The sequence below is a fragment of the Lactuca sativa genome, chromosome 1 (genome assembly GCF_002870075.4).
Source record: "Lactuca sativa cultivar Salinas chromosome 1, Lsat_Salinas_v11, whole genome shotgun sequence".
Taxonomy (NCBI): Eukaryota; Viridiplantae; Streptophyta; class Magnoliopsida; order Asterales; family Asteraceae; genus Lactuca; species Lactuca sativa.
In genome coordinates this window covers 110,154,770-110,226,858 of record NC_056623.2, presented here as the reverse complement: position 1 = coordinate 110,226,858, position 72,089 = coordinate 110,154,770, and the positions used below count along the sequence as shown (strand labels likewise).

Genomic DNA, 72,089 nt, shown 5'->3' with positions numbered 1-72,089 from the left:
TCAAATGAAATCCAAAATCATGTCCAACTGGATCTTTGGTAATGCAATTCTTATTAAAGAAGATGATTCCACATTAGTACAACATATTCAAATATTCAAATTTTGTTTTCAATCATTGTTCCTATACTAGATTCAAAGATTCCATGACTTTTCCTTTTAAATAAAAAACATACAAAGTGTTCCACATTTAATCAAGTCAGAACAATCTTATAGAATTTGTATAAACAATTTCAGTCATAAACCTAGACTTAAACATTTGGGAAAATAACTGTCTTTTGATCCAATGAATACTAGCAAGGGCACGATATTTATGATCAATTTTTTTCTCCATGCGTTAGTCACCTTACTTCTTTCCATCACTACATACTCTTGTGAATATAAGTACTTTATCCTTAGTATAATACACAAGGATAGGAAGTAATGTTCTAATGGTATTATGAATTTGCATATCTGATTGTTGAATAAACATTCATGAGAATAAGATGTTGTTTGATCCTATGGATAGTAGCTTGGGCTCGTAATCCACATTAAAAAACATTTTCTCTACATTTCAGGCTTATTTATCAGACTATTTAGAATTTATGCTTTATCACCCCATCTTCCTATTTTGGAGACGATTAGCATATTAGAATATGTCTTAGAACAATACTTCATATTGTCCTTGGCGTTTGGGCCTAGATTACGTGTATCATGACTAATCGCCTTATACCTATGGACAACTGGATTTCTTGCTTTTTTTAACATTTCAGTTCATGATAATGGATGTAGGAGTCTTTGAAGTTGGATTTTCTGTTATTGGCCATGTTTGTTCCACATGACACTCAATCATGCCATGCAACTCCTTTATGAACATCTCAAAGTTCATATCAAAATTAGAGTGAACTAAGTATATGTACATATCAACTAGTTGATTATGGTCAACTTCTAACTAAACAAAATTCCATTTCTCTTCAAAATATGTTTGATGACTGTTCTTACAGTTTTCGAATGGAGTCGTGGGAGGATCTTCAGGATGAGCTTTCTCATAGGCATGATTTCTCTATTCGTTCTTGAGAACAATTCTCAAGATACGAATTCTAGCTAGATTAATCATCCTTATTGTCTAATAATTGTCGAGGTTTTATAGCAGTAGATTTTAGTGGATTATTTGTAAACATCATTCAATATCAATTCTATTCTAGTTTGATTAATTTATTAATCCTTAATATAATTATCAACACTAAATACAATTATCGATTAAGGCTAGGATCCATATTTGGCTTTGCAATGTGCAAAGGGATGTTGTAAACACACAACAAAGTTATTTAGGTAGGTAATGCAATTTACCAATTGTAATCTTTTGAAACCCCTAGATCATTTTAGATTCATTGACATTCAATGACATGTTAATCTCTATTATGCTCATCTCAAATTCACTGATAGGGATACCACGAACCATTAAATAGATGGTGAATCAACCATGTAAAACCGTGTGACACTCGATATAAAATTATTCTCATGTTGATGTGTTAGTTAACTACACATGCTTAATCAACAAAACAAATTCACGAGTGACACATCATATTAACTTATATTTTCGGAAATAACATGTCGGTTAACCACACATGCTCCATCATCAAAATATAAGTAATATGTGTGTTTTCATGGGTAACACATGACTCACATTTTAGATAAGTAAAACGGGAATTTTGTTTTATTACTTGATTAATACTTTTAATCTTGAAAAACAAAATTCGGTCGAACCCTTTCGGTAACTCCACTCTCAAAATACAAAAGAGGTGAGGGATGTAAGCATGAAGCATTTTAAAACACGAACTCATTAGGAATTAAGAGACCTCCTTAAACCAGTATTAGAGTGGATGTGTCTAGTCTTGATTCGATGATAATATTTTTAATTAACATGTAAGGAAACATGTGGTATAATCGTAATATGCATAGTAAATTATACCATATTCTAAATTTAAACCTTTTAAGTTTATATTCTTTTCTTTCAAATATTCAAATTTAATTCTCTAATTTAAATAATATTTAAAGTCTTAATTAAATCATTTTAAGTATTTTAGTTTAAATCTTTATTAAACAATATTTAAAATTTAATTAATCATTCAAATATTCTAATTTAAATTCTCTATTTAAATAGTATTCAAGATACATATTCAAGCTTTAATTCAGATTTAAATAATATTCAGACTTAATTAATTTAATATTCAAATTCAAATTCTAATTAAATAATATTATAAACTAATCTCCTTATTTGAATATTCATATTTAAACAATTTAAAAATTATTTTAATCAAGAGGCTAATCCCAAAATTCAATTTTTTTTATCAAAATAGAAAATCTGAAAAATACACCAGCCGTGTTGCGACCAGTAGGTGACGACACCGCGGTACCATTGAAATGTTTTTTGTATTTGATTTTTACAAAGTTTGTACTGAAACTAAAATAAATTAGGCTCTAATACTATTGTTGAGCTTTTATTGCATCAAGTGCACTATCTAATGGTAACAAAATAACCAAAAGATTTACCTAAATGCATATGCATTCTAAAATCTAAGTTTTACTAGTTTCAACAACGTACTTTAATATCAAACTAAAAGGAATAGAAAATATACCTATTGATCCCTAGATCATATGATCAACAACCTTGTAATAGATAGAGAGCCCAAAATAGAACTTCTCCAATATAGTTAGACCTAAGACTCTAAAAGCAAAATAATGAAAACCATAATTAGGGTTTATGTGAAAACCCCATAACCCTAAAGAGGGGTTAGGATTTTCGTATATGGAGAGTATAAAGAGGGAGGAGAACAAAAATATCAAGGGAAAATCAACTTTTAGGGTTGACCTCTACCAGTCTATTTATAGGTAGTTGTTACAATCCTAAAAGGATTCAAACTCTGAAGGTTAATATTGATCTGATTCAAACCTGCTTTATCCTTATCCAAGGGATATCAAAATCGTCCCCTCCTAACTCTCTACAAGCTTCTAGAATACTCCAATTAATCTGTTGGGTTAATTAATATTCATGCCCTTTAATTACTTAAAAATAATTTAATTAATTACAAAAATAATTTAATTAATTAAAAAAAAAATTCTAAAGTAATTTATTAATTCTTTAATAAATTAACAACTTATTTTCTCCATTTCCTTAGTGTTATTTGTGTCACCAGGTCAACCCAAAAAAAACTAGTATTATATAGAAATATTACCAACTAGTTAATGATCTTGGTCACTATTTCCAGTAGATCCGACATTTATGAATTCAAAAAGTTTGATATGTTAATTATGTTGCACATTGAATCTTCAAACTATTTTCAAATCATATGGACCCGACTCAATCAACAATGCGACTATGGTGAGATTGTATTTTTGAAACTATTGTAACTAAACAGTGGCTGACCAAGAAAAATAACCAGGGGTTGTAGAGTTTTTTTTAAGGATTACATTACCAGAAAAGAAAAATCATTTTTGACAGTAGTTTCGGTTACAAATCTGCCACTAAAAGGAATTCAATGATGTATGTTCACTAAATTTATACTTATTAGGACTTTGTAATTGTTTGTGATGTATTTTGACGAATTTACACAAAATTTTCACTTAAAGGTAAAATTTGATGGGTTGTCTGTGTCACCCTGGAACACTAGTTGTTTCCGCTCCTAGAACTAAATACTAATTAAATGTTGGGAATTGTCTTCTCGTCCACCCAATGCAACTAACAACCAAATCAAACGAAACAAAAATAAAAACGAAGATGAATAAAGTAAAAAAAAAACTTAATACATATCCGACGAAGTCCAAAATTTACAATGTAAGAGAAAACAATGAAATACAATGCTAATATACGATAAAAAAACATACCCAATGTAACACTTGAACTTGGTAAGTTTCATATTTATTTTCTTTTCTAAAAAGTTTGCAAAAATGGTCCCACGCTTAGCGTACTAGCCTATTATGGTCGCGGAGCTCATTTACGTACGCTAGGCGTACATGGAGTACGCATGGCGTACGTAAGCAATTATGAAACCCTAATTTTAGGGCTTGCACACTATATAAACCATATGATAGCCTCATTTGGTCAAGTTTACCTAGCCTCCATATCTTCAAAACCCTAATTTCGTCCCTTAGCCTTTGTGTGGTGCTTTTGAGCTCTTGTAAAGATCTTTGGTGTGTTTTGTGAGTCTTGAAGTGTTAAAAGGAGAAGATTAAAGACTCATGCTTTGGAGAAGAGCTTAGAGATCCATATTTAGCTTCTCCATTTAGTGACTTTTGAGGTATAAAGTCCGTAACTTGTTAACTCCTTGCATAGGTCTCCTTTTGGGCTTGTTTATGGTCATTTTGGTCCCTTTTTGTTAGCCCTTGTGAGCTAAGGCCGTTTCTAGAGTTTAACCTTTTAGATCTGCACAAATTGAAGGTTCCTTAAGCATAAAGATGCAAACTTTGTGGTGTTTATGGACTCATGCATGTGTTAAGTCATTTGTTAAGCTCTAGAGCCCCATTAAGCCTTGTATGCATGTAAAGTTGCCAACTTTACGTGATAAGCCACCTTAAGGAAGTTAGATCTGAGAGTTGGATTGAAGTCCTAGCCAAATAAGAGCTTAATGATGAAAGTTGGCCAATTAGGGAGCACGTTGGGCGTACAAGCAGGTACGTTTTGTAAAACCCTATTTATTTATTGAATAGATAAATAAATTAATGAATGGCCTGTAGCTCTAAATAAATAATTAAATATAAAAGGATGGTCTCGAAGAGCTAATTGTCACAATTTTAGGAGTCGGGGGTTAAAAGTGTAATTTTCAAACTTAGTTTATAATTATTTATGAAGCTAGGGGCTCCATGGTAATTATTTGAAATTACTATAAAAAGGGAATTATGGAAGAAGGGCCAGATAGTAATTTCTGGATTTCATTTGAAAATAAATGTTGAGAGAGGGGCTACTTGGTAAACGCTGGACTTAAAATGTAAAGGATTTCAAAAGTGGGGTTTAAAGTGTAATATATGGCCAATATTGAAAGGAAATTGGATGGGAGGGACCAATCCTGCCATCATGACTAAATGTTTGTGGGTGACGGGCATATAAACGCGTTATGAAACCCTAGACCCAAGGGATAGTGCAGCCGCCATCATCGGGCTCTTCAGCCTACACCCTCTCATCGATACCTCCATCTAGCTGCCCCCTCTCCTCCAATCTTTGGTGCCATTTCCATTTATTTTTCAAGTCGCAACAATCCCCGATGAGGTCGCCAATTGCCGGAGACCGCCAACGACGCTTGCCATGTCCTGAGATATCGAAGACTGTTGGGTGTATCGGAAGTGATGGCCGATGTGGTCGTTTCCAGTGGAGGTGCGACCACCATAGTAGAGAACCTAGACCGCCGAACGCTTTGTGCTTTACCATCGTGGCGTCCGGGAACCCGATGGTGGCTATAGGCGGAAAGGGAAGCGTTGATGCGTGGGAGGTGATCGACGGAGTTCTTGCCGCCACTTCACTGCAGCCGTTGAAGATTAAGCCACTGGTGAGCGACCTCAGTTATATGTTGCTGTTGCGAGGGTATTCCGATGAGGTGTACCGGTTCCAATCGCTACTCCTCGGGGTTTGTTCAGAGCGTCGTCACTGCCGCCACTCCAAGGCGTCGTTGCTATGGCCGCCAACCTTGCTGCCGTCAACCACCGTTGTTAGGCGATGCTTGGTGTGCGTATTTCATGTGTGACTTAACTTCATTCAATTGTTTGGTGTTCATATGTATTGTGGATTATTTTTCTAGCCGGAAATCACAAGGCTGCCGCCTTGCACCACCGTCGGCCACCATTTGGGTGGCTGTGCGTGTGTATGTGTATGTTAGTGAGTGTATGCGTGATTCGGGATTTGTATTGTAATCTGTAATAGTGTCGGAATAATGAAAGAACTTGAAAAGCACCACCTTAGGGTGGTGGCTGCCGCCACCGGCCGCCGTGTCGGGTGGCGGTGTCTTTGCCTTGTGAGTTGATTCGTTTGGGAGGGGTGCTTGAAACCCTAATGGGCCTTGTAAGCTCAAATGGGCCCAATAAAGCTTAATGGACTCTAATGGGCTTAATGAAAACCCTAATGGGCTTTAATATTATTCTAGTGGGCTTAATAGGCCCAATAAAGCCCTAGTTGACATAAAAGGCCAACAAATTGATAAATGGGCTAATATTTGGATTGGAAAACCCTAATGCCAATGAAACCCTAACTTTAAGAATTAATCGGGTCACACACGAGAATTATGTAATAACTTGGAATATTGAATAATAATCATTGGCGGAAATTAATCTAAGCAATATTGGACTTAATGGATTAAGTCCTTAATGGGTTAAGTAGGAAACTTAACCCTAATCATCATTTTATGTGAAACCCTAATTTCACTTGGGTTTATTGTTGGGCCTTTCTATTGGGTCTTGATGATTTGGGTTATTAAATGGACTATCCATGATCAAGCAAATGGTCTAGAGTAATTTAATGGGCCTAGGGTAAGGCCCATGTAAGGGGCTTAGGCCCAATTTGGAAAATTGGGCCATAGATGGGCCTTAGTTTGGGCCTTAATGAGTATATGATGTTGGGCCTTAGAATGAGACCATGCATAGGCCTAGGCCCAATTTGGTAAATTGGGCCATGTGTTGGGCTTTGATTCCTAGTTGACTTTGGGCCTACGGATTGGGCCTTGGGCTTGAATATGCCAAGCTTGGGGTAATGTAATCATCCAAAGTAAGTGTTTATGGTTATGTAGTGGGACCCAATTATTAATTGGGTGATGTTTTGATATTGACAGATCGGGAATTTGTCAGCCAGCAGCTGGGGTCGAGTCTACGGGACTTCATCCAGTGGGGGATTGTGCCTTCGGGACTTCAGCAGTGTGAGGTGAGTTACCTTCCAGTAGCGGTGGGTCTACGGCCACAATGCCGGCCCACCAGTAGGAGTTGTATGTTAGATGATTGTCTTTGTGATATCATCTAGGTTTGCTACTACCTGATATGTTATATGCTGGCATGATATGTATATGTGATAGTAGTAGAGTTCGGTTGTTAGGACCGAAGGGTAGGTCAGACACCCCAGATATGTCTGACAGTATGTGTTGATATGTTTATATGCTGGCATGATATGTTACTTGTGATTGTGGTAGTAGGAAGGGAATAGTCCCCAAGTTCGGTCGTTAGGACCGAAGGGTAGATCGGACACCCCAGATATGTCTGATAATATGTTATGTTATGATATATGTGATAGTAGCAGTAGGGGGTGAAATAGTCCCTGAGGATAGGTTGTTAGGACCGATGGGTAGTCAGCACCCCAGAATGGCTTGACATGGGTAGTCAGCACCCCAGAACGGCTTGACACCGGTAGGTCGGCACCCCAGAATGGCCGTACCGGGTAGGTCGGGCACCCCAGAATTGCCCGGCAGTATGTATGATATGTGATTGTATGGTATGTGGTATGATGGGGGAACTCACTAAGCTTCGTGCTTACGGTTTTCAATTTTGGTTTCAGGTACTTCGTGTTTAAAGGAAAGGAGCCGGCTTGATCGCAGCGTATCACACTATGGTTTTCCACACATGATATCTTTGGGATTACACTCTGATATTATTTTATGATAACACGTTTGGTTATTTCTACTTTGGTTTTGACATGACATGATATTACGGATGTTTTATTACATTGTTGGTTTTATAATGACGTATTTTAAAAATGAAATTTTTGGCATGTATTTTTGGGATGTTACAAGTTGGTATCAGAGCCTTGGTTTGAGGGATTCGGGCACACTCACGGGTGTGTCTGAACTCAAACTTAGGACTTGGTATGAAAATTTTCAAAAGTGAAATCATTTTATAAAAAGAAGTTTGAAAAGAGAAAATGACTTTGAAAAGAATAAGGTGTGTGATGCGTGCAATCAGCCGAGCTTAAGTAAGTTTTCCCCAAGATACCCATACATGTTATGATATTTTATGATATGATATGGTTATGAGAATTGAATTCTAGGTTAGGGCTGAGGATCTAGGAGGATGCCTTATATGCCTATTGTATGTGCTTGTAGACTTGCATGCTAGTACTGATCAGTTAGTGATAGGATAGCCTGTTTAGGTTATGCCTGATTGTATGAGCCTATGAATTGCATGTACAGATTCCTGATTAGAGGATAGAATGATCTGATTGGAATATGATGGTTAGATTTTCCATTGTCCGAATGCTGCTTGCTTGGTGCTTTGTGGGACTCTTAGTAATATGAGCTTAATATTAAATGAATATGCTAGGTCACATGGGACACATACCGGATAATCTCAGAGTGAGAGACTTGACCCTATTGCGCAACTCTTGTCTGATTCTAACCGTTCTAGGGATGGGTCTTTTACTCGAAGGATTATCTGATCTCTGTTGCATGTAGCTATATTCATGAGGTAGCTAGTTGACATTACTGGGAATCTATCAGCAGCTGAGGACAGGGTGAGTTCGGGAACCTAAGGAAGCCTAGGATATATTTTAGTGAGTTAGTAGTAAGGGTTCAATGAGACTTGGGTGTACCAGTTTGAGGAAGTGACTTGGAGGATTCGGGAGGATTGCTGAGGAAAGTATGGATAGGTGTGGAAGGTAGTATTGGGCCCGTACTACTGAAAGCACAAAATCCATACTTGAATCAATGAGAGTCTTGGAGAATCTAAGAAGCTTCAGGGAAGAGTTTGTGACCCAGTTTGGGGACAGAGGATGTTCTAGATGTTGCAGCTTAGCCATTGGCAAGCGAGCTAGTGAGCGTGACAGGGTGTCAGACCCTAAAGGATATGATTTCCAAGAGTTGCAGATGCGGGATCGATTTGGGACCACCCTGGAAAGAGAAGTGTGTGCCAGGTGCGTATAGTAGAGGGTCCCGGGAAGAGACCCATGACTTCTGATCATCGGGTGAAAGGCCAACAGGGCCTGAGTCAGTGCAGAGCGTACGAGAAAGTACACGAGGGAGTTTGTCACTCCAAGGGTTTAGGCTGTTATAGGGTAGCAGGGTTGGTCTTGTCAGCAGAAGGGGGTTAGTTTTCCTCCAGATGTTGCGGGTATGTCATCTTCTATGCTATTAGGTGGATGTTTGGAAACGTACCGCTTTGGAATTATGAGTGAGTTTGGATAAGTCAGACCTCGGGTCGGTTTTTCTACTAGTGTTTGGTTATCAAGGACCGTATATGCCATCTTGCATTCCGTAAGGTCCTTGATGAACCTATAAAGGGACGTATCTTGAGAAGTGGGTTCCATGTGTACCGTTATCATTTCAGATCCTTGTCGGGATCTATGCAGGAGTATTATTTAGAGAATACTCGATCAGGGTTGGAGTGATAGTTCTCCAGTGAAGTCAGCGTTCAGTGATCCTATCTTGGTTCAGGAATGGTCGACGATTGTTTATGGGTGAACTTTGGAGTTCAAGGCACTACCGTTGCTGGGACATAACTGGTGACATGAAGAGGGTAGTGTCAGTCGCGGGTGTTAGATGCATAAGTGGTTGGTCACTGGATGTTCAAGAGAATTGTATTTTCGCATGGGTTGTGTTCGGTTAGAGTTCATTGGTACTGCAAGATTGGGAGTGAGGATGAGGATTCGTCAGCTAGAGTGATGATTAAGGTCTTCAATTGACAGCATGTTAGATGGATTGAGGTGTCAGACTAGATCAGATTTCAAGAGTACTCATCGAGATTTACGAGAATGGGAGATCTCTAGGTTTAATCGACGATTAAGCGCTAGCGATGGCAGGCACAGGTTGTTATCAGCAGGATATTAGAAAGCGAGAAGGATTGGGAATCCTTCAATTCTCATGTAATGTGAAGAATTAGTCGAATCTAAGTGGGGGAGAGACTTTTTATAAAGTTCTCCAAATGTGATTTTTGGTTGCGCGGGGTGCAATCTCTTGGGCACCTTGTCAACCAGAAGGGTATTCTAGTTGATTTGGCCAAGATAGAGGCCATGATACAGTCGGAAATTCTGAGGTCTCCATCCGAGATTCAGAGTTTCCTGGGTATAGCAGGTTATTACCAGAGATTTACAAGGGACTTCTCCGAGATTGCGGTCCCTTTGACCCGACTGACCAAGAAGTAGGTGGCCTTTCGTTGAGGGCTTGAGAAGCAGGCAACCTTCGATACTCTCAGACAACAGTTGTACGAGGCACTGATTCTCACCCTGCCAGAGGGTGTAGATGATTTTGTGGTTTACTATGACGCTTTGATCATGAGCGTGGGTGTGGTACAGATACAATGGGGTCACGTGATAACAGGTTTCGGGAACCAGATTTGATTCCGGTTAGGACTCAAGTTCAGTTGTGTGTTAGGTCGAGTTCGTGTTCGACCTAGTATGGAAAGTGTTGTAAGACTACGGGGGTAGCCGTAGCATTCACTAGCAGTCAGATAGTTTGGAAAGTGTTATAAGACTACGGGGGTAGCCGTAGCATTCACTAGCAGTCAGATAGTTTGGAAAGTGTTATAAGACTACGGGGGTAGCCGTAACATTCACTAGCAGTCGGATAGTTTGGAAAGTGTTGTGAGACTACGGGGGTAGCCGTAGCATTCACTAGCAGTCAGATAGTTTGGAAAGTTTTGTAAGACTACCGGGGTAGCCCTAGCATTCACTAGCAGTCAGATAGTTTGGAAAGTGTTATAAGACTACGGGGGTAGCCGTAGCATTCACTAGCAGTCAGATAGTTTGGAAAGTGTTATAAGACTACGGGGGTAGCCGTAGCATTCACTAGTAGTCACATAGTTTGGAAAGTGTTATAAGACTACGGGGGTAGCCGTAGCATTCACTGGTAGTCAGATAGTTTGGGAAGTGTTGTAAGACTACAGGGGTAGCCGTAGCATTCACTAGCAGTCAGATAGTTTGGAAAGTGTTGTAAGACTATGGGGGTAGCCGTAGCATTCACCAGGTTGGCGGATAGTACTAGAGTGTTGTAAGTCTGCGGGTGTAGTTGTAGCATTCACTAGGTTGGTAGATGGCATGAGCGTGTTGTTAGAACGCGAAAGGAACAGTGGTACCCACCAGTTTGGGTGCAGTAGTGAGGATATGGAAATTCACATATTAGATTTTGGTATTACCCATATGGATTAGATCTGATTGAGCCAGTGATAAGACTGTAGGAGCGCTACAACAAATATGAGATCAGGAAAGAAATGGACTGCTTAAGGTCGTTGGTGATGAAGACTACCATTGGTTAGGTAGCAGTCACTTTTAGTCTTGGATTGGATGATGACAGGATGCGATGCATGGACCCGATCGGGTAGATCAGGAAGTTGTTTGAGCCATTGTGTCATGATTACTAGTGGCAACTAGTTCCAAAGAAGGTTTTCGTTCAGAAGTCAAGTGAGGCGACTAAGTAGTGAGTCCTTTGGCTCCGCAGTCGGGTGTAAACCCAGTATTTTAGAGGATTGGCAAGTGAATTGAGACCCAGGAGGTCTCGGTATCTTTTGGTAAAGCAGTTATGTAGCAGCATATACTGCTTCAGGCAGTTCAGTGTTCGATTAGTTTCAACGTTTGGGCAGTGATAGTATGTGTGTTTTAGTTGCATATGCGCACGGAATAGCTGGTTTATTGGGGAGTGACAAGTCACCCACAGTGGGATTAGCTGAGCCTTAGCCGAGAATAAGTGATCTACAGAGGTAATTGGGTTTGTCATCTAGGTTTATGGCGGGAACCACATGCTATCAGAAGTTAAGTAGTCAGTTGAGGGATGAACAGACTAGATTCATCGATAGTGATTCAGTATGAGTGGTCTGTCAGGCAATCAGACCATCTTGAGATAGTAGATTCAGACAAAGTAGATGTGATCCCGTTGCAAGGAGTTCGTTCATATGAGGATATTAGGACTTTGCGAAGATTGGTCACAGCTACGCTGGGAAGGCTAGGGTGTGCTCGGGAAGATGACTATGTTTCTAGAGTGGCTTGGTATGTAAGGATTGGTAAGGAATGATTTCGAGGACGAAATCTAATTTAAGTGGGGGAGAGTTGTAGAACCCTGTTTATTTATTGAATAGATAAATAAATTAATGAATGGCTTGTAGCTCTAAATAAATAATTATATATAAAAGGTTGGTCTCGAAGAGCTAATTGTCACAATTTTAGGAGTCGGGGGTTAAAAGTGTAATTTTCAAACTTAGTTTATAATTATTTATGAAGCTAGGGGCTCCATGGTAATTATTTGAAATTACTATAAAAAGGGAATTATGGAAGAAGGGCCAGATAGTAATTTCTGGATTTCATTTGAAAATAAATGTTGAGAGAGGGGCTACTTGGTAAACGCCGGACTTAAAATGTAAAGTATTTCAGAAGTGGGGTTTAAAGTGTAATATATGGCCAATATTGAAAGGAAATTGGATGGTAGGGACCAATCGTGCCATCATGACTAAATGTTTGTGGGTGACGGGCATATAAACGCGTTATGAAACCCTAGACCCAAGGGATAGTGCAGCCGCCATCGTCGGGCTCTTCAGCCTACACCCTCTCATCGATACCTCCATCCAGCTGCCCTCTCTCCTCCGATCTTTGGTTCCATTTCCCTTTGCTGTTCAAGTCGCAACCATCCCCGATGAGGTCGCCAATCGCCGGAGACCGCCAACGACGCTTGCCATGTCCTGAGATATCGAAGACTGTTGGGTGTATCGGAAGTGATGGTCGATGTGGTCGTTTCCAGTGGAGGTGCGACCACCATAGTAGAGAACCTAGATTGCCAAACGCGTTGTGCTTCACTATCGTGGCGTCTGGGAACCCGATGGTGGCTATAGGTGGAATGGGAAGCGTTGATGCGTGGGAGGTGATCGACGGAGTTCTTGCTGCCACTTCACTGCAGCCGTTGAAGACTAAGCCGCTGGTGAGCGACCTCGGTTCTATGTTGCTGTTGCGAGGGTATTCCGACGAGGTGTACCGGTTCCAATCGCTACTCCTCGGGGTTTGTTCAGATCGTCGTCACTACCGCCACTCCAAGGCGTCGTTGCTATGGCCGCCAACCTTGCTACCGTCAACCACCGCTTTTAGGCGATGCTTAGTGTGCGTATTTCATGTGTGACTTAACTTCAGTCAATTGTTTGGTGTTCATATGTATTGTGGGTTATTTGTCTAGCCGGAAATCACAAGGCTGCCGCCTTGCACCACCGCTGGCCACCATTTGGGTGGCTGTGCGTGTGTATGTGTATGTTAGTGAGTGTGTGTGTGTGATTCGGGATTTGTATTATAATCTGTAATAGTGTCGGAATAATGAAAGAACTTGAAAACCACTACCTTAGGGTGGTGGCTGCCGCCACCGGCCGCCGTGTCGGGTGGCGGTGTCTTTGCCTTGTGAGTTGATTCGTTTGGGAGGGGTGCTTGAAACCCTAATGGGCCTTGTAAGCTCAAATGGGCCCAATAAAGCTTAATGGACTCTAAAGGGCTTAATGAAAACCCTAATGGGCTTTAATATTATTCTAGTGGGCTTAATAGGCCCAATAAAGCCCTAATTGACATAAAAGGCCAACAAATTAATAAATGGGCTAATATTTGGATTGGAAAACCCTAATGCCAATGAAACCCTAACTTTAAGAATTAATCGGGTCACACACGAGAATTATGTAATAACTTGGAATATTGAATAATAATCATTGGCGGAAATTAATCTAAGCAATATTGGACTTAATGGATTAAGTCCTTAATGGGTTAAGTAGGAAACTTAACCCTAATCATCATTTTATGTGAAACCCTAATTTCACTTGGGTTTATTGTTGGGCCTTTCTATTGGGTCTTGATGATTTGGGTTATTAAATGGACTATCCATGATCAAGCAAATGGTCTAGAGTAATTTAATGGGCCTGGGGTAAGGCCCATGTAAGGGGCTTGGGCCCAATTTGGAAAATTGGGCCATAGATGAGCCTTAGTTTGGGCCTTAATGAGTATATGATGTTGGGCCTTAGAATGAGACCATGTATAGGCCTAGGCCCAATTTGGTAAATTGGGCCATGTGTTGGGCTTTGATTCCTAGTTGACTTTGGGCCTACGAATTGGGCCTTGGGCTTGAATAAGCCAAGCTTGGGGTAATGTAATTATCCAAAGTAAGTGTTTATGGTTATGTAGTGGGACCCAATTATTAATTGGGTGATGTTTTGATATTGACAGATCGGGAATCTGTCAGCCAGCAGCTGGGGTCGAGTCTACGGGACTTCAGCCAGTGGGGGATTGTGCCTTCGGGACTTCAGCAGTGTGAGGTGAGTTACCTTCTAGTAGCGGTGGGTCTACGGCCACAATGCCGGCCCACCAGTAGGAGTTGTATGTTAGATGATTGCCTTTGTGATATCATCTAGGTTTGCTACTACTTGATATGTTATATGCTGGCATGATATGTATATGTGGTAGTAGTAGAGTTCGGTTGTTAGGACCGAAGGGTAGGTCAGACACCCTAGATATGTCTGACAGTATGTGATGATATGTTTATATGCTGGCATGATATGCTACTTGTGATTGTGGTAGTAGGAAGGGAATAGTCCCCAAGTTCGGTCGTTAGGACCGAAGGGTAGATCGGACACCCCAGATATGTCTGATAATATGTTATGTTATGATATATGTGATAGTAGCAGTAGGGGTGAAATAGTCCCCGAGGATCGGTTGTTAGGACCGATGGGTAGTCAGCACCTCAGAATGGCTTGACATGGGTAGTCAGCACCCCAGAACGGCTTGACACCGGTAGGTCGGCACCCCAGAATGGCCGTACCGGGTAGGTCGGGCACCCCAGAATTGCCCGACAGTATGTATGATATGTGATTGTATGGTATGTGGTATGATGGGGGAACTCACTAAGCTTCGTGCTTACAGTTTTCAATTTTGGTTTCAGGTACTTCGTGTTTAAAGGAAAGGAGCCGGCTTGATCGCAGCGTATCACACTATGGTTTTCCGCACATGATATCTTTGGGATTACACTCTGATATTATTTTATGATAACACGTTTGATTATTTCTACTTTGGTTTTGACATGGCATGATATTACGAATGTTTTATTACATTGTTGGTTTTATAATGACGTATTTTAAAAATGAAAATTTTGGCCTGTATTTTTGGGATGTTACAGTTGCGTGTACAAGCCCCAGAGCGTGTATGCTAAGCGTACAAGTTGAGTGCTCCCCGCGTACTCATTAGTGGGTTTCAGCATTTTGGGCTTTTTGGTATTGGGCCCATGTTTGGACTTTAGGTGTATAGGGCCTTGTTGGGCCATCAGGTTTATTTTGGGCTGATGCTTTTGTATTGGGTTCACTTGGATGCAGGCCTATGATGGGACTTAGGCCCAATTTGGAAAAATAGGCCATAATTGGGCTTTGGGTGACCATTTTGGAATTGGGCCTTTTAGTGTAGTTGGTTTGGGCCTTGGTCTTGGACCAAGCTATGTAAAGATTAAAATGGTCTTTTTACCCTAATTTAGACTGGTGGTGATGGATTGGCATCCAATTATTAATTGGATGTTATTTTATGATGATAACACGAAGATTTTCGGACCAACAACTAGAGATTTATATGTGAGATTCAACAGTCTGAGGTGAGTTTCCTCACTGTGTTTAGCGAGTCGAATAAGAACCAATTCCAACTAATGGTTTATTATGTTAGGATGCTAGATGTCTGCGTGACTCTTGCATGTGTATGTACGCTTAGCGTCGGGTCCAATGCGTAATCTGTATGCCATTACTTGTTATACTTGTATGTTTGTATGTTGGGCGGGGCCTGTTGTGAGAGTTAGGGCGAGGCCCGTAATACTCATTGGGCGGGACCCGTTATACTCAGTGGGCAGGGCACTTTATGCGAGTTAGGGTGGGGCCCATTATATGTTTGATATGTGTGGTATGTGGTATTTGGGGGAAACTCACTAAGCTTCGTACTTACGGTTTTTAGTTTATGTTTCAGATACTTCTGGTGCAAAAGGAAAAAGCTCAGGTGATTGTAGTGCACACACGATATAATTCCGCATTTTCATGACAACTCTGATAATTTGTGATGTTTTGATACATTTGATCTTTTTGAGATTTATGATGAGGTTTTGGAATAATGTTTATTTAATTGAGAAATAAAATTTTTGGATTTTATTTCTGAGATGTTACACCCAAAGTAGACAATAACAAAAAAGTACTTACCAAATATGATGAACGTACCAAAAAAGAAGGATTGAACTGTACAGAGTCTGATCCACAAAACTGATTCTCTACATAAAACCTTCTTCAATCGACCAATAAAAAAACATGGGTTAAATTGCACTATGATAACATGAAAATTAACCCTAAAGTTGTTTTTATGTTTAAACAAAAACATATTTACAATAAAATACAAAAGAAACTATAAAAAAAAAATATTGCAAATCTATTTAAGAAAAAATCTATAACTAAAAATCTTATGTACAAGTCCAACATAAACATATAAACATATGTTAATAAAAAGATTATAGTTAAATAGATAACGAATTGATTTAAAATATAGTTTCTTATATCGATTACAAATTATAAATATTTGTAATAATCATTTTGGTCATGCAATTTTTTGATCTCAATAACTATATTTTAATACATCTACTGACTCTTATGAGTTCATCGTCCTATGAATTACTCTATTTATATCAAGAAACAAATAAAAAAAATCTCAAGTTGGTTTTTTAGATATTAATTTGAACTTAGTTTGATTTTCTTACGATTTTTTTAATATAGAATTTTGAGATGACCTTTTTCATGAGAAAACCTCTAATAAGATAGTAGTATAAACAGCTAGCTTTTATATTATGATAGTTAGGTAAAGATTTCAATTTATTTAATTATTTATTAAAGAAATACTTGTTAGATAAAAAAAATATTGTGAATGTATTAGAAACATCAGACTTAACATGGATTGGAATCTAGGCGTCTTGTCTTTTTCCAAGTATTATACTCAAAATTCTCTTTGCTCTTGACGAGGGTGAGGGGTTAGAGTTTTGTTTATTTGTCATTATTAAAAAATAAATTTGAAATTTATAATAATCAACCATATTTCAAATGTTTAAATGGTACAATTTAAGGAATAGGGAGATGATTTGAGCCTTGGTTGTCGGACCAGCTCAAAATCAAGATTTTATTTTAATTGAAAAATTAGCTAATAGCTTAAAAGCTATTGTATAAATTAACGGTTTGATAAAAAAATATTTTATAAACTAGATTGCAATATACAATAACATAGTTAGATATATAACTAATAGAAAAAAAATAAATATAATTAAAAGCATATTTGGAATATTTTTGAAAGAGCTCCATAAGTTTATCACAAGCTATCTAAAAATACTTTATAAATATAAGCTTATAAACTAATTTATAAGTTAAACTAAACTATTTTTATAAAACCAGTAAATTACAGTAACTTAAATTATTTTTACCAAACAAGACCTTAGTATGATAAATATATGAGAAAAATGACATTCAAGTAATGGTCTAAACGGTCCATAAACTTTATTTTTGGTTTTATGGGGGCATAAAATGGGTTGTGACATATCGTTTTAGTCATTTTAACCTATAACAATCGGTAAAAGGCTCTACATGTACAATTTGTGACCATGTAGACATAACCACGTACTCATAAACAAAGAAAAATATCATCGCTTTTGGGGTTCTATCATCTCTGACCTTCCTTCCAACATCTTCACCATCTTCCCCTCGACGACCACGTCTTCGTTCGATCATGCAAACACCATATTGTCAGCTTCACCATCTGTCTAATTATCTACTCATGAATCTGATTTTCGAACCCTGGATGTCGAAATTACGAACCCCTATCACAATCTCCAACAAATCCATTCCAAAATTGTAAACATCGGCCTTCAGGGGTAACATGGTCGCTCTTTACCCACTCCGGCGCCATGTTTGAGTAGCTAAGCATGTCTTCCTTCTCCCTCAGCTTCAATAACCCAAAATCTGAGATTTTAGGGCAAAAATCAGTTATGAGAAGAATGTTCTTTAGATTAATGTCACAATGAAGAATCCATTCCAAGCACCCTTCGTGAAAACATGAAATTTCACGAGGTACACCGAGGGAAATTGTGTATCTAATCCCCTAATTGAGTATGGATCTTCAATCTAACATCTTGATATCTTCTAGATCATCCTCGTCGTTTGTGTATTTGACTTTACCTACTTTCTCAGCGCTAAATCCCCACCAATCGGACTAAAATCAGATAGACTTTGATTCTTTCATTTTTTTAAACATTTATCTGTTTATATTCAGATGAATCCCCATGAAGAAAGAAAACATCTTCAGTCCTAAGTCGTCCACATCATTGCTTATCTTGCTAAATATGTACATGTGACACCTTCCACCTAGGGGCGTAGCCAACATAGGGCAAGAGTGAGCCTTGGCCCATCCACACAAAATTAAAGTTATATATATATATATATATATATATATATATATATATATATATATATATATATATATATATATATATATATATATATATATATATATATATTGTTAAATAAAAGGAACTAGGGTTGTAATATGACCTATTTTATTCAAAACTTAAAATTAGTAGAAGAGAATACATTGTTGTCTATGTCGATTAGGCTCCATTTTAGATTATTTTAATGATGTAAGACAACATCGTGTACAGCTTAAAATAAACAATTTAGTTATGAATGCATATATAGCAAGGTTTTGAAAACCGGACCGGAGACCGAACCGGTCGTCTTACTGGTTCGATGGTTCAGGTGGTCCAACCGGTCGGACCGGTCTCAAAAACCGGATGATGTCATAATTATATTTAATTATATAAAAAATACAAAAAATGAAAAAATTAAATATTTTTTAAAATTTCCGGTTTTACCGGTTCAACCGGACCGGGTTTTACCGGTTTTTACCGGTTCAAACGATTACCGGTTTTTTGGCCTTTAAGAACCGGATCCGGGACCGGTTCCCGGTTGAACCGGTCGAACCGGCCGGTCCGGTCCGGTTTTCAAAACATGGATATATAGTTACATTTTGTTATCGTTTGAAGAATTTGCCGCTTGTTCATATTTCGTATATTATTTGGCCTACCCTAAAATAAAATCATAGCTACGCCACTGTAGTTCCACCGGTTGATTTAAGTTACAGGGACTAAAATGACCGCACCTCACTTTATGCACTCATAAAGCCAAAAAAATAAAATTTAGGAACCATTTATACCATTATTTAAAACTTTGTTTAAAACTTTAATGTCATTTCTCCTTTATTAATATCCAATAACAAATCAATTACATTGGATGCAAATTTTCTTTTTTGCATCTTTCGTTTTTTATATTCCATGTATTATTTACAATGCTTTGAATTATTTGTTGTATTATTTAGTATTATAACGACGAACTAGTCACATTCGATTATGTTCATGATGAATGATATTTTAGCAAAAGTCATTTTTCCTGATTTATACAAGATGAAGTGGCATCCATAAAATTTGATCCTAAGTTATTAAAAGCACTTTTTTATGACATATTTTCCTTTATATAAATACTAAAAATTAAAAACCTAAAATATAAGAAAAGTAAGTTGTAAATAATCTCTAATTCCGTAAAGAGACATAATTCGACATTATTAAAACATTAAAAACAAATCTTGCCTACATAGGAAACATAAACTACTTAAAAGGCACTTAATGTCAACATCTTAATCCCATTTGAGCACTACAAGTTGTATCAAAAGTGACTTTCGAAATATACTTGGAAATAACTCAAAACCTAAAATGTAAAGAATCAACCCTTCTCTAAAAATGGAAAATTTGCATATCCACTACTTGCACTTTATGGACTTTACAAAATTCCCATAGATACTTTTAAAATTTGCCAACCAACCACTCCACCATGACAATGATATGTTTCATCAGCAGCATGGTGCTTTCTGCATCAAATTATTGTAGTTATTATATGTTATCGGTTATTTGTCAAAACTCAAAAGCAAATATCTTTGCATAGTGCCTTTTTGTTACAAACATAAAACTCCAATCTAAAGAACATAAAATAGAGCGGGTTAAGCAAAGTCAAGCATAATGATTGTTCGGTACATAAACAATCCGATAATTGCTCTCAAAAAATAAATAAAATAACTTTCTAATTGAAGAGTTAAGACGTTATATGTGGAAGGATAACCACTATATTAAAAGTGACTTTGGGGAGTCTTTGACTATATTTGGCGGACTAACTGAAAAGCTAGCTGTTAGCTGAAAAGCTAGCTGATGGCTGAAAAGCTAGTTGTTAAATAAAAAGCTAGCTGATAGCTGAAAAGCTAGCTGATAAAAAATAACGTTTGGTAAAAAATAGCTGAAAAGCTAGCTGAAATATATAAAATTACATAAAAGGATATGTAAGAATATGTGTTTCTATAATTAATTAAGGGGTATATTTGGAAAATTTTAAAAAAACTCTTAAAAAGCTAGTCTAAGTAGCTTTTCAAAAAGCTAGCTTATAAGCTAACTTTTTGGCTTACCAAACACGACAACATAAAAAAGCTTGAAAAATAAGCTAGCTTATCAGCTAGCTATGGCGCGCCAAACATAGCCTTTGTATCTATTGTATGTCGCTTTTTAGAGCTCCGGAACCGATGATTAAGTTTTTTAGAAACCTTAAGAAGTCGTTTTTACGGGAGAGGATTTAGGAGGAAAGAAGTTGCCTTTAAACCCTATACTTTTTGAAGGACAATATATATTGGGTTAAATGGAATAATAGTTTTGGTGAGTAAAGATGATGATGGTTTTGGTGTTGGATGTCTTTTTGCATTTAATCGAACTTTAGTTTATAAATAACGTTGGAGATTTTTTGTTGAGCCTAAATCTTTGTGGTATTAAAACTATTCACGGAATCGCTAGGGTTTTGGTTTGGTTACCCCACATTTCGAAGTTCAAAGGTTTTGGAGTAATATCATTTGGTCTTTCCATCATCTTCGATCTAGATGAATTGATATGGACCGGCTTTTCGAAAAAAGGTTGGTAATGGGATTTCAACCCCCCTTTTTTTTTGGAAGATAACCGGTTTGGTGAAATTGTGTTTTGATACAAGTGTAACACTCATCGTTAGGGTAATTTAAAACAACATTTTTAAAGCATTTGTTTTTAAATCTAAAAGTTTCAGAGTTTTAATTTCCAAAAAAATATGGCCTCATAGTTTAAAACAAGTTTTAAAAACACTTAAAATATTTGTATGCGAAATTAGGTCCCAAAGTTCTAAAATATAGAGTTTTATTTTAAAAGAGCGAGACAATATCTAATTTAATAATATCACAAAGTTCAAATACAACCTTATAAACCGAGACCTTCTAAATATCTTTGTTATCCTCTAAGCAAACTCTTAAGTCTTCAATCTGAGCACAAGTTAAAATAAGTTAGACAATGAAATTTCCAATGAAAATACCCGATTGATATTAACTCATTTTGAGTGAGAAGATAACAATCTATTTACTTGAATCAAACCTCCAAAATAAAAAACATCATAAACTAGTATATGGTTCTTATGACCCAAAACAACCGAAAAGGGGTAAATATAGCTCATATCTCCAAATACAATAAAGGCTAAACATTGGTTGGCAAAGAACAATAAATCATCTCAAAACTTCCAAAAAGGGTGATTAAGGATATATGGTTGGTTAATCATAGAGCTTATGAGATAATTTCCTCTTTTTTGCCCATTTATAGACTAGGAGCTAGTGAACCATCAAACTAGGCCACACAAGGGGTAGCTAATTTGTCTACTCACATACTAACTTAATATACGCAACATAAGGATTATCTCGAAATCTACCCACATACCAAATTAATGATACCTAATTTGTCAAACCCTTCGAGTATTATAAGTGACATCCATAGTCTCTCATCCTACACATAGGCGCATAGGGATGCTTTGAAAATTGTTTTCAAATCAATAATATCTCAAATAAATAATATACTTTCCAAAAAGGGATTCCATGTTATTTACAAATAATACATATAGTAACGTATTGCATATATGGAAAATATTATATAATTTCAACAACTCAAATCATATCTAACATATATAGTAGTATAAAAAACATCTAAAATAACAAATCAATATATGGACTTGTCCTCTCGGTACACTCACCTTGGCCAAAAGATAATCCAAACTCCACCAAGCCATTGTAAGTGTCACCATGATTAGGAAGCATTACCAAGCATGGACTAAAATTCAATCAATTCATCTAATATATAGAAGAAGTATAGAGTAACTTAATGGTCTTATTTCATCGTATAATTCACATAAGTAACTCCAACTAATGATCACTAAGCTCAAATACTTAAGTGACCATTCTAAACCCTTCAATGTTCATATTACGACACCATATATATATATATATAGGTTAATGTCATTGTAGACCAACAAACTACCGTTTTTTTTGTTTTAAAAGGTCTCCGATCTTATTTTTAACACTTTAGAGACATAAAGTCCATGTTAACCTGTTAAAAAAAATATTACTCTTTTTTTCAAGGTTTTACAGGTCAAAAAAAATGACATGACATGTATATGATATCAATGTGATTTGGGGGTCATAAAATCATCTTTGGGGGTTGTAAATTGTAAAGCCAAACCATAATGACTATTGAAATCAGACAATTCTATCATGCAATTCCTGAAAATCCCTAGCCTAGTACTAGCATGTTGTTCTAACATATCACAATATCAAATAACAGTATGGTATTTTGGGGTCTACTTACTGACTCCGGCTGATCGTACACTTCGCATCCTCTTTTACTTATTTTGAAAACCATTTTAGAATTCATTTGAAAACCTTTCCTTGATTTGAGATTGGAGTCACACGAATGTTCCTCCAATTCACTCAAACCAAGGCTCTGATACCAACTTGTAACACCCATAAAATTCAAGCCAATTTAAAACATTTTTAACCCATTCAAAAACCATTAAGTTATACAACTTGTTTTCAAAATAGTTTAAACATCAGAGTATCCCCAGAACCAAATCAAAAAATCATGAAATATGAGGAACGGTACGATCACGCCTTTGCCTTGCCACGATCTCCTGATGTACCTGAAACAATAAATTGAAACTGTAAGCCCGAAAGCTTAGTGAGTTTCCCCCAAAATACCAACCACATACAACCATAATCATATCATATCACATCACAATACAGAACAGCCATGCCTCTCAAGTCTGCAGTGTGACTGGTCCGCCCTCAACGGGCCTTCAGTCCACCTGGTCCACTCTTTGAGTCTACAATATGACTGGACCGCCCGCACCGGGCCTTCAGTCTATCTGGATCTATCCCGAGCCTTCGGTATGACTGGACCGCCATACGGGCCTACAATCTATCCGGACCGCTCGTAGGGTATGTTGGCCTTCAGCATAAAACAGGACCACCTCAACCCAAACATCAAGCAATAACGATGTGCACATATAACAGGTAATCACATAACAATCCATAGACAAACAAATCGATCTAGCAGATCATAAAGCATAACAACATCCTAACCAGGATATTGACCTAACCGGTCACTAACATAGCATCACCCTATATACCAGGATACTGACCTAAACCAGGTCACTAACATAATACTGTCCTAATTACCAGGACGCCGATCTAATCAGATCAAGAAGCACATCAAACAGTACACGTACAGATATCAGATATAACTATCTCACAGGTCATCAATCATAGTAATCTCTCATAACCAAAACACCGACCTAACCAGGTCACTAACATACCAATCCTAACAGATCATAAGAGCATGACAACATTCTGTCTATCCGGATACCGATCTACCATATCATAACCACATTTATCATACTGTAACCAAGATAGCAACTAAAAGGGACGGCCTTGGTGCCTTAGACCCTATTGATATAGTGAGGATAACTCACCTTGCAACTGCCGAACCAAACCATGAAAGCACTGGCCCAAAGCACTGCTCCAAACTCCAACACCTGGTGCCATCAATGGACCATGAGATAAATATCCAAAATACATAACACCCCTGAAGTTCAAACAAGTCAAAGTCAAAGTCCTTGCCAAAGTCAACCTTCCTGATTGACTCTACTTGTCGAATCAACCCGTCGACTCGTCGAGTTCTTATACTCAGAAAACTCCCATAACACGACTCAACTCGCCGAGTCGCCCCAAGACTCGTCGACTTCAACGATCTCTGAATTCCATCCTGTCCAACTCACTGAGTCGCCAACCGACTCACTGGTCCGAAGTTTAACCACAATAGGTTGGGGTTTTACGACCTGACTCGCCGAGTCCAAGAATAGACTCGCCGAGTCCAAGGAAGCCTTTAACAGACTCACCGAGTTGTTCTTCCAACTCGTCGAGTCCATGCCCGTCTTCATACGACTCGCTGAGTCCACCCATGTGACTCGTTGAGTCCCTTCAGTCCTTTATCCATACAGAGGCTTTTCGAGCCATGCAGGGGCTCCAAACTGTAGATCCACTCTTCTAGGGCATAACCCCTACGTAAAGTTGCAAACTTTACGTGAAACCAAGGAGTTAAAAGTCCAAATCACTCTAGGGCTTGGGTTTTAGACAAAGGGGCTTCACCAACAACTCATTGACTGATGCTTTATGACATTCTGGACCAACACAAGTCTAGATCTGAAGTAGCAACCTCAGATCTAAACTCCAAACCCGAAATAGGTCTCAAACATACCCAAAATAGCCCCAAATCTCTTTCATGAATAGATCTAGATGCAAAAGAGTGAAGGTAACAGTTTATTGCCTCCAAGATGTGCCCAAACTGAAGTAGATTCTGGATCTACACCACTCCCTTGATGCAAGCCCTTTTTGATCTTCAAGTTTCTTCCATAAAAAAACAACTTCCAAAGCTTCAATCTCCCTCCAAAGGCCCCACACACACGAGCTTAGGGTCTTCTGGTTCTCAAGGGAAATAAGGAGGCTGAGAGAAGGACATAAAGTCCTTTAAATAGGGTGCAACCCTCGAGATTAGAGTTTTCTCATTCCAGCACCAACTCGTCGAGTACAGCTTCCGAATCGGCGAGTTGGCCACTTAACTCGCGATCAAATCCCACTCCGACTCGACGAGTAGCATACCTACTCGTCGAGTAGCTTTCTTAATTTACACTTTAAGCCCTTCACTCATACTTCTGGAATTTGGGATGTTACACGTTGCAAATAGCGGTTCAACAGTACCCCAGAAATCTCAGACTTGTAGTTACGTAACCTAAACTATAAATACACTTGTAAATGAAACACAACGGTCACAATCTTTCGACACCTTACAAACTTAGAGCTAGGCAAACACTTATAATCATATTTCTATCATCATCTCTGTAATTTACATTCAAATCAATAAGATCAGGCATATCACCTCCAAAAGTTTTATGTCGGGGATCCTAGCAAGGATCAAAAGCTTTCTTTCTAAACTACTCATGTTATTTTTATCTCAATTCAGTATTCACGTTATTTATAATACAATAGTCTCTCATACAACTTGGTTGATCTTCGTTTGATCGGTTTTTGACCAAAACAATATAGTATCCATGTTTTTTCGGTTATCATCTTGTTTATAAATTAAATTACATGTTGGGTCATTATGGTAGTTTATATATTTATTCAAATTGCTCGTCTATGCTATTTTTTTTACCGCGATACAGCTTCCCAAAATAAGCAATGCAAAAATGGTCTAGTGTTCTTCAAATTGCTTTAATTTTATAGCTTTCTTATTTTTTACCTTTTGAAAATATGTTATAATTTATTAATAACATATGTTTAATCATGGTTATATATATGCATCAGCCTTGACCTTGAACACCAAGATAACCATTGCATCAAATATAGTAAAGTTCATCTTCTAATTAAAGTTGACCTTGAAGACCAAGATAACCATTGCATCAAATATAGTAAAGTTCTTCTTCTAATTAAAGAACCAAGTGTATTACATTTTTTTTTATCACCAAGTAGTCTCGTTCTAACTTCCAAATAAAATGTTTATTTTCAAACCCCAAACATAGCTCATGTTTGCAAATTTGTTCCTAAATAATCATTTTACTTGAAACAAGCAAAGAGCAAAAACGTTATAAAACATCAAATTGAAATACATCAGCACCAAAAATGTAATTTACTCTAGAGAATTAGTTCCCAAGTTTAAACCAAAAGTATCATAATTTCATTTTAACATGTCCTTTAAACACCTATAACATTACATTATATGAGTTATGACTTGCTTTTACTAGGTTTCATTTTGTTTCTTGTTTTTTTTGTTTTTTTTTAAATTCATTTTGTTCACCTATTAAATTGCATGTTGAGTCAGTGTATATTGCATGCCTTCTTATTCAAATCGCTAATTTACCTTACTTTTATCCATATATAGTATCCATGTTTTATGGTTTTCAAAGGGGAAATGAATATTATACTTTTTAGTTTCATGTTTTGGCTACAATACTTTAGTATTTTAGCAGTTTTGGTCCCTATGTACAAAATAAATTACAAAATCAGTCCCTATGTTTAAGACTTTCGCACATTGGCAGATTTGGTATCTGTCTAGAAAATAAATTACAAAAAACTGTCCCTATAATTTACATAAACGGTCCCTATACAGAGTTTTTTTGCAGAAAAGGTCCATATGTTTATAAAATTTATAGATTATCTTCAAAAAAATTACAAAAATAGTCCCTACCTAAGAGAAATTTTACAGATTAACCACCTGCCTCCCACAATATATTGCCATGTTTCGTCCTACACTTTTTGGTTTTGACACTTTGGCCACATGATTTTTGTATATTTGTAAAATTAGTTCCAAGCTTAAACTAAAATTATCATAATTTCATTTTTAACATGTCATTTAAGCAAAACACTTATGACATTACATGATATGATTATGAATTATGACAAACAAAAAAATCATGTCAACAGACAAAAATTGCAATTCTTTTGTCCAACCTAAAAAAGAACAAAAGACATAAATGCCCTCATTGGCAACAAAACTAAGAACAACTACAACTACACCGCGAAGCGAATTTCCATATATAAACTTCCAAACCAAATTTTCAAAAACAAAAAAAGTTGACTTGCAACTAGTATGTTAACACCATAATTTCAATTACTTTTTTTTTTTTCAAGACTAAGTTTTTGCTCAAAAAATACATGAGCCATAAACAAACCCCCCATATCACCAAATAAATAAAGTTCCATTTTTTTTTTCTAATAATATTTGCATTTCAACTAACCTTGAAATTGGACAATTTCATGGAACTTCTTCTCAATAAGATTTTACTTTGACTCTTTGAGGCTACTAAGTGGGTCCCACAATCAGGGTTTATGGAGCTTGAAGCCGAAGACTCTTGGAATGTAGCATTGTGTTGCCTTTTGTGGCTTGAGGGGCCCATGAGTCATCAAGAAAAAGTGAGGGAATGTGGTGCCAAAATAAGCTCCATCAATATCTATGGAAGTCAAGAAAAATAATAGTCACAATCAGGGGCAAAATTGTCATTTCTCAATTCTACCCTATATTTATTTACATGTTTTTTTTTTCTTATCTAGTTTAAAAACCACATGGAAAGTGAAAGTATCAAAGTCATATCTTTTTGTTTTTGACAAAGAGGAAGACAGAAAGGGTAAAAAGGTAAATTTAGTATGAAATATGAGGAGGATACTGCCTTGGTATTTGGATCGAGGGTAGTAGATGTCTTCACATTTCGGGCAGTATATTTTCACAGTGCTTGACCGAGGAATGTCTGATTGACCAACAGGAAGACAAGGCTGCCCGCAGCAATAAACTCTCGGGCACCTTCCAAAATCATAATGTTTATATTTCTCCAACTGTAAAATTTATAAAAAGAACACTCAAAATAACAAAAAAAAAACATAAAATAAAATGATAAAGTCATATTCATAAATCAATGAATCATACCATTGCAGACATTCCTTTGGTTGTTAATATATATCGGACATGGATCAAACCATACAACATCTCTGCTGCTGATTCAACAAGTTCATTCTGTTCTTCAGTGAACATGTCTCCTGTTTGTGGATTATATAGAAATTAAACACTCGTTTTGATTGAAACTGTTTTGATTGAAAGATTAAAATGGAAGGGGAAGTAGATGTGGGGATAGGAGAGGTTACCATGAGAGGATTCCACATCTAGAATTAGATCAAGGGCGTAATCGAAGTAAGGAACTTGACTGCTTAATCCACAAAGATTGAAATCATCTTGAATGTATTCATCGTCAACTTCGCAGAAGAATTCATTTCCTCTCAAGTTGCAAAACCATGAAATCCAAGATGTGTCATCTTCATCTGAACCACTAACTTCAGACTCCTCGCTGGCTGTTTCTGATTCTTCTGCAACAAAAAATAAAAAATAAAAATACATAAACCTCACATTTGTGATGAAGAACACGATTTGTAACCTAATTTGTGCTGAAACTTAAACAGGATATGGAAATGCTGAATTTGAAAACAGATTAGAAGTAATTTGTGGTTTGCGTTATATTGGTAAGCGAATTGAATTTTTGTCTGCATGCTAGAATTCTATCGTATTGCAGAAGATAAGACGATGAGAAAGGAAATATTTGAAAACCTGAAAGCAGAAAAGATGATTATAGAAGAAAACGAACCATCTGAGCACTTGCTTTTGGTATTGGCGATGGTGGAGGAGGAACGGTTGTCCAGGTGGAACGATTTTCCACCACCAGCTGTGGAAGTTGAAGGCATGGAGAATTTCTCTTTCTCCTTGTTGCTGGTATTCAAAACCCTAGAAGTTGAAGGCGATGATGTCTTCTCTAAGTGCTTATCCAAGGCATCATTGATTCTTTTCCGATCTAACGGCCCCGCTCCACCTCCTCCCACCATCTCCGACCTCGACGACGGGCCACCGCGGTCCCTGTACATATATGTATCTATATATAGCGGTTCCTGAAATTCAGAGAAGAAGATACAGAAAAGATGGAATCGCAAATATTTCTACCTAAATGAATGAATTTAAGATAGATTGAGAGGAATCCAGCATAGATTTGAGAGAATAAGATCAAAAAGAGGGGCAATTAAGGGAGAAAATTAGGGTTGGTGTGTACATGGAACACGAGGGGGAGAGATCCCTCCTCTCTTGTGTTTTAGTGTTGATATTTTCGGCGAAATTCTTTTTGTATTTATTTAACATCCTTTTTTTTCAATTTTAAAAACTATTTTCTAACATAAATAATAGGGTAAATCTCAATATTATATATTTTTGTTGTGTATTTGGTCCTATGGCATTTAACAAGACTAGATAAAACTGCAAAAATTGTCCCTGTGGTATGTATTTTTCTCGAGATTTAATCCAAAGCTCGACTTTTTTGGATTCATAGTCACTTTGAGGTAGTTTGATTGTAGAATTAGTTTCTGTTAAACATGAAAAGACAAATATACCCTTTTAATTTGTTTTTCTATTTTCTAAAACATTTTCCCTTTTATTTAAATTTTTAAAAGTAAAAACAAATAAAGAGAGGGTCCCACCTCACACACAGACACCTGCAACTCAAAACACATACACACACTTCTGTAACTCGATCCTTCATCTTCTTTCATCATCAGACCCACCCACCAAATTCTTTCTAATCTGTTCCAAACTCTCACTACTTCCTACAATCTCCAAATTCTAAAGATGATAACGATGATTTTAAAGAAGATCTAGATCCGCAAGACCTCGAATATGTCTACCAAATCAGAAGAGTTAGACTTGTTTGCCCAAAATTCCCCAAATCCATCTCCCATTCTTCATCTCTCCATCATAGACCCACTATTACCATTATCAACAATCAATTATCACAATGTTCTTCCCATGTTCTCGTTTATTTATGACATCACATGTAGATCTGGGGAAGGAAGAGAAATCAAGCATGTTATCATCTTCTCAGATCTCATCACCCACACACCTTCCTCATCACAACCCAACACCATTGCCACCATCATCTCACGACCTGCAAAATCAGATTTGAAGAGAATATACAAGGAATAGGGAGATGGGTGGAACATATATATATATATATATATATATATATATATATATATATATATATATATATATATATATATATAACCTATATATTCCTCCCACAAATATTGTTAATTATTTGAAGCTTGATCAAGTACCCAGAAGCAATTTGTTTTTAATCTTTGTTATCGATTTTTGTGTATGCAGATATAGAGAGAGGAGTAGGAAGCCATAAGTGGTGATTGAAGTCATTCCACCATTTATCCATAAAAACTTTGATAATAGAGTATAAAGCTTCTTGTTCTATTTACCCATTGGTGCTTCTTTTCAATACTTATTGCCTCGACCCACAAGGAGATAAGAACTCGCTTGTAGATGGGTGGCTCAAAATCGACAGTTACGGCGCCCTTCTTCTTCTTCTTTAATATTGTTTGTTTGACCCACCACCACCCCCAAGAAAGAACAGGAAATGTCAAGGTTACAAACTAGATCACCTAGATGAAAGACTTCTTAGATTTTCAAGGATTTCTCTAGTTCTTTGTACTCTTCGATTGAGGGTCCAAGTTCACTCCCAAACGAGATGCAAATAAAAGATCCATAGAGAAGTAGTGATGGTGGTGGGAAGTAGTGGGAGTAAGCATTGATCAGTTAAATGGAGGAGATTAAGTTTCTGATAAGGGGTAAGTTTGACAAGTCTTTGATACATGTTTGAACATATTAGAAATAATTTGGTGTGTGGGTTTTATAATGAAAGGAGATGAAGGATCGAGTTGTAGATGTGTGTGTATGTGTTTAGAGTTGTAGGTGTGTGTTTGTGTGTGTATGTATGTGTGCGTGTGAGAGAGAGGTGGGGCCCCCCTATTTATTTGTTTTTACTTTTAAAATTTTAAATAAATGGGAAAATGTTTAAGAAAATAGAAAAACAAATTAAAATGGTAGATTAGTCTTTTCAAGTTTAACAGGGACTAATTCTACTAACAAACTACCTCACAAGGACCATGAAGCCAAAAAAGTTGTGTAATGCCCGGTTCTTGGTATGTATTTTAAATTAAAACTTTCATTTTTGCAAATGTACTCGACGAGTAGGAGGCCCCGGACTCGTCGAGTAGGAACGAAGGATTGGACGTGGAATTGAAGCCTACTCGACGAGTCGAGAGACCTCGACTTGACGAGTAGGGTTGCAAGAGTGAAACCATAATTTTCAGGGTTTGCACCCTATTTAAGCACCTTAACTAGCCTCAACTACAACCTCCATCACCCCAAGCCTTATTCACGAAACCCTAATCCATTTTTGAGTGTTCTTGAGCCTTTATTGTGTGTTCTTGGTGATTTGAAGCTTGAGAAGAAGAGGAAAGCTTGGGGATTCAAGAGGAGGCAAGTAGATCCAGAGTTTGTGTTGCATTTTCATCTCATTTGAGGTATAAAGTCTATACCTTGTCTATTCATCTATTAGATCCCTTCATGGAGTAGTTTAGGGCTTTAAGGAACCATTTTTGGAACCATTCATGGACGCAAGCATGTTTGGGGTCAAGACTTCAGATCCAGGGTCTTTGAGGGACTCCATGGCATAAAGGTGCCAACTTTATGGCCATGGGAGTCCCATGCATCATAAGAATCACTTTTTAGGGCTATTTGAGCTAAATAGCCCATGCACGAACATAAAGTTAGTAACTTTACGTGTTATATCGACCTTAGGAGGCTAGATCTATGTTTTGGATGCATTAAGCCCGACTAAAATCGGTTGTATGGAATTAGACTTTGGGGGACTCGACGAGTCGTTCTTAGGACTTTTCGAGTTGGGTCATGGTTCCCCAACCTTTTTTCTGTTACTGAACAAACTTTTTGAGTCTAGAAGACGACTCAGCGAGTTGGACGTGTTTATGGACTTGAAGATCAAAGAACTCGACGAGTCCAAGGATGAACTCAACGAGTTGATAGCAAAATGGCCCGATTTTTACAAAGAGAAACTTGACGAGTTCAAGGATGAAATCGGTGAGTTAATGAGCAAAATGTCCCAACATACATGAAGAGGAACTCGACGAGTTAAAGGATGAACTCGGCAAGTTGTGAGTGAAATACCCCGAATCTGTATGAAGGAGAACCCGACGAGTCCAAGGAAGGACTCGACGAGTTCAAACCAAAATTCCCTATTCTGTCAGGAGGAGAAACTCGGCGAGTTAGAGGGTAACTCGACGAGTTAGATCACGAGTTCGAGATTCTCTTAGTCGTGGAACTCGTTGAATTGACGGACCAACTCGGCGAGTTGAGTCAACTAGAATGTTGACTTGGACCAGAAGGTTGACTTTGACCAAAGTGTTGATCTTTGACTTGTCCACTTACCAGAATTGGCCCTTAAAGGGGTTATAAGTTTGAAAGAGTAATTAAATATATGCTATGTGTAGGAGTTTGAGGAGAGTTGATCCCAACACCAAGGACAGCTAAGCTACTTCACAACATTGAGGTTAGTTACCTTCCAGTAGAAGTGGGTCTAAGGCCACAATGTCGGCCCACTAGTAGGAGTTGTTTTTTAGATGATTGTCTTTGTGATAATTATCTGGTATGCCACTATCTGTATACTTTATTTGCTAGTATGATATGTTATTATGTGGTAGTGGAAGGGGTGAAATAGTCTCTAGTTACCGGTTGAAAGATACCGAAGGAAATTACCATTTGAAAGATACCGAAGGCAATTACCGTTTGAAAGATACCGAAGGGGAAGCCATCACCCAAATATGCTAGGCAGTTACCGGTTGAAATATTGTAACAACCCAATTTTCACGTCCAAAAATTTCATTTTCATAAATTACTTTAATTAAAACATTTGTAAGAAAAACATTAACAAATCATAACATCTCATAAAACCATGTATAACGTATGAAAATCCAAATCATAAAATGGTGATAATGTCAGAGTACAATCCAAGGAAACTCATAGTGCGGAATCTGGGGTGTGTGTGTGATATGCAGCTACCGCGCCGGCTCTTTCCCCTTCGCTGAAGAGGTACCTGAAACAAAACTAAAATTTGTAAGCACAAAGCTTAGTAAGTTCCCCCATCGTACCACATACCACAAAATCACATAACATGCATATACTGTCAGGCATATCTGGGTGCCCGACCTACCCCTTCGGTCCTATCGACCGGATAATGCCTAACATATCTAGGTGATGGCCTCCCCTTCGGTCCTGTCGATCGAATACTGCCTAGCATATCTGGGTGCTGCCCCCCCCCCCTTTGGTCCTGTCGACCGGATACCGAAGACTATTTCACCCCTACTACTACCACATAATATCATATCACGTATATCATAATTTGGCTAGCATGGTTGGGTACTAAACTACCCCTGCAGTCCTATCGACCGATAACCGAGGACTATTTCACCCCTACTACTGTCACATAATATCGTAATATGCTAGCACATAAAACATAACAGGTAGAAGCAAGCCAAGATGAATATCACAAAGACAATCATCTCATATACAAATCCTATTAGTGGGCCGGCATTGTGGCCGTAGACCCACCGTTACTGGAAGGTAACTCACCTCGAAAGGCTGACTACTGAAAAACTGCTCGGTAACTGACTGACTGCTACTCCGGTAACCCTCCGGCTATAATCCCACAAAACACTCAGTTAGAATCTGATATCTACTCTTAGGGTAAAATGACTATTTTACCCCTAACCAAGTCCAACTCAAAGTCAACTTTCAGTTGACCCGACTCGTCGAGTTGGGCCGCCAACTTGTCGAGTCCCTAACTCTTTACCCCACCTTATCCACAACTCTACTCATCGAGTTCAACAATGACTCGACGAGTTCCCCCTCCCTTATGAACATCGAATGAATCTTCATCCGACTCGCCGAGTCGGATGAACAACTCGTTGAGTTCACCTTCATCTGATAAACAAGTAATGTCCTTGACTCACCGAGCTGTATGAACAACTCGTCGAGTTCATCTTCAACTGCAAGGAGATTGCCTTGGACTCGCCGAGTCCGATCTTGCACTTGTCGAGTCCATTGAACTCCAGATCTAAGGCTAAGTCCAATACGTTAGGTCACTCCCTTGGACCCTCTAAAAACCCTTCTCGCGTTCAACTGGGTTCCTTCAAATCTTAACAGAAAAGAGGATTTTCGCATCAGACTCGTCGAGTCCCAAGAACGAATCGTCAAGTCGGGCACGTCCAAGTCTTATTTCTTGATTTCCAGCGTACAACTCTTGACCAAAAGGTAAATCTAAGCTCCTTCAATCGTTCTAGCACGTAAAGTTACAAACTTTACGTGCATGCATCGGACTTTGAGCTCAAAAGGACATAAAATAAGCTCTTAAGATGCATGGAACTTTAGATGGGTGCAAAAGCAACCCCTAGCTGCTTTGTGACTCCCTTAAAGACTTGATTCTGAAGCCTCAACCCCCAACCATGCTTGCAATCATGGTTGGTCACCAAAAATGGCTTATAAAAGCCCTAAATCTCCCCAGAAAGGGATCTATCAAATGAAATTGCAAGGTTACAGCTTTATACCTCCAATGAACTGTGGAAGATGCACAAACTCGGGTTCCCTTGGTCTTCACTTGTTTCCTCAAGTCTTTCCCTCCTTCATTATGGTCACAACTAGCAAGATCCACCAAAAATGCCTTAGATCTTCTCAAAAACGGCTAGGGTTTGCTATGGGGAGTTCTGGAAGCATTTGGGGACGAAAGGGAGGCTGAATAAGGGGTTTAAATAGGGTGTAAACCCACATCTAGGGTTATGTCCGGACAGCGCCTACTCGCCGAGTCCGGACGCGGACTCGTCGAGTAGGTCATTAAACTTCTGTGTACAATACGCTATGACTTAGTGAGTTGGACCTCAACTCGCTGAGTCCAATGCCAAAATGCAAGATACTAGAATAAAATACATACCAGGAACTAGGTGCTACAAATCTCCCCCACTTAGTTTAGACTTCGTCCTCGAAGTCTGCTGTTTGATCCTGGAAGAGTTCTAGATAATGCTCCACCATCTCGCTACCGGCTCCCACGTCCATTCTGAACCCTTCCGATGTTGCCATTGCACCTTCACCAGCTCGACCTTCTTGTTCCTCAGATCCTTCGACTTCCGGTCGAGGATCGGCACAGGCCGCTCAATGTAGTTCAGGCTGTCATCAACCTGAATATCCTCTAGGGGCACCACTGCCGAGTCGTCCACCAGGCATTTCCGTAGCTGGGAGACGTGGAAGGAGCTATGAATCTGACTGAGTTCGGCTGGCTGGTCCAGCTGATACGCCACCTTGCCCACCCGGGCTATGACCTTGAAAGGTCCAATATACATGGGGCCCAACTTGCCCCGTTTCCTGAATCGGATGACACCTTTCCAAGGCGACACCTTCAGGAGAACCATATCCCCGACCTGGAACTCCAAGTCTGAACGACGCTTATCGGCATAGCTTTTCTGCTGACTCTGTGCAGTCTGAAGTCTGCTCCTGACCTGCTGAATCCTTTCTGTCGTCTTGAGCACTACTTCGGTGCTCCCCATGACCCTCTGGCCAACCTCGCCCCAGCATATCGGGGTTCTGCACTTCCTCCCGTATAACATCTCAAAGGGAGGACGATCAATACTCGCATGGTAGCTGTTGTTGTAGGAGAACTCAACCAACGGAAGGTAAGTATCCCAACTACCCCCAAAATCTAACACATATGCCCGCAACATATCTTCCAGAGTCTGGATGGTCCGCTCGCTCTAGCCATCCGTTTGCAGGTGAAAAGCGGTGCTGAAATGCAGACGAATACCCAACTCATCGTGGAATTTCTTCCAACACCTGGAAGTGAACTGAACATCCCTATCAGAAATCACGGAGACCGGCACCAAGTGTCGAGCCACCACCTCTCGAATATAGATATCGGCCAGCTTCTCGGCCGATATGCTCTCCGGGATCGGTATAAAATGGGCACTCTTGGTCAACCGATCCACGATGACCCATATGGAATCCACTCCCCGCGCGGTCCTAGGAAGCTTGGTGATGAAATCCATAGTAATTACCTCCCACTTCCACAGGGGAATATCTAACGGCTGCATCTTGCCGTGTGGCCTCTGGTGCTCGGCCTTGACCTTCCTGTAGGTCAAGCACCGCTCCACATACCATGCTACATCCTGCTTCATGCAGGGCCACCAATAATCGAGACGAAGATCCCTATACATCTTCTTCACCCTATCAGTTCAGGAGCATCATGAGAAATTTGCGGTCAGGGTTCAGCAGGATGGTTATCCACCATCGTCAGGATTTGGTGAAGTTCAGTCATTGTGCTAGGGATAACTTTTGGAAGCATCAAGAGAGGCAGTCTATCTATAAAGGAGTTGCTCTGAGCATCGGCTAATTTGACTTTAAGGTTGAGAGGGACATCAGGTTAAGCTTTTGGGGTCATTAGTGTCGGGATTTCAGGAAGCGTTCATCTAGTCTTCAGTGATTGTGCGACCTTTCGAGTGGGATAGTGATGGATCGCTAGCAAGATTAAACGTTGGTAGTTAGCGTGTCTATCGTGTAAGGGAGGAAGGAATCGAAATCCTCCGATTTTCGCATGCCGTGAAGACTTAGTCAAAGCTAAGTGGGGAAGAAATGATCATGTACTCAGAAGCTGGAGTGGTTTTGAAAATGGGATAAGCTTCGTATTCTTATCAGGGAGAAAGACGGCCCAAGCGGTTGTATGAATTGAGGATAGTGTGAATTGGAAGTTCGGAAAACTTGCCAGTAGTGAGATCACATTCTCGGGATGTCTGATAGCAGGTTTTAGAAAAATTAGGTTGGGAATTTCAGTCAGGACATGAGTACAACTTGGGGTACTAGATTGTGCTTGTATTCTTGATTATGTGGGTGTTCGGATTAGTAGTCAGCAAAAGACCATGGTCAGCATGGAAAGTGTTTTAAGACTGCGGGATAGCCGTAGCATTCACTAGTAGCCCGTCGGCGTGGGGAAGTGTTGTAAGACTGCGGGTTAGCCGTAGCATTCACCAGTGGCCAGATAGCTTGAGAAGTGTGGCAAGACTGTGGTGTGGCCCGTAACATTGGTTAGTAGATAGTGTAGAAGTGTTTTAAGACTATGGGGTGGCTTCTAGCGTTCACTAGTTGGCAGATAGAGTAGGAATGTTGTAAGACTGCGGTGTGGCCCGTAACATTCGTATATCAATATAGTAGTACTACAGTGTGGCCCGTAACATTGGTATTGTAAGATTGCGGTGTGGCCCGTAGCATTGGTATGGTAAGACTGTGGGGTGGCCCGTACCACATGTTAGTTAGCCAGTAGTATATTGGTATTATAAGACTGCGGTGAGACATGTAGCATTGGTATAGTAAGACTACAGGGTGGCCCGTAGCATTCATTAGTGGTCAGTTAATATGGAAGCGTGAGACTGCGTGATGGCTCGTAGCATTCGTTCGGTCCCTATTCAGCAGTAAGAATGGTCAGATGTGTGACTCGCTTATGGAGTTTTTCAGATAGGTTAAATCGGGGCTGGGGTAGCCCACATGGATGTGGGTAGGCCACAACATGATTGGGTTTGGTGATCGGGTGGAATCTGGTATTTCTAGATAGCCGATAGGTAAGTTGGGAGTAGGGAGGTCTTGGTTCATCCGAAAAGCGGATAAGAGAGAGCAGGATCTTTGGGCAGGAGCAGTGATAAGAGAATTTGTGCATGGAATAGTTATTTGACCGAGAGGTGCTAGTTCACTCACAATAGGATTAAATAATCTCAGAGTAAGTGGTTTGACTCTGTTGCACAACTCTCGTATAAGTCTAACCGTTGTAGGGATGAATCTCTTACTCGAAGGATTATCTGACCTATTCGTTGGGTTGGGTGTTCGGCATCGGGTCATAGTAAGTGGAAGCATTCAAGTGGGTAATAGCGAAGAGACCAACACTGGGAGTGGCTGGAGATTTAGTTACAGCGAAGGATCTGTCCTTCGTAGAGATAGGAAAGGTGTCACTTATGTACAGTTGCCTTGGAAGACCATCAGCTGTGCAGGGTAATGGTTGGACCCTCAGGATGTCAAGTGTAGCGGTCCTTACAGGGATCAGACTGAGCGGACAAGGTTAGGCGTTGTATAAGATTGGTTGAAAGTGTTCAGGATAGTTTACAGTAACTATTATGTCCAATGAGAAGTATCTAAGATAAGTATCCGCAGAAGACTTCGAGGACGAAGTCTAGTTTTAATGGGGGAGAGTTGTAACACCCCGTTTTGAAAGTACTCGGTTGTGGTCCTGAAAGCCAAAGGGTAGGGGCGATTTGGTCTTTTATGGGTCTCAGGTGTTATCCGAAAGGTTTTAGGCTTGGGGGTGTGGCTAGGAGCATAGGGTTTCTTGCCACCTTTTCATGGACATAAAGTTCGTCGAAAACGGACTTAGAGTGAACGAGTTATGACACTTTGAAGTTATTGTTAGTTTTAGCCCCCAATGGATTCTTGTGACAAGGCAGCCCATGCATGCAAGGAATGCATGCGTGTTTTTAGCTGGGTACACCCAGCGTAAGCTGGGTTACGCCCAACGTATAAGGTTATATGGTCTCGGGGTGCGGAGAAGCGTACGCCCAGCGTACGCTCAGTGTTTCTAAAACCCTAATTTTAGGGTTGTTTCACAATAAAAGGAATAATGTGCCTTAGGGGTCACTCTGCATCTCATCTTTAGACAGCCACCAGGAAACCCTAACCCTCCCTTGAGTGTTCTTGGAGCATTGGAGGCCATTAGAGAGCATTTTGGTGTTGTGAAGCCATTTTTTCAAGCAAGTGAAGAGTATAGCAAGGTGGTGGATCAAAGGGGAAGCATTAGATCCAAGATTGTGGTTCTATTTTAGATCATTTTGAGGTATAAAGTCTGAAACTTTCCTCAAGTATGCTTAGATCTATGTTAATGGAGTTTTTGGACCTTTTAGGTCCCAAGAATGGACCTTTATGACTCAACTCGTTTTCTAGGTCCAGGGTTGCCACCCTTAGTGTCGTAAGAGTCCCATATACAGTAAAGTTTCAATCTTCAGAGCTCATTTGTGACCATGCATGAGATATAGCCCTTTTCATGGAAGTTTGTTGTCACATTTCAATCAAGTTTGGGCTCATTTGGTGGATTGCAAACCACCAAGTAATCAACTTTATGGATTAAGACATTGAAAAGGAATTAGATCTGTAATTGTAGCTTCTGGAATGGAGTATTAAGCACTTAATGGGAAAAGTAGCTTAACAGAGGAGTACGTTAGGCGTACACGTAGGTCGTACATCGTACACCACCTTCAGCTAGTACGCTTAACATACAAAAGAGTACGCCCAACATACTCATCAGTTATGGGCTCGGTGTGTTTTGGGCCTCGAGTTTGGCCAAGCAGTGGACTTTGGGTCTTTGGGCCTTAGTGGGCCATCAGAAGTCAGATGTTTTGGGCCAAGAATATGTTTGGGCTTAGGGTAACGCTTATTAGAAGAATTGGGCCCAATTTAGCAAATTGGGCCATTAGTGGGCCACTAGTGGGTTTGGAAAGCCTACCTAGTGTTGGGCCCTTTTGTATTATGGATTTGGGCCTTAGATATAGACCAAGATAGACTAGGGGTAAAATGGTTATTTTACCCTAAGGAGGATTATTGATTGGGCTAATTTTCATTTTGGGTAATGGTAGCTTGGGGAGTCAAGAGACCAGTAGTTTGGGGATCCGCCAACTAGCTGCAAAGGGTTATTCGTAGGGTTCTACAGTCAGCTTGTGAGGTGAGTCTCCTCACTGTTTGTATGGGTTTAAGGCACCAATGCCGACCCATTTAGTTTATGTGTGATAGGAAGACCCGGGGGTTAGCCTTATGCATTATGCATGAAAGACCAGGAGGCGGCTCCTGGCACATAGTATGTTATTATGTATGGTAGAAAGTGATGGGTTTTGAGCATTCTAACACTTCCTAAGTGTACATGCAACCCTAATAACCTTGAATCTATGTTTTCTCTATATACATGCAAATTTCTTTTTCAAGGTTATTTCCTAACTAGCATGGCATGGGGAATATATAAAACATAAAACTAGTAGAAATACATATCTTGTTGTTGCTTGGATTCCTTCAAGACTTTGTGAGCCTAGCACCCCAAATGTTGTGCCTTAAATGCTTCACTCAACACTACAAACTTGGAATAACTTGATAGAATGTCACTTAGCCTCAAAAATCGGTTATACCCTCTTATGAATACCTTAGTCCCCATTTTGCATGCTATAGGGTTTCTTTTATAGTGTGTCATAATTAGGAGTTACAAATGTAAACCCTAATTGTCATGACTCTTCATTTCTCATGACCCATGGGTTTGTAACTCCCATGGCCTGTCCATGGAGCTCCATATGGTTATAACCAAACCCATAAACCATGGATCATTAATCCACCATAAAAGATTTGATGATTGTCATAATCAACCCTATATATTTAATTAGTCTCACTTTGATCACCAAATTAATACTAGATTAATACTTGATCAATACTAATTAAATAGTACTATTATTAATATATTAGAACTTATAATATATTAATAATCACAAGTGTACTTTCTCTCATTTTGTCTATCCAAGTATTGTAATGCCATGCAACCCAAATGGACCATGCCGGGTCGGGTTAAGTACATACCAAATAAAGTTATGGACTTAGACACTATATCCAACAGGAAGACCCGGGGGTTAGCCCTAGGCAATATGTATGAAAGACCAGGAGGTGGCTCGTGGCACACTGTATGCTATTATGTATGAAAGACCAGGAGGTGGCTCCTGGCACACTGTATGCTGATTAGCTAAGTAGAGTAGTAAGTATGCTAGTTATCTCTGTGATGCTTGCATGGAAGACCAGGAGGTGGCTCTTGGCACTTTTCTATAAGACCGAGGGGGTGGTCCCATGCTTGGCAACAAAGACCACGTGCGGCCAGTGGCATAATGGCAAGACTATGTTTAGCACATAGAACCTTACTTCATTATGGATATGTTGGATATGTATGGCTCACAATATGTATAACATGTATGGCCCAGTTAATATGTATGTTATGTGGTATTTGGGGAACTCATTAAGGTACGTGCTTACGGTTTACAATTTTGGTTTCATGTATCTTCAGTTTTCAAGAAATAGGAGCTCGGGACGATTGCAGCGCATTCACCCATGTTATTCCGTATTATGTGATCTTTGGTATTAGACTATGATATTTGTTTTAATTGAAATGTTTTCAAATATCTAAAACAAATATATTAAAGGTTTTCTTATATTAAAAATGAAACTTTTGGCCTTAAATTTTGGGATGTTACATTAGAAGGCTAAAAGTCTTTCAATTGAGGGTTGTCTTACTTTGATTAAGTTCATCCTGGGGTCCTTACGCAGTTACTGGATGTCTATGTTTCCTGTTCCTATCACGGTGTTGAGCTGTAACACCTAGTTCCTCATACGTATTTAATTCCAAGTATTATTCTATTTTACCCTGGGACACGACGAGTTGAAGGTCAAATTCGTCGAGTAGACTCGGCTATGCGCGCGGATTTTAGGTGACCTACTCGACGAGTTGGGAGACCGACTCGGCGAGTAGGAGATGTCTGAGTGAAACCCTAAATTTGAGGGTTTGCACCCTATTTAAACAACTTATCTCCTCCCATACCAGCCTTCATCGTCCCTCACACTTCCAGAAGACCTTAAACTGAAACCCTAGCCTTGTTTGAGTGCTCTTAAGCCATTTTTGTGCATTTTTGGTGGCTGTGAAGCTTGAGAAGAAGAAATGAGCTTGGGAGTTCAAGTTGAATCTAGAAGATCCAAATATTATGTTCCATTTCCAGCTCATTTAAGGTAAAAAGCTTCAATCTTGACTTTCCATGTGTTTAATCAACTTTAGGGCTTGGATTTTGGTATCTTTAGGGCATTTCTAAGCCATATTCGGGTTGTGGGGTATAATGTGGAGATATGGCTTCAAATCTTGGACTTTGGAAGGTTCTCATGGCATAAAGGTAACAACTCTATGTCCATGAGAGCCCCATGCATCTTTTAGGTCTCATTTTTGGTCCTTTTGAGCTTAAAGACCCATGCATGGACATAAAGTTCGTAACTTTACGTGTTATATCGACCTTAGGAGGTCAGATCTACCCTTTGGATAAGATGAGTTCAATAGAAATCGAGTTTATAGACATGGACTTTAGGAGACTCGGCGAGTTGTTCTTGGGACTCGGCGAGTCGAGCGTTGGTTCCCCAACCTTTTGTTTCAGAGGAATTTGGTTGAGTCTAGAAGGGGGACTCAACAGAGATGGACGTGATTATAGACCTGGAAATCATGGGACTCGATGAGTGTATGAACAAACTCGGCGAGTCCAAGGCAATCTCCCAACCCATGAAGATGAACTCGACGAGTTCAAGGGGAACTCGGCGAGTCGGTTGAAAATGATCCCGATATTGCGATTGAAGAAGGACCCATTGAGTTATTGCTAGACTCGACGAGTAGAGTCGGGAGTTGGATTATTTTGGGAGGAATAGGGACTCGACGAGTTGGTAGACCAACTCGGCGAGTCAAATCAACTGGAGGTTGACTTTGACCAAAGTTGACTTTGAAAAGGATTTGGGTTGACCCTTTTTGGGGGTTGTGAGTACGAATTGATTACTTAGTAGAGTTTTCGTGTAGGGATTGAGGAGTCGAGGAAAGTCAATTTTCACGTCGAGGACTGTTCAGACAGTACACGACTTCGAAGTGAGTTTCCTTCTAGTGGGGGTGGGTTTACGGCCACAATGTTGGCCTACAAGTGAGAGTGTTGGATAGATGATTGTCTTTGTGATAATTATCTAGGATTGATATGTAATATGCTTACTGTGCTTGATATGATTATTGTGCTTAATGTGTGTTAGCAGTAGTAGGGGTGAAATAGTCCCCGGTTACGGGTTAAAGATACCGAAGGGGAGGTTAGCTCCCAGTTACCGGTTGAAAGATACCGATGGGGAGGTTAGTTCCCAGTTACCGATTGAAAGATACCGAGGGGGAGTCCAGCTCCCGGCTATGCTTGACGGTTACCGGTTGAAAGATACTGAGGATTTTGCATTATTTGGTATGGGTATGATGGGGGAACTCACTAAGCATTGTGCTTACGGTTTTTAGTTTTGGTTTCAGGTACCTCTTCATCTAAGGGGAAGGAGTCAGCGGTGTAACAGCGCATCACACATTTGCACATGATTTCCGCATTTGAGAAGCCTGTGATTTGTACTATGATATCATACTATTCGTTGGAATGCTTTTGAAACTTATAACTTATGATTTTGTGGTAAAAGGAATTGTCATGCTGTTTTCGATGAATATTTTTATAAGTAATATATTTTCAAACAAAATTTTTTGGGTTCCGATTTTGGGGTGTTACATGAACTCTTCATAAAGAATGAGAGATTCTTTCTTTTAGGGAGTGGATTTGGATGACTGGTTCATGCATTGGGTTCGGTGGGATAGGGTGCTTGTGTTGCGAGATGATGGTAGGTTGGGAGTTGGCAGCCTTTTTGCCTACAATAAGGCCTTACTATTGCAGTGGTGTTGGCGTTTCTTTCATAACCCGAACTTGTTGTGGGTCAGTGTGGTGAAAGTATTGTATGGTTTGGAGTGTCATGCTTCTTCTATGATCCCAAGGAGAAATTTGAGTGTCACACATCAATTACATGTCACCACTATTGCTCTACGTCGCCGGTAATGCCAACATTTCTTGTAGTGAATGGTTTGTCCTATTCGGGTGGGGGATGGGGCTCGTACTTATTGTTGGCATGATGTTTGGATGGGAGATCTTCCACTTGTTGTTTCTTTTCATAGGGTTTTTGCTTTGGATAACCACCGTACTTCTATAGTCAAAGACCGTATTTCCTTTGGCTGGGATTTGCATAATTTTAGACGGTTGCCCTGGGGGGAGGGGGGGGGGGGGGGTATTGAGCAGACCCAGTGGGATTCTTTTCTACATTTGATGCAGGTTGCTCAACTTTCTGCAATCCCGGACAAATTAGGGTGGTCTCTGGACACCTCTGATATCTTCTCGGTTTCTTCGGCTCGTTCTTATATGGATAGTGGTTTGATTACTTTGGGTGATATAGTCACAAGATGGAATAATTAGGTTCCCATTAAATTCAATATTCTAATTTGGAGGTTGCAACTTTAGAGTATTCCCATGAGAGGGAGATTATCTTCCATAGGTATTATTGTGGCGACGATCATGTGTTCGATTTTCTCTTGTACAATGGAGACTATTGATCATCTTTTTTCTAGATGTTTTGATATTATGGATATTTGGAGTCGTATTTCTATTTGGTGGGGTCTACGTATTCCAAATTAGATCTCTATGCAGTCTTTACTTTCCTGGTCTAATGTGGTGAATATGAAGGGAGGACAAAGAAAGTTCTTTGATGCAATTGTGTTGACTATGTTTTGGTGCATTTGGAGTTTTTAAAATTCACCATCTTTGGAACGGTTATCCCAAAAAAGTCTTTATTATTTGATAATGATGTAGACAAGACTTTCTTTTGGGTCTCTAATAAATATAGTAAAGCTAAGTTAGTTTGGACTATTTGACTTCATAATTTAGCTTCAACTATAACTCATGTAATTTCTTTTTCTAACTTCTTGCTAGTTTAATATAATTTATTTCGTTCCAAAAAAAGTTTCTAAGGAACAATTGTTTTAGTAGTCTATAAAAATAAGATACACAATTATAAAGAAAAGAAATAAGAAAACCAAAGTTTATTATTAAACAAACAATTTATACGTAGCGAACTATGAAAAGAAATAAGAAAACAAAAGATTATTATTAAACAAACAATTTATAGTTAGCGAACTATACTTGCACATTGGCATGTGACATGAGTAGAGGGTCACTTCGCTGCAAATGTCTGCAAGAGTAAAAAAATATATACATATGTTACAAGAAAAATAAAAGAAACACCAATAAATATAATGTATCTTAGTTTTCTTATGTAATTAAAAGAGAACTAATCCTTCCTAATAAATAAAAATCTTTTTGCCACATGTCATATTCTCATTTATTTTGTCACATGTAATTTTATGGTTATTTTAAATAAATTTTTATTTTATATGTCATTTTATGGTTTTTTTCATTTTATTAGATTTTAGATAGCATTTATATTCAATAATAAATACATATCAATTTCATTAATGAATTTTCTTTTTAATTTCAAAAGTACAAAATTAAAGATTCATTAGTTTCTTTATTTATTTATCTAAATTATTTGTTTAAATTTAAAAGAGAAAAAAATACTTTAACTTTTATAATTCAATATTTTCTTACTTTTCTTATAAATTCATACTTTTCAAAATGTTTATAATTTTATATTTAGTTTTTTTAAATAAACATATGTAATACATGAGTATCACACCTAGTCACATAATTAGTGACTAACCCATATTCGCATTTCATCCACCAACCACACTGAGAATTATTTATATAAAAGGGAAATCTTCAGTTTTAATATTTTAGGTCAGTTTAAGGTTTTAATCCTTAAATTTATTTTTTAAACAAAAAAATCCTGCATATCAAATTTTATACAATAATATGTCATTTTATGTTAAAAAAATAAAATCTATTTGGTTAATTTGAACAAAATATGAAATAATCAAAACTTTTATATTAAAAAAATAAAAGTTAAAATTAAACCATAAAGTAATCCAAAATACGGAGAATTTATTGAAGATTTCCCAAAACTAAAATAAATATAATTCTACTAGGACTATGACCTCCACTTAAATATCAATAAAATTACTTTAGGCCTTACTATATACTGTGCATGTTACTTTCATGAAACGTGAAATGTTTTCCCATTTAAGTTACTATCAATTCAAGAAATTTAGTAATGAAGAACATACCAAGGTGACATCGAAATTCGACAAAACGATTGACATAAAAGTTATTTCCACGAGACATGATATATATTATTTGCAACATAATTCTGTATGCAAGGTTCATATACAAGATGTTTACAGATTATATATGCATATATGCATACAAGCTTAATTAGTTCTTTTATAGATTGCTGAATGATGATGGTAGGCTTGTTTTAATTACCAGCCTAGCTAGCATGAACAGAAGAATTATCTCAAGTAGGGATTTTTAAACCACATTTGAATAAGGAAGAAGAGGAATTAATTCATCGGTATATATAAATTAATGCTAATCAATTCAACATATATGCATCAACATAGTCGTGATCTCACATTTACCATATATATATATTTGTATATGCATGACTGCGAAAAATTAATTAACCGGGTTTCTTGTAGGACTTACATGTCATTGCCATTGAATATGATAAGAGAAGCAGGCTGATCGGGCAATAGGCAGAACAATTGCCAAACTACGTATACACATAGAGTAATGCTGTGAAAATTCCAGATTAAACATTAGCCATATGTGTCACACTATAATATGGAATGAGTTCAAATATATGATTAAGGGAATTTACGTTAGCAAATATATATAGCTCATCGCCTCATCGTAAACACTTAGGTGATAAAAAACAAATTTGACTTGGATCGAACAATTAAATACTCACCTCCCAAAACATAGATGTAGGATTATCCACAAGGAAGCTATTATCCAACTTGATTCTTTGTACGCTATCCACACCTTAAATAGTATCCACTCTTCTTGTTAAACAAAAAAAAAGAGGAACAAGAAGTTCCAACAATGTTTAAGAGTTGCATATTGCAGCATGTGGTAGCTAGATAGATCGATTTACAATTTAAATTCTTTATTTTAAATGCATCAAAAGCCTAAAAATTGGAATCGTGAAACATCGATCATATATGAATTAATCGAATGAGAATGAAAGCGACTGGTTTCGTATTAAGCTGCAAATGTGTATGTCAAAAATGCGACTATCACTCTATGAATGGACAAATTATTTTAAAGACATATTATATCAAATAACAAGTTTTTCTTAAAGCAAAATAAATGATCAACGAAAAAGTATATCATTAAGTTAGACATACCGATAACATCACAGCATGGACATAGAGGTCAGTCATGTTTGTTAAGAAGCACCTGTTTTCGTATATTATTTATTAATGTCCTCTTTACATTGCTTATGAAGGAGAAGCATAATTAAAGATTGAAGATTTTTTTACGTACTTTGAGAATGATTCAGCATAGGATCCAGATATATCTTTAATAAGCGTGTAAATCAAAGCTCCCAGTGTCAAACATGCTAGTGTAGAAAACATTACTCTTGCAGTTACAACAGAAATCCCCGAGGTGTGTTCCCTAAGCAAAATATATAAATACAAAATACACGTAAATATCTTTACAATATGTTTGATATGATTAATGATGCAATGATCAGTGATAAAAATCAAAGAAAAATAATCCCAGTTTCTCTTATTGAAACCGGAGATATTGTTAAAAGGTAATATATAAGAAAGCAAGTAAATGATGATTTACAGTGGTCAATTGAAAAGAGAACATGGAGAAATAAATAATTAGTGTAACTCAAAAAACATTTACGTACACTTTTCGTTTCAATCGTAAAAGGTTTACATTTTAATTAAAGACACTAATGGAGCTCAATACATATAAATATGATGGATCCAGTAATGCCCATATATTGCTATTTTACGGGTCAAATAATATCATACTTTAATCTTACCTTTTATGACGTCTCACTAACACAAAATATAACGGATTTGTTGAAGATTCTTCACGTGATAACTTGAAGAACTGTACAAGGACGTATCCAACGCTAAGAAGGCTGTAGAGGGTAGTATATATGATATGTAAAAATTCTATCATTATAACGAAAACAAAAAAGACATATTATTTGGAAGTGGCTGCATATTTATTAGGGTTATCGGCACACATAATCTGCTCCATGAAGGCTAGTTTGCAAACTTAAAAGTGAATATAAGAAGAACTATTCTTAGGGATAATGTTATAAAAACCCTTAAAATTTTCAGGAATTTACGGTTTTACCCTTTGACAGAATTTTTGTTCATTTATACCGCAAACTTGTAAGAAAAATTTCGGTTTATACCGGCCCATTTTACAGGTTAAGCCGGTAATTAACCTGAATAGCTGCCATGACACCTAGACGATGAGTTGGATGGACTCGGTAACATGCCAGACACGTGGCAGTGACATGCCAGACACGTGGCGGAGAGTTGTTATATTACTTCACCGAATCCATCCAACTCATCGTCCACGTGTCTTGCCAACTGCAAATTCCTGAAAAACTTTAGGGTTTTTGTGATATTATCTCTTATTCTTAATATACACATGCAAAGTTTTAATTAAATCAGAGGTAGCTTCCACTTAAAGAAGATAGGGAATTAAGAAAAAGCATGATTCTGAATTTGCTGCAAACCTAGAGCCATATACAACCAAAATCATTTTCCCATTAATAGTTTAAATGGGTTCATGTCATTTAGGATTACATCATCCACAATGCATAGTTCAATGGTAGAGTTAAATGGGGTGACATGTCTAATTGGCATTCAATGGATTAAACCCTACCATTATAAGATGCCATGTTGACATTCAATGAATATGTCTTTAATTATTAAATATATCTTAAATTAGATTTAACTTATAAATATATTTCATTGAACTTTATAGAGTTTAATGCATTGTAGGAAAACTTTGGTAGAGTTGTATGGAGAGTAAAACGATAATCTGTCAATCCATTAAACTCTAATGAGTTTAATGTATTATGGATGCCCTTAACAACTTTCACTCTATTTATTATTATTATTATTATTATTATTATTATTATTATTATTATTATTATAAAGCAAGACGAGAATACTGTAATGAGTTCAATGCATTGTGGATGTCAATTTTTATTGCATTTATTATTTTACTAGTTTATAACCAGTGAGAATCACTATTATATTTTTTTTAAACTTCATAATAAAAACTCATAATTATTAATCAATTCTTTTAAATAAATTATTAATTAAGAGATATACTAAAATTTTAAAGTTATTATAACTTCAAATTTAACATAGAATTAGAAAAAGTGAATTTCATTTTTAAACTTATTTGCCTAATATATAATATAATTAGAAAAAGCATATTTGATTTTGAAGTGATTACATGTGACATAATATTAATGAGAAATTGTATTAAAATGACATATGACAAATATTTTTGGACAACAAGACTTGAACTCATGACCTCTCAAATGAGAGAATCCCTCCTTACTACTAGGCAAAAGACCATTTGGTACATTATGTGTTCATCCATTTATGAACTTTACTCTTTTACTTCACATATAAACTACGGATACGAGATACAACTGGAAAATGACCATAGTCTTTGGACAAACTTAGCTTTCATAAGAAGTGACCTTTGAAGATCTGATCATATGTTTGAAATTAAAAATGTAAGTAATATTAATTCTTAAGAGACTTGACCATCATGCAAGTTGCAATAGGTTCGCTCAATTGATTATGAAATTGATCAAGTTTTTGAATAAAGGATAGTCCTTGTGGTGTAACAAATATTAGAACTTTAGTCTTCGCTAATGGTTTCTGATACTAATGGTTCTGTTGGTTTCTAAACTTTCACGAATGATCCCTAACTCCCTATGGCTTCTAAACTTGCACGAATGGTCTCTATGGTTTCTAAAACTTACACAAATAGTCTCTAAACTACATAAAACAACTGATTTTCCCTTTTTTAATTTTTTTAATATTTTTTAGTAAATTTAGTTATTAATATTAAAAAAAACCCCTACCCACCCCACCCCACACTGCTCTCCCCCCTCCTTTTGGTATTTGTTTCCTTCACTTTTCTTTTCTCTCCCTTTCGCCTCTTTTCCTCACCAATAACCACCGTCTCCATCCACCACCACCACTACAAGTATGGAAAGAACAATAGTCTTTCCAATTCTTCTTGTTTTTTTTGACATCTTAATATTTTATTTAAAAAGTTAACAAAAAGTTAACATATAATCACAAAGGAATGGAATGAATTGGGTTTGATAACCACACATTCCGACTAATAGAAAGCTTCTTATTTCTAAAAACAAACCAATAATAGAAAGCTTCTTTCCGATTCTTCTTCTTACCAGCGAAATACAAAAAAATCACATTTCTCCATAACTTCACTATCACCCTTATTCCGTCGTCCAACCACAATAATCACAACTTCAAAACAGCATCAATACCACCCTCATTCATTTCAACCACCAATATTTTATCTTCTTCACCCACCATCACCCTCATTCACCCTCTCCTCAAGCAACTAAGATCATGACCATGCCTTCCCTGTCTTGACGCTAGAAACATCTGTTTAGACCAACATCATCCACCTGCCAAACCACCTGACTACAACTAGACTTGGGAAAATCCATCTTTATCTGATTTTTTGATTGACATCAGAAAATACAAACCTTTTGACATGTTACTTGCATCGTAGATACCAACCCACCTGCAATTTTCATGTTCATTACCATCTCCCCAACAATATCAACGTTGAAACCCACCATTGGCATACACATACAAATTAAAAAGGGGTGCCCTATTATTGATCTATAGTGAGTCAGAAAGTAGGAGGGTAATTGTGAGTTTCAATGGAGGGCAAGATATCTTGTATTTACTCGATTATGATCAAAATGATGAACAAAAGGCAAGAGTCCTCAGATTTACAACACATGTAAAGAATGGCGATGGTGGACTTTAGACGGTCGTAGTGGACGGTGGAGGGTTGCGTCGGAAGAGGAAGAAGGGTATATTAATTTAAGAGGTGGTTGATGGGATGGTGGAGGGTTTCCCCTTCTACCATTGGATTTCTCGACGTCATCATTGATCTGGACCAACATTGATCATTGAATATGGTCCAACCTCCTTTGATGCCTAGAATCTAAACTTCCCCCGTCTGTCATTGCAAATCTATGGGATTAAGTGGATGGATTTTGGCATCGGTGGGTTAGGTTAGATAGACACAAATATGTAATTTTGAGATTGGGGAGATCGAACACAAAAAAGGTGGGTGAAAGGAGTGTGGGTATGGGTACGAGTAAGGCTAAGGCTAAGGCTGGATGTTTTCTTATTTTATTTTCTCATTTTTTAAGCTAAAGTTAATTAAGGAAAAAAGAAAAGAAAAAAGAAAGGGTACGTATAAAAGATCTTTTATATGTCCGGGGGACCAACTATGCAAGAAATTGAAATCATGATGACCGTTAGTATAAAAAAGAATTAGTAAGAACCGAACCTTTGATAAACCATATAGACCATATATGTAATTTTGTTTTAAAAATATGTAAAATGATCATGTGTAACATGACATATAACATGACATATAACATCCACAAGTAATATATAATTAAAAACCCTTTAAAGAGGGCATTATAGCCCAAATATTCTAGTGAAATATAAAAATGAATCAAAGTTGTTAAACAATTCATAAGCTGAAAGAAGATTACCTTCCTAGAACATACATTGATACGGCGAAAATAGCTGCCTGGATCCAACTTGATTCCTTGTAGAAAACCCATGCCTAAAAATAACCGGTATACAACAAATTAATGTCAATTCACTTGATTAAAAAAGATGTGTACAAATGTATCCTAGTGAATGCAATTAATCATATATATATATATATATATATATATATATATATATATATATATACACCATGAAAAGTGGTCTAGGTTTACGCAGTGTGCATAAATAGACATAAGGTAAAGATTACGAGTTTCTAAAGTGATAGTGGGCAGACCGATCATCTCACTTAATGGATTGGTCATGTCATTCAACAACACATTGTATTAGCTAATTAAGACTAAAGGGATTAGGAGGCCCAAGGATGCCAAAATTAAGCTCATTGTGCTCCCAACGCGAAGAGAGAGAAGAGAGAGACAGTGGTAAAAGAAGGTTGTGATTGGTGTATCTAAAAGGTTTCGCCACCACTTCCCAAAAAATGTCAAGGAACATGCTATGCTAAACTGATCTGACACTGTGTTAAGATCACCACCACTCTTTATATCCTACTTAAGTGGTGACCTGTCGGATAAAATGAATCAACAATCAGCTCGAATTTTACAATTGTGGGTGGATATTCGGTTATTAGCGGTTGCGCTTTTTGAGTATTTGAAAGGATTTTCCATTCCTTTTGAATTGATTGTTTCCTTTTGCATTAGACTTATAAAACGTGTTGATAGAACTAATTCATTTTTTTAAATAACAAAATACTATTCTTGTGAGTTTTGAGCAATTCGATATCGTTTTCTTGTATTTCCTTTCTTTAATATTTTTTCTGCATCGTTTCACACACACACACACACTAGTTTGAGATGATCAGTAATAGCTGAGAACCACATGTTGAGTATGATTCTTTTTCAAATGAAAAACAAAGTTTGTCCTTCGGTTAATCCGCATCAAAAGTCTAAAGGAGAAAGAAGCATCAACTTAAACTTATAAACGATATGAACATTCATACGCCTATAACAGCAGGATATACGGAAAACTCCATCAGAATTGCTATCCCCCACCTGCAACAAATTTGACAATAAAATAAAATAAAATAACTCGTGGGGAAACTGATTAAGAAGCAAAACCATCAATAATTTACTTGAATCTTTAAACTTCTCTACCATATAATTTGACATTCATAACAATAAAATACAAGATTAATCGAGATAATTCTTGAAAACAAATCGGAGATAGAGAGTTCTCTACATTAAGCCTGTACTTTAATTAATAATAATAATAATTACCTGTCTCCAAAGTTGAAACAAGAAATAAAACCATCAATGGCGAATAGGTAAGCAAACGCAACTACCATCACACAAAACAATACCATCAACAACGCCCTCACTGCCACTCCCACGGCTGTTGTTGTCACCATTATTTCTCCGATGAATGTTGGAAGCACCTAAAGTTTTCGAGCCATGATAATTTAGAAGATGAATATATAGTAGCAATTTAGATAGGTATTTGTGTATTTTTAGTAAGGTTGTTGGTTTTTGGCTTCTTTTATAATTATGGCAATTGGAAACGAATTTTTGTGTGTATTTAATTTTGTTAATATTTTAAATTCCTATCACTTTGAAATATACTTTTGTAAAATGTCAAAAGATCATTGTAGAAGTAAAATAAGAACTTAAAAATATATATATCGCCAAAATGTTTTTTTAACTTATACCCATACTGATAGTCGAAGAAAAAAAAACATTTTCTTAAACTTATATATCTTCTATCGAAAAAAATAACTAAGACTATATAAATTTATTATTCTTTTAACATCTACCCATATTGATATTCGATTTTTTTTGGGATATAACGTAAAATATGAACCATATGCACATCGGTAGAAAATCAACTTCATTTGTGTATATATGCATATGATGCACATTTTATGTTAAAAAATCATTTTTCCTGAAAACATATGTGAGGTTGAATCCAAATATAGATTTTGTTATCTGGCTCATTCTCGTACGTATGTTCAATTTATTGTTGAATTTGTTTCTAAGTCATTAAATTTTCAACTGTCAACTTCTTCCAATTACCAATCTGCATTTAAACTATATTCTAAAAATAAAATGTATCACAAGGACCGAAGTACTGTAATCGATCAATATCTATTATTATTAAGTTGGTTTTTATTATTAAGACCATATTTAAAAGATACGATTTTCATTTGAGAAAAACATAAAACAGGTTAATCAAATTAACCAATTTTCAGAAGAGATTAGTCAAAAATCAGCAAAATACTTAAAATAGCCAATGATTTTGCAGATGAGTCAAAATTCAGCAAAATACTTTAAATAGCCGATGTAAAATCGTTAATCATAAATGAGCTTGGAAAAAATGAATTCAGGCTACAAAGATACTAACTGTTATAAGATATGGGCCGAGAAATGGGTCTAAGCGTATCCCCAATATAAACTTTTTTTTTTTTTTTAAATCATTTTCTCGTTTTTTTAGACCTTCATTTTGTATATACTAAGAAATTATCTCCAAAGAAATGACACAAGATGACAACAATCTACAAGATATAGTAAGTTTTTTCGTCATTTATATGTTTGATAGGTTTCATGTAGCATTTCATAAGTTTTTTGTAGTATTATAACTACAAATCAAATACTTTTCGCATATTACTTCAAAAAATCTCATATATACATTGAAAATAAAAGATTAATTTCTATGAATGCCATTTGGGAAAATCTCATATCTACAAGGTGAATCAGATATTTTTCACATATTTCGAAAATGTTATCTATGAAAATTTATGATTTTCAAGATAGAACTGAGTTTTTGCAAATGATATGTGAAAATATTTTATTTACATCATATATAGTAGGTATACCGTATACAGGAGCGTTGGTTATTATTTGTTACGAGGTTTATGACTTCTCAACATGACTGTAAGAATATACAACAATCTACTTTCTAGATGAAGTTTTGTGTTCCTTAAGGGTGAAAAAACAAATTATTTATCTTTCAAAGTCAAGTCACCACACTTTTAGATTGCATAGACTATTAGAGGAATGGCGGAAGACCAACACAACCAATTGTTATGCATTTTGTTTTGATTGAGGGGATCACTAGAGATTGTGGTGTCTTCCTTTGCATTTTCTAAAGCATTCGGTGTCAAGCCATCCTAAATATAATGACTCAAGATGAAGCACCAACTATGAGTTTTTGTTTTAGATTGGCTTATATTTTTTGGGGATCTTGTGCAAAATGTCTAACACGTATAAGTGTAACAATCGTATGGTGTCTTCCTTTGTTGATTACTTTTTATATTGTACCCACCAAGATACGTAAAAATTCATGAATGATAATTTTTTTTTTCATTACGTACTTAAATCAAAATAATATTTTGGAATAACCTTACAAACCCATTACACAACCATTACATTCATTACAAACTTAACTTCCATGGTTACTATTAGATGCATTTGATATGCATCTTTTAGCATATCTTTTCATTATTTTCCTATCATTTGCTAGCCTTTTCCCTTGTATTGTGATAAAATGTGTATTTATCATTATAATTACATAATGCCCCATACTACTCATTTTTGTTATGATTATGAAGGTAAATTAGATCAGAATGAGAATATGACAATTAGAGGATCCATTCGAGGATGCATTGGAGTTGAATTGGACATTGGAATTGATGATTGATGCTAAAGAGTGATCGAGAGCTATTTTAAGAGAAGAATGAAGTTCGTACTATGTAAAATTGGATTTACACGATCATGTATAGCTCCCAAGGATTATTTGCTACCTCTTTTTATGCATTTTGAAGACTTGAAGTAAAAATACAATCAACTCTCAAAAACATGAATGTGCTTTTGATTGTGTTTCTCGTATGCAATTTAATTGTACTCTAAAATCCTCAAAGACTCCCCAAGCTCAAAAATAATAGCGTGGTCAAGAAAACACAATTGTGTTTCTTACAAAACACAGTCGTATTATTGCTTTGAAGCCCAAAAATAGAAATATACTTCATTTATCTGGCTTTGGATGAGCGTTTAAGAAAAAATTGATGTCGTTTCTCAAAAACACAATCGTGGAATTGCCCGAGATCTGTATGCACCTACAAATAATGCATGTTTAGCTTTCTAACAACCTAACTTGGTTCTAAATAACTTTTTGGGGAATTTTTGAGGGTTTCCGGTGAAGATCGAAGATCCGAAGAATATGATTAAGTATGTTTCTTTTGTTAGTAAGATTTATTGTTCAGAGTTTATTTCCATCTTTTGTGATTTATTTTTAGCCATGTCCAACTAAAACCCTAGATTTCTGCTTCGCACCGACTCGAATTTTTATGGAAGTAATCATTAGGATTGAGTTTTGGTTGAGATTGCTGTTTAATTTGATCAGTTTCGTGTTTAACTGAATGTTTGATTTTGGTTTAATTTTTGTTGGCGACTTGAATTGGTATTTGATCATTCTAGTAAAATGGTTATTAGAATCTGTAATCGTTTTAAACAACCAGTAATAAGTAACAAATATTAAATTGGTTTTGTGTTAAGATTTAATTCTAATATAAACTGATTAAACAACTTTTTACGTTTCCGAGCTTTTGAGAAGTATTGAACTTTATTGAGAATTTTTAAATTGTTATAAATACTACTTTTGTAGATTAATTAAGAGTTTGTTTGGTTAACTTAGTAAAAAGTACAGTTTACATCAAGGATCATGTTTTCTTTAAACAATTCGATTAATGAAAATTAATAGAGCTTGTTAATGATTCCAATACTAGTATAGGCAGAACAAAATTCAAACAATCAAGTTGAAGGTTATTTGCATGAGTAGGAGAGACATTACGGAAATGAAATTGCATTTAATTATCTGAATTTTTATAAGTTATTTAGTTGTATTTTATTTAATATAAACTTACATTTAATACTACTTTTAATTATCAACCTCCGCATCCCCCCTCCCTTTTTTTAAAAAAACTTTTGTCAGACTAGTATGTGTCTTACACAAAAGGGCATAGACTTTAGGATGTGTCTTTGTGGATTCGACATTGCTTTCTTGTACTACCCCTTAGTGAAAGCAATAATTAATTTTTATACCCCTTTTTATTTGTTTAGGCGCTTACGAAACACTTAAAAAATTGGCACCGTTGTTGGGTGTACGGAACCACTGATTGTTTTATGCCAATATCCTCACGTACAACTACACCGATAGGGTTTGATCCAGAGATAGAGAAGACTGCGAGAAAACCGAACAAATGATTAAAACTACAAAAAATTCAAGCGGGTTCTCAACTTCATCACATTTTCTAACACTGTAGAAAACTGATCTACAAGGCAACCCCTTAAGGAACGAAATCGAACCTAAATTTTCATCCTACACTAAAGAATCATGATCTTCAACCTCCCACAGTAAACGATAAGCATAGTCATCATCGTCCGACATATCCAAAAATACCGAATCCTCCAACTTCGAACCTGAAACACTTGCTCACAAATCAACCATGAGTGACAGAGAAGGCGAAGATAGGAATCTCATACAGTAGGCTACACAAGAGGTCACTTAACAACCACTTTTTATTACTTTTCCTACTACCCAAAATTTCAAACTTAAATATTGGGTTGATGCACCTCTTCCTCACATTCTGAAGCCTTAAAAACAAATGCCTACATAAATTCCTCAGGGAATTTCATGTCGTCAATTTCGGAATAAATTCACACACCATAAAAGAAGATCATATAAAGTTACGCGCATTCCAATTTCCAGTGCATGACTCAACTAAAGAATAGGTTCTATGATCTCCTAACGGATTATATAACCACACGGACTGAGCACGCAAAATTATTCCTGAAAATGTTTTTCCCATAAACGATAGTTTCAAAACTTTGTAGAGAGATCCTCAGAATCAAGAAAGCAAAAAGGAAAGTTGTACACACCTATTAGGAACATTTTAAAAAGTTGCTTCTTCGATGAACGTAACATAGATTGAGTGATTATCTGTTATACCAGTGTTTCTGTGAAGGACTCACAACCATGGAAAGATATTTGATTAATGCTTAAAGAGGTGGATCTTTAGGAAATATGAGACCAATCCAAAGCTAGGCGTTAATTGGAAAACTGGCGATAGACTCGAAGTATTACGCAAATGAAGAAGAATGGTATACAGATCAACCAAGATGAATGAAAGAGATAAGAAATCCTTATATTGAAACACTTGTATTTGAATTGATGAAATTCGTTCTTCAGCTATTAAAAGATTAGGAAATCGAACCCAAAATTAAAGCTTGAAGAATATATTTGAAGAACGGGCACCCAAACAGACATATGCCTACTACTACAAGAAGATACTAAAGTTATCCAAGTTGTAGGAGGTTACCAAGGTCAACAACAACAATAGAGACAATTTGATCAACCTCGTAACAACCAAACTTGGGGATATAATCAGAACAACTTTCAGCAAAGTTCCCAACTAAACTTTTTGATGGGTTTTAGCCATAAGAACATCCTATGTGCTCATACAAACCCTAATGCTTGGATCTAGGTTTCTCTATTGTACATGCGATTCATTCAAGACTATAAACCCTAGATCTAGTATATGATAATCAATATAACATATAAATTAGGGTTTAGATCATACCTTGATTGTTATGTAGCAATAACAATCTCAAATCCTTCTGGTATTGACTTTAGAAAGCTTAGAGTCACAAATGCCACTCCTCTAATGGTTCACAAACACCAAGAGCAAGAGGATGAAGAAGAAAAGAGAAGGAGGCTGCTCAAAACGTGTGGAAACCCTAATCCACAAGTTCACCACGTTTTTGAGCCATAAGGGTCCTTTAAATAGAGAGGCTATTAGGGTTATCTAACAGGGAAACCCTAATTTGGATGTTTACGCCGTAAGCAACCCATGGACTCCTTCCTTAACAAGCATTGGACGATTTCTAATGGGTTTCCCCATAGAATATGTCCAACCTTATTTATAAGGTAATCCATAGCCTAATTGCAATTATCTTATAATTACAATTCCAGTCCCTTAAGTTTAATTAATCTCTTTTAGTCAAAAACTTAATTCTTATTAGTTCTTGACTAATATTAATTAAACAATATGATTTCTCCTTTAATATATTATTCTCATAATATATTAATAAATCATAATTAATCCTTTCTCTCCATAATTCATCCTATCAAGTTGATTTGGTGAAGGCAACCCAAAAGGACCATGCACCATCGGGTCAAGTACATACCAAAATAGTTATGGACTTACACACTAATCCAACAGTCTCCCACTTGGATAAGTCTAATAACTATTCTGCGTATGACTTCAGATCCTGATCTGCAATCGTAGCTTTCCAAAGCCACTGTCAACTCTGATCTTATCAGATACGCTTGTCCTTTAGATAAGGGATCATATATTCCTCCATTCTTGATATCATATAGATATGAGACATGAAATATAATCATTCTCTCTATACTATTTCCCGATTTTTGATTTATGACGACTGGCAACAGACTATAATTGAATACATCAATTTAGTCCCGGCTTGGCCAAGCACTTAGGTGCCATCACTAAATCATCGAGAGGCCCAAAGAGATCGATTTTATCCTACTTTGGATAAAAGGAACGGATAAACTTTGACTCAATGCTCGCTTGCACTCACTCACCGAATCACACACAACAATATGTTTTATAACACCAAGTTACTGGTGCGTTTACATATTATCAATGTGCAACCGACTCGCAAGATACAACTCACACATCTCGGTTTCAAGAATATAAGATGTTATCATCTCACTAATCACTCATGATAACAATCCATAAAGTGATCCAAGTGAACGTGGGTTTAATCCAATGCTCAAATCGTATTCATAAGCACTCATGAATGTTGCATCAAACATTTGCTTATCTACCCTAATAAATAAGAATGATTTTGCCACATGTCCTTCTCTCATTCAATTTGCCACATGTCATTTGTCATAATTTAGAGATATATTTATTTTCCACTTGTCATTTATTTCATTTTCCATTTCTAATATATTATTAATTAGTTTCCATAAATTAAACCTACCATAATGATATTAATTTCAAATTTTAAATTTTAAATTTCAGTTTCAATTTCAAATAAATTTACAGTTTAAACCGTTGTGTTTAACATTTTATTATAATTAACTTGTTTAGTATACGGGTCTAATAACTAAACAATAATTTTAATTTATTTATTTTTTGCATGTTTTTTTTCTCATAATTTTTATTTATTTCAAATTTCAAATTCAAATAAACTTCTCATTTAATCGTTTCTATTTAACATTTTGTTTTAATCAACCCATATAATATACGGGTTTCACAACTAGTGTCTAATACACTTAAGATAATCCACACACCAATTCACGACAGTCTTCATTCATATCTATTTCCAACATATGAACGACTGTGGTCCGTTTGAATAATTTGACTGTTCTGAACCAATTAAATTATTCAGGAAGTCAAAACATGCAAAGTGAAACACAAGAATAATACTAATCCCATATGGCCTCAAACCTTTGAGTATAAATAAAAGACCTTTTATTTATCACCATATCCATTACTCATTATTTGTTGTTTCGGGTAATCAACTTCTTACTTGAATTACAACACTTGTCCCATGCTCTTAGCATGTACACAATGTTTACCTATGGTTCTTACTTTGTGAAATAGATCAAATGAACACATTTCCAATCATACTCATTTCACAACTCCCAACCCATTCTACAAGTGAAAGAATATAATATTCTTGCCACTTATAGAATATGCTAGATTCTAACATTTTATGCAATGATCCTTTCGTAATGTCATAGCACAAAAGTCACAATGACCATTGCCAATGAAATTACAAAGTTCTCTATCGGAGATTGTTACAAGACAATTCCTTAGATGTGATGTCTCTCACACAAGGTACATTCCTTCGAACACCCTTTTGCATAAAAGTTTCTAATCTAGACATTGATTCTCAATATCCAACTCCCAATATGGAAACCTTTCCATACTTACCATATGACAACTCATTATCAATAGAATCATATCTATTCATAATAATGTCAATACGGTCCATCCAATACTATACTTCCAACTACTCACAAGCGACCAATCCTTGGCGAACTTTGGATTGTCCTTTGATAGTTGTCTAATTATCTTAGTCAAAACTGATTCTTGTCCTTTTTCTCTCTTAATGTGCTAGACATTTGGAAAATTTTTAGAATGGTCAAATATTATGGCATTTGCAATCGATCCTATACCCGAAGCGTATGGAACACGATGCATAAAGATTTGATACTTTATCAATCTTCTGCCATAATATTTTATGTGCTACGTTCTCACAATTCGAACTATGAAGAGGAATGCCATGATCATAATCGAAATTTAAGAACACACTATGTATCCTTGACTAAAATTATTAACATTCCACAACCTAAGCCTTTAGATTTGAAATGAAGCATAATATTCTCTCCCTTAATTATAGAAAAACAACTATTCAACCCTTATAACTTTGCAAAGTATGACTCTTGTTTTCTATAATTAATATTGCTAACTTGCAATACTTGCCTTAATGATCATACAAGCATAACATTTATGCTCCCACTATCACGATGATTATTATAAACATAACACTTATGCTCCCACTAGCTTTGATATGCATTCAGAAACAACTTAACAATGCCTATTGAATTTCTTTAAGTTCATATTTCTAATACCCAATGCTTTGATAATCTTTTATCAAGGCTTCCTGAACTTATACACCTTTGTCTTAGATAGCTCATATGTGTGTCTAAACAATTTAGACTAATTGCCAAATCTCACAATTCAAACTATGGAAAGGGATATCGTAACCATAATCGAATTCGAGAATCCAATTTTCACAATCACTATCTTCTTAAAATCTCTTTTAGTGAAAGCATTTCCTCAGAGTCATTTTCATGAAGGAGGGAATCTTATGACACTTAGATTTTAATGATGTATGTGTTCCTATCCATGTGAATTTGTTAAAACCAAATTTTATGACAAATTCAACCTCATATGGACCGAAGTTTCTCAATCTTGATTTCTTGCCTTATGGTAACACGACTGCCGACCATGTCTTCCAAGTAGTTAAGCAGCTCACCCTTTCCTATCAATGTACTTTCCATTGATCAAGGTCCTTGCCTTTTATGCGTTCAAATGAGAACTCATAGAACTCACATGCATAATTAACTCGATTGGAACGGCACAGAAACAAGATAGTGTCAAATCGATAGGTTGTAAACCTCAACTCGTGTGCTAGTGATGATCGATAAGGTTTATTCTTGATTTGTTCTTGAAACCCTTCAAGACCATTAAGGCTCCCACTGACTCCTTGACATATAAGATTCTCTTGTCAACAAGCATTTCTTGACAAACAAATATTCAAGAGTTAGTGTAGCTTTTATCAAGACAAAACACTTCATAAATTGGTCCTAGTTGGTCTTTGTCTTATCTAAGACATCACAACTTTCCAATTTCAAATGTGCAAGAATAAGAAAACCTTTTTCCAAATTCTACATTTGACGAATGTTATAAACCTTCTTAAGACTTGTCACTCAATGTCACAATCTTAACTTTAAGACTTGTTTTGGAACGAAGTATGATTGACTTCTTGATTTAACCGTTTCTTCAATTCTTGATTTCTCTTCTCAGACATATAATTGTACTAAGACTCACTTAGAGGATCAATTGAGATATGGTTCTTAATCATTAAGACCTATCATAAAACATAATAAAAGGTACTCTCCGTTCTTCTTAGAATAGAGAAACTTTTATCTTTCTGCCTACTTGATTCTTCTTATTCGTTTTGCTATTGATTTAAACCTTTTTTTAATCAATTCAGAATTACGCTTACTCTTATAAGTACAATCATATTTACTAAACCTTTAGTAAATCATGACGAATATCTTTGTTATTCTTGTGGTGGACTTGATCAACACACAACTTTGTGTACTCGATCTCCTAGTCCTTCACTTGACACTTTGTCAACAAATTAGTCTAATTTCCAAATATGAAATATCTCATTCATCATGCAACCAAGTTGCATGATTCCAAGTTTTTGTCCAATTGAAACTTGGGTGATGAGAAACTCTCCCTATTTGGTAAATTCTCGAAATTTCCACAAATAACATAATTAAGAATCACATCCACTCATTGTAGAAATATACGAACATCAATTTTTTATAACGATTTCATTGCAAGGAAATAAATAAATAAATAAATGAGTCAAACCAAAATTTATTTTATTCATAAAAGCAGCGGAAAACATTCGTCCTTACAATGCAAAATCAATTGAAGAGCTATGTAGTCAAATATTCCTAACAACTCTATCATAACTCTCTAAGCTCAAAATCTAATCTTCAAATCAATGCGATCGAGATCCATTTCTTCGTGATTAGACTTATCTTGCTCTTTCATTAAGCTTCCTCTCTTTTCACTGATCCTGCAAAACATTCAAATGCAATCTTATCACATCATGTATTAAGAATCAACGAATAGGAACTTAATGGAGTTAGATAGTGGATTTTACCTGAAGCGCAGCCATACTCTTTGACTCTCCCATCTTCTGGACTCTTCAGGCTCTTAGGGCAGACTTGTATCCAACGCCCTTTCTCTTGGCAGTAAACAAAGGTCGGTTCTCCTAGAACGTCCTCGGAAGCATGGTTGGTTGTTTTTCCCAACAAATACGCTCCATTGTTTTGCCAAATCATTTCTGATTCAACAACAATGAGCATGTAAGTGAGGTCAATGAGGTTTTCGTCATGATCCATCATATATTACTTTCTTTTGAACTCATTATATGATTCAGGAAGTGACTGCAGAACCCAGTTCACAACCAACTTATCAGGGAATGACGCACCCAACATTATTAACCTCTCGATGCGTGATTTCATTCCTAGAACGTGGGCACACACGGGTTTACCATCTTCATGTTTCATTTCCAATAGGGCTTTAGTGACATTGAACCTTTCAATTCTTCGATCTTGTGGGTTAGGGAGAATAATTGGAGGAGGTGGAGGAAGTGAAGCATGATTTCTTATTCCTCGATCGAATCGTGGAATATCATCTTCATGTGGAATGCTTGTTCCACGGGATTTGGGAAGACCATAGTTGTCGTACATTGACATCTACAAAACGGGAGAAAAATAAATTCAAGTTAGTTGATAGATTGAGTCCTTAATAAATCACCCAAATGAGATATTAAGGCTAAGACCCAACACAATATTCCACAACTCGGGAGAGGGATGCCATAACCCAAATTGCAGAACATTTGAAGGTAAGTGAATGACGATTCACTAATTTTCCACCATGAAAAACGAAAAACTAATTAAGTTTTAAATGCTTTGAAAACTCCTAGATCCTTTGAGATTCATTGAACTTTTCAATGACATGTTTAAATCTCGATATGCCCCTCTAGTTTGTGACTGGGACACCGAGGATCACAAAGCGGGTGTGAATAACCATGCAAACTTACATGGTGCCCCCACATGTTACAGTCACCTATTCGATGTGCCGGTAAACCACACACGCTCCACCGAACTATGACAAACATTGAGTCACCCTTTGCTACCTTTGTTTAGAACCATTTAGTGTACCGGTTAACTACACACACTCCACTAACGTCTTCGCAAGGGCACAATGTGTAATTTCATGGAGTTGCATCAATTCACTTTTGCCTAAAGTAACTAAGATTAGGAATTTGTAAAACATTTAGTTACTTTTGTACTTCATTATACTTATAATGGAAGGTTCTGTCCTATCCTACCTGTTCGGCTAACGACCCTCCACTAGTCAAGAGTGCGGTGGGTAAGAGTGGATACCCATTCAATCGCCATTTTAGAGGCAATTTCCTTAAACACCCCTTATAGACCAGCTTCGTGAATGAGGCCTACTAGCGATAAGACTAACTTTTACTCATACATATATATATATATATATATATATATATATATATATATATATATATATATATATAATGTTAGAATTTTAATGTTATATATAGTATACGGTGTATTTTACATTTTTAAAATACTAGATGGTCTAATTTAACAATTATACTTTTAATTCAATTAGGTTGTGAATCAAAAATTTATGGATTTATTAAATCTCTTTTAATTATACACCTTAATTAATTAATAAAACCATAAGGGTGTGATTTGAACTTTTCAAAACAATACTAGGGTTTTAGAATTTAACATTCCTAAATTAAACCTTTAATCAACTTTTAAATTCCAAAACTTGAGGGCAAGTTTTGAAACATTTCAAAACATTAGGGTTTCAACTATTTAAATTTCAAAACAAAACTTTTGAGTTCAAATTTAAACTATAAAACCTAAAGGGGAAAAATTGAAACTTTTCATAACACAAGGATCAAATAATAAATAATATAAATTAAACAATTAATTTTATCATTATCTATATTTGACCTAATTTCAATTTCTTGCAAAATAAGTTACCCAATTAATACAAATAATCCAACTTTAATCATATAAGGAAGTTATTATCTAATCAATTGGTCATTATCTTTTGTTTAATCAAGGATATACTCATAAATATGTATAAAATCAGATTTTAATGACCTAAAACAGATAAGGCAAGTATCCATGAGTAAAACAACAAGAAATCCCGAAATCCCCTCTTTCTGAAGCTCGAACTTGCCGAGTACCCTTATGGACTCGCCGAGTAGGAGCCTACTCGCCGAGTCCACAATGGGACTCGCCGAGTTCATCAGGCAGATGGGCTAAAAAATTATTTTGCAGCTTGAACAAACACACAAGGCATCAATAAAATAGAAACCAATCAAGGCTCTAATACCACTGATGGGTTTACCCATAAGAACATCCTATGTGCTCATACAAACCCTAATGCTTGGATCTAGGTTTCTCTATTGTACATGCAATTCATCCAAGACTATAAACCCTAGATCTAGTATATGCTAATCAATATAACATATAAATTAGGGTTTAGATCATACCTTGATTGTTATGTAGCAATAACAATCTCAAATCCTTCTTGTATTGACTTTAGAAAGCTTAGAGTCACAAATGTCCCTCCTCTAATGGTTCACAAACACTAAGAGCAAGAGGATGAAGAAGACAAGAGAAGGAGGCTGCCCAAAACATGTGGAAACCCTAATCCACAAGTTCACCACGTTTTTGAGCCATAAGGGTCCTTTAAATAGAGAGGCTATTAGGGTTATCTAACAAGGAAAGCCTAATTTGGATGCTTAATCCTTAAGCAACCCATGGACTCCTTCCTTAACAAGCCTTGGACGATTTCTAATGAGTTTGCCCATAGAATTCGTCCAACCTTATTTTATAAGGTAATCCATAGCCTAATTGCAATTATCTTATAATTACAATTCCAGTCCCTTAAGTTTAATTAATCTCTTTTAGTCACAAACTTAATTCTTATTAATTCTTGACTAATATTAATTAAACAATATGATTTCTCCTTTAATATATTATTCTCATAATATATTAATAAATCATAATTAATCCTTTCTCTCCATAATTCATCCTATCAAGTTGCTTTGGTGAAGGCAACCCAAAAGGACCATGCACCATCGGGTCAAGTACATACCAAAATAGTTATGGACTTAGACACTAATCCAACACTTTCACCAAAGACAACAGTTCCACCATCCACTTGGATTCCAGCAACAACAACCAGTTTTTTAGAAAAATCACCAACAATTTGCTTTTCAACCGAAACCAACTCAACAACAAATTATGTAACTCCAACATTTCTTTGGAAAACATTGTGAAAAGTCTAGCCACTAGCACCCATGCTTTCCATAATGAAAATAAATTGACCATCAAAAATATGGAACAACAAATGGCACAACTCCCCAACTCAATTCTACAAAAATACTCTCCTGTATCTGAATAAAATGGACGCTCTTGGTCAATCGATCTATGATGACCAAAATAGAATCCACTCTGTGTGCTCTCTTGGGATGCTTCGTGATAAAATCCATCGTGATGTCTTCCCATTTCTATACGGGAATCTTCAACGGCTGCATCTCGCTGTGAGGTCGTTGATGCTCAGCCTTGACGTTCCTGCAAGTCAAGCACCGCTCCACAAACCACGCTATATCCCGTTTCATGTAGGGCCACCAATAATTAGGGCAAAGAACCCTATACATCTTCTTCGCCCCGGGATGAATGAAGAATATCGACTTGTGAGCCTCCTCCATCAGAACTTGGCACACACCACCCTAATAAGGAACCCATACCCTTCGATGCAGGGTCAACAATCCGCGACTATCATAATCGAAGGAAGCCACCCAACCCACAATCTGCTCACACTTCCGATGCACCTCCTTCATAGCCTCGACCTGGCCTTCCCAAATACATTCGTTTCAGCAACGAAGCAATCTGTCACACCCCTAAACCAGACGGCGAAACATCCGGGGGCTTGAGTGACTTCATTCTTCTGGTATCATCACAATATATATAATTGAAACAAAACATCATCATCATCACACATGCAATAATAAAACTGTCATTGTTTATATAAAGTATTGTATTTTAATATTACATGCCAAAATATCCAAAGTATGATGATAACAAAACATAACAAAATATCCAGACATTCTTGTTGATCAACCTGCTTAACGATTTCCTAAGAATGCAAGTTAATTTGAAAAGGTCAACATATATAATGTTGGTGAGTTCATAAGCATGTTTGAGTAAAATGTTTGTACTACTTTGTAAACACCAGAAAATCCGATATTTTATGAGAAACAGTTTGAAATGTTTGTGTCCGATCTTGTATTAATGTTTATGAGTGAACGAAGTTAATGATCCCAGACAACCCGATATTGTCTGGTTATAAAACGTTGTGATCTCAACACCCTAAGATTGAGTACTAGTGTGTGTATGTTACCAAGTTATCAATTGTTTCCCGTAAATTTTATAATGGAGTTAATTCGTCTATGTGAGTTATTATAACCATACTTGATAATGACTAATCCGAATGTCATGACATTTTTCAGACACCGACGTGTTTAAGGTAAGGTTTGTCACCCTAGACTGGCCTAGTCTAACTGTAGCGAACAACTCAGGTGTGGGGTATCAACCCTGTGTAGATCTATACACAAACTCCCGCACTCTCTCCAGGAGACTCTGGTAATAACTACATGCTACGGTTGTACACTCAATAGGTTCCAAACAAAGTGTCTCACGGGATCCTTAATTGAATTTATGTGAACATGAAATTGCACAAAGTATATTATTTACGTGTATATATTTAGTTTTAAAAGCCCAACGAGTATGTATGTGAATGTGTGGAGTCCTCAAGCATGTAGATGGACCACGAAGGTCCAATAAACATGTAAGATATCATCCAGGCCCAATAAACATGTAAGAGGACAACTAAGGCCCACTAAACATGTATATTATATTCCAGGCCCAATAAGAAGTGTAAATGGCATAATTGATCCGGTTGTTGTTACGTTGGTTGTTAAGTTTAGTTGTTTACCAAAATGACATAAAATTCCCACTTTTTGTAAGAAGACATTTTTGGTCCTTAAAACCGAAAATTTACAATTAAGGCACAATTTTAGTAAAAATGACACTTGAGGTCCTTTAAAACCAATATGTTTACATATAAGGGCTTGATTAGAGTGAAATAGCATTTTTAACCCCACTTTTGTCAAACATATCTTTTTTGGCCCAAAAGATGTGAAAGCCCAACATGAGGCCCATTTGTGAAAATTTACACTTTTAGGCCTTAGAAAATCATAAATACTATAAGGATCCATATTTATTCAAATAAATTCTTTCAAAGCCATGAGTTATGCATACAAACTTTACTTTTTGAATATTTTGTCTTTTTTGGCCCTCTTATGTAATTTTTCCTAGTTTTAAACAGCCTTGTAATGTGTTAAACTTTTTCTTTGCATAATATGTTGTATCAAGTGTTATGTCCACAAATATCATCATATTTTAGTGTATTTTCGAGCTCATGATGTTTATAACACATAATCACACTTAACTCATGAAAAACACACAAAATCATGCATATACACATAGATCTACACAAAACGACTTGTATTCTCCCCCAAAACAGTAAAAACCAAAAATAGGGGGTATGAACTCACTTTGGGGTGTTGGATTCGGCTTTTGGTGAAGAAAATAGAGAGAGTTCGGCCCTAGCAAGCTTTCTTGAGTAGATCTCGAACTTATGAGGTTTCTAAGGAACATAGATCATGAAATGGAATGTTAAGAGAAGTAAGTTCATCATGAACATGAAGCTAAACACTTTGATGAGTAGTAGCTTACCAAGATGAAGGGATTTTCGGTGACAACCTCTTGAAACACACACCAACCTACGAATTTTAGATGGAGAAGTTGTAGAACTATCCTTGTGTTCTTTGGGAGGTATGAGAGGAAATGAAGAATGTGATTTAAGTATGAAGTGAAAAATCGTGTTGGGGAAAGTCTTATGGTCGAGAACAGAAGAAAAGGGAGAGGGAATGATAAGACTTTGCCTAGAGGTATGAGACTTCATTGTTATATGGAGGGTATTATGCGTGGATACTCACCATGCAATGGTGAGGTGTCTCCCTTAGAAAATTTACCATATTATCTCCTTTTTTTTACATGTATACATACATATATATATATATATATATATATATATATATATATATATATATATATATATATATATATATATACACTCAAATTTGAGAATGAGAGGAGAAAAAAGAAAAAGTTTGGGCCATTATTGAGTATATTCGGAATTATAAGGCTCATGAGAGGAGTTTTCATCCCATTGGGCTTGTATGAGGGTTTACAGCCCAATAATGCTAATTAAAGGGGTTTACGACCCAATAAGGATAAAGAAAGGGGTTTCCGGCCCAATAAGGCCCATGAAAATGTGATGGAACATTTTAGGCCCATTAGGCCCAATAAGAGGATCCTGGTCCATTCTGAGGTTAAACCGACACATTAGGGTTTCAAACACACGGTTGAGTATATGAGATGTATTGAATTAGGTTTTGAACTTCACAAGTGAATTTCGGTTCAAATAGTTGTTTTTGGAATGAGAATTAGTACATAACATCAACTTCGATTACAAGTTACACAAGAGTTGAGTACATGAGGAAAAAAATTCCTAGCTAAAAATGCTCGTTGTCACATCATCCCACCGTTAGAGGGAATTTCGTCCTGACATTCCTTTGAAAGATAGAGCTATGAACGAGAGAATAGGTGAGGGTACTTCTGCTTCATCTGATCTTCGCGTTCCCATGTGAATTCTGATCCATGCTTAGCATTCCATCGAACCTTCACAATCAGAATGCAATTATGTTTTGTACACTTAACTTCCCTATCCATTATCTCAAGAGGCTCTTCAACGAATAAATATTTTCAGTTACTTTGATCTCATCAGGGGAATGAGTAGGGTTTCATTAGATAAACACTTTTTCAGATTCGAGACGTGGTACGTTGCTGAGCTTCACAGGTAGCTGCAACTTATATGCCACCGAACCAATTCGGGGAAGAATCTCGAACGGCCCGGTGTATCGCGGATTTAGTTTTCCCCGTTTCCCTAAACATATTATCCCTTTATAGGGAGAGACCTTTATTAACACCCGATCTCCGACTTGGAATTTCAAAGGTTTTCGTCGTTTATCAACATAAATCTTTTGTTGGTCTCGTGATGCTTGTAGTCGTGCCTTGATTTGGATGTCGTTTCCCGAATGATCTGTGGTCCTATAAGAGTTCTACTTGGTGATTTTCCTTTTGCTAGTTGGGTGTCACCCACCTCAGCCTAACAGAGAGGCGATCTACATTTGCTACCATACAACGCCTTAAAAGGAGCAACCTTTATGCACATGTGATAGCTGTTATTGTACGAGAACTCAATTAAGGGCAAATGGGTATCCCATGGTTCGCCAAAATCGATCACACGGGCTCGGAGCATATCTTTGAGCGTTTGGATGGTTCTCTCACTTTGCCCATCGGTTTGCAAGTGGTAACCAGTGCTCATGTCTAGTTGTGTTCCCATTGTCTTCTAGAGCGACTGCCAAAATCATGAAGTCAATCTACTATCCCGATCCAAGATAATAGATACTGGTACCCCATGAAGTCTCATGATCTCTTTTATATAGATTCATGTTAATCTTTCCATCTTATATGATTCCTTTATTGGCAGGAAATGGGCGGATTTGGTTAACCTATCGACAATCACCCAGATAGCATCCAATCTGTCCGCTGTCTTAGGTAATTTGGTTATGAAGTCCATGGTAATACTTTCCCATTTCTACTCGGGTATAACTGGCTGTTGTAACAACCCCGAGGGCTTCTGATACTCCACTTACACTGGCACATGTGAGATACTTGCCCACATAAGTGGAGATCTTTTCCTTCATAATCATTTAGCAGCTCATCCCACCTTCGCTACTTCATGTTCAGCTCCTTTTGATTGAGAATGTGTTGGAGGCTTTTGTGATCCATGAAGATGTTGCACTTTGTACCATATAGGTAGTGCATCCAAATATTTAGGGCGAATACCACAACTCCCAGTTCGAGATCATGGGTGGTGTAATTCACTTCATGTGTCTTCAATTGCCTGGACACGTAAGCTATCACATTTCCATGCTGTATGAGGACATAGCTTAACACTTGGTTCGAAGCATCGCAATATACTACAAAGTCTTTGGTTCCCTCTGGTAAGGATAGCAATGGAACACTACAGAGGGCTCGCTTCAAGGTTTGGCAGGCAACTTCTTGCTTGCCCGTCCAGTCGAAGGGTACGACTTTTTGTGTTAGAATGGTGAGGGTCTTGGCTATCTTGGAGAAGTTCTGAATAAATCGTCGGTAATAGCCTGCGAGACCCAAGAATTGTTGAATTTATGTTGGTGGTTTCGGAATCGCCCAGCCTTCAATGGCTTTGATCTTGGAAGGATCCACATGGATTCCCTCCTTACTGACTACTTGACCCAAAAAGTTTACACTGCGAATCGAGAACTCGCATTTGGAGAGTTTTGCATATAGTTTTTCAGCTCTTAGAGTTTCCAAGATTTGACGGAGATGTTGATCGTGCTCCTCCTTGCTTCGGGAGTATATGAGTATATCATCAATGAAGACGATTATGAAATTATCGAGGAATGGACGGCAAAGTCGATTCTTGAGGTCCATAAATGTTGCAGGGACATTTATTAAACCGAAGGGCATCACAACGAATTCTTAATGGCCATATCGAGTTTGGAAAGCAGTTTTTGGAATGTCCTCTTCTTGGACTCGGAGTTGATGATAACCGAATCTCAGATCTATTTTAGAGAAATAACTAGCCCCTTGAAGTTGGTCGAATAGGTCATCGATCCGTGGAAGTGGGTATCGGTTTTTGATGGTAAGCTTATTCAATTTCCTATAATCAATGCACATTCATAAGGATCCGTCTTTCTTCTCGACGAACAGCACCGGAGCTTCCTAGGGTGAGAAGCTTGGCCAGATGAATCCTTCATTCAACAGTTCACTTAATTGACTAGATTACTCCTGCATTTCGGTGGGAGCTAACTTATAGGGTGATTTGGCAATTGGTATTGCCCCTGGTACAAGGTCAATTTTGAATTCGGTTTGTCTCTCGGGTGGTATTCCCGGGAGATCTTCAGGGAAGACATCGGGAAAATCTCATACCTATTGGATATCATTGATGTTCATCTCTTCCTTTCGCTTATCTACCACATGAGCAAGAAATGCTTGGTTCTTTTTATGCAAGCAGTTTTGTGCTTTGATGCACG

At 36.9% G+C, this 72,089-nt stretch overlaps 2 protein-coding genes across 4 annotated transcripts; both read right to left on the bottom strand.

The window, feature by feature from the left end:
- Positions 1 to 26,936: 26,936 nt before the first annotated feature.
- LOC111921418 (putative casein kinase II subunit beta-4) lies at positions 26,937 to 29,061 on the bottom strand. 3 transcript variants are annotated; one of them, XM_042902159.1, is made up of 6 exons: positions 28,905 to 29,055; positions 28,555 to 28,820; positions 28,061 to 28,279; positions 27,846 to 27,955; positions 27,589 to 27,754; positions 26,937 to 27,375 (listed from the first exon to the last, which is right to left on the bottom strand). In XM_042902159.1, the coding sequence occupies exons 2-6, from the start codon at positions 28,787 to 28,789 to the stop codon at positions 27,245 to 27,247; spliced, it is 861 nt and encodes a 286-aa protein (XP_042758093.1). In that variant the 5' UTR covers positions 28,790 to 28,820; positions 28,905 to 29,055; the 3' UTR covers positions 26,937 to 27,244. The 3 variants fall into 3 exon arrangements, with proteins under 3 accessions (XP_042758093.1, XP_023772768.1, XP_023772767.1); XM_023917000.3 differs by having other exon boundaries at positions 27,592 to 27,754; positions 28,555 to 29,061; XM_023916999.2 differs by having other exon boundaries at positions 28,555 to 29,060.
- A 15,522-nt stretch (positions 29,062 to 44,583) lies between these two features.
- LOC111921419 (uncharacterized) lies at positions 44,584 to 52,743 on the bottom strand. The gene is made up of 9 exons (XM_023917002.3): positions 52,587 to 52,743; positions 52,310 to 52,361; positions 51,294 to 51,367; positions 47,517 to 47,618; positions 47,003 to 47,134; positions 46,864 to 46,915; positions 46,425 to 46,498; positions 46,160 to 46,249; positions 44,584 to 44,747 (listed from the first exon to the last, which is right to left on the bottom strand). The coding sequence occupies exons 1-9, from the start codon at positions 52,715 to 52,717 to the stop codon at positions 44,693 to 44,695; spliced, it is 762 nt and encodes a 253-aa protein (XP_023772770.1). The 5' UTR covers positions 52,718 to 52,743; the 3' UTR covers positions 44,584 to 44,692.
- Positions 52,744 to 72,089: the final 19,346 nt, after the last annotated feature.

Bases quoted from the DNA above. Each gene is read 5' to 3' on its own strand.
- LOC111921418 (XM_023916999.2), bottom strand. From the start codon at position 28,828: ATGTACAGGGACCGCGGTGGCCCGTCGTCGAGGTCGGAGATGGTGGGA. The intron at 28,280-28,554 runs GTTCGTTTTCTT...TTTTTGTTGCAG, and splicing joins CAAAAGCAAGTGCTCAGATG to AAGAATCAGAAACAGCCAGC. The intron at 27,755-27,845 runs GTATGATTCATT...TAAATTTTACAG, and splicing joins CCAAAGGAATGTCTGCAATG to TTGGAGAAATATAAACATTA.
- LOC111921419 (XM_023917002.3), bottom strand. From the start codon at position 52,717: ATGGTGACAACAACAGCCGTGGGAGTGGCAGTGAGGGCGTTGTTGATG. The intron at 52,362-52,586 runs GTAATTATTATT...AATTTGTTGCAG, and splicing joins TGTTTCAACTTTGGAGACAG to GTGGGGGATAGCAATTCTGA. The intron at 46,250-46,424 runs GTGAGTATTTAA...GAATTTTCACAG, and splicing joins CTACATCTATGTTTTGGGAG to CATTACTCTATGTGTATACG.